The following is a 72,089-nucleotide window of genomic DNA, read 5'->3' on the forward strand; positions in this document are numbered from 1 at the left end:
ATCATTTTCGATACACATTTTAAAAAGAGTTTCACTACGGACGGGATACTTACATGTAAAAAAATCATCAAAAAAGATATATGTATTCTGGGGAAAATTCATGTTGGTCATAGTATAAATTATATTTATTTCAAACTCAAGAAATATTCTCTAAACAAGTACCCAGTGTATACATGACATGTATTTACTGTACGTATTTTTTTTAATGTCAGTCGGATTAAACGTTGTAATTCAGCATCAATCATTTCCGGGTTAATTCCGATCACCTGATTTCAGTTGAATAAGGGCGCAAAATGACTCCTAGGAGATATTATTATACATTTTTTAAGGAAATCGCGAAATAAACGTAATCCAGCTGATTACAATGTATTCGTCTCAATAATAACTTCACACGAAATGTCTTCTGCATCACATACTGATTGTGGAACAATGATACTGTAATGATCACCAATAAAGATACGGGTACAGTTGGTGAGATGCTCCACCGCCGACAGAGCATAAATGATATTCATCATTTGAACAATAATTGGTGTTTAATTGTGTATATATAAATATGTCTAATTAACAAAAACAATAATATAAAATAATTAATTCTGCCTTTGATGCATGCGCAATTAGTACTTCATTCTATATAGGATATAGTGGCACAGATTTTTTTCGGGATGCAAAATAATTATTTTTTTATAGTTTTAACTTAAAGTAAAATTAGAAGCTCAAACTTTTCAATTGTGGTAATGGTGTAAAGTACATTGTAAGTATCTTTTGAAACTGAAGAAAAATACTAAATCGTCTGCTCCTGTTTTAGATAGTGAAAGAATACCATTTGTCAGCGGTGGAGCATCTTTTAGCGTTTATCGTTGAAACATGTATACATAAAGAAGTAAGACGTAGGTATCTAACAACACTTCAAACTCTTTTGTTTCTTCGAAAATTACGAAAATAAAGTCATGAATTACTGTATCAATAAAAAATGAAATTGTATTCATCAATTAATTTTCATTTTTCTAAAGTATCAAAGAGTGCAGAAAGACTAGAAATACATGTAGAAAACAATATGAAAGAAATATTTTCGAAGCATTTAAATAAATTTATTGGAACTGTATAGGACTATTGATATATCACGGAAGACGAAAGTTACAAGACCACCATTTTGACTTATAAAAGTATAACTTTCTACCAAAACATGGCACAACATAAAAAAGAATACAATGGACAAAACTAGGCACTATCATATTGTAATCATACGAAGATATATTCAACAAATACACTAAACTTTCAAAATAAAAAATACCAACAAACAGAAAATAATTTTCTATAAATCAACAAATATTCGTGTATATTAAATTTCACGTATTTCAGAAATCGCGAAAATTAAAGTAAATATAGGTCAAGCTCTCGGAATTAAATCGAACCACAGGTTTACGACGCGCAATACAAATATTTTCAGTATTTTTTTTTTATTTGCGCGTTATAAACCTATGATCGATCAACGCTTAGACATGAATATAAGAAATCATAAACTGCCTTAGGTATTTATACGCGAAGTTACGTCGCCGTACAAAATTTGGTTCATAATTACTGGAGCGATGTTTGAGAACGGTATCATTGTTGTTTATTAAATATATTGTTAAAATTTAAAACAATTGTCTTCCAGACGAAGAAAATATTTAATTTAAACAGTACAATCGTCTCTTATTGTACAAATTTCGGCCTCTTGCCGATTTGTAAAAGATGAGATATTTCTACTGTTTTAATTGTATTTCAAAGACAAAATACAGATAGAAATAGGAAACAGAGATATACCATTTAAAGTTCCAACGTCAAATAATAAGGGAGTAAAAAAGAAATATAACAAGCATATAATTCTGGTTTTATTTCGGTCATTTGTAACTTATAAAGTATAAAAATAGAGTTTGGGTAATCTAACAACATAACGAAAATGCAAACTTAACATTGTGACTTAGAAGACAATCATAACTTAGAAGACAATCATATACTTTTAGTATATATTGTAAGGAACAAACTAATTAAATTGGTTTTTACTCTGCTTAATATGTTTCACATAAACCTTGTCATTGTAGAAATTAACACGGCAATCATTAGTGCTTAATGTTGAGAATACAATAAATGTTATTTAAGTATACATAATTGTGGTAAGTTTTGCTATCGTTTCAATTAAGACAAATAAATGTGCATCTATTGGTGACTAGCTTAATAAGCGTGCAAAAATCAAAGATAAAAACAATTTACATAGAAGCAAATCTATATAGATATACATACTTTGAAATATAGCACATGGTTGGAGGATATCCAAACAAAACAAAATATAAATGTAGCTACACTCTCTGTTCGTCAATTGCCTGGTATATCTTATTTCGTGTTTTGTGGAGGAACTTATTTTGCTAAATGAATGTATTTTTGCGCGTAACGTAATATGCCAAATATAGAATGGAATAGCTATAATGTATGCCTGCGTGTTTGTCCGTTAGATTTACAAAGCAAAAGCAACCAACTTGGTACATCTTAGAAAACGCATTAAGATGCTGAAAACCAAATTTCTTTCACGCGCGATTTACTTTCTCGAAAAATTCGTTATCGAATTAAATTGAAAAGGTTTGTTTCTGCGAACATATTTTTGCATTTCTAGAATTGATATGAAATAATACTCAAGCTTGATACCGCAGAATGGAAATCGCAAAATTCGGTAGTCTGAAAAGCGATAGTTTAAAGTATGTCGTAAAAGACCTACAATTCCTATATATCCAAGTAATATAATTTATATTGCCAACACCTGCATTGTTAAACATTGAAATCTTGACGATTGCTACATCACAATAACACATGGCATATTCTTAATACATACACATAATGAAAGGCAGTTTAAAGCATACAACAAAACAGATTTTAGGAACTTGGCGCACACCTTCAAATGCAACGTAAAAACAAGACATAATATGGATAATTTACACGTGTTCAAGAGAGCAAAATTCATAACTACATATATTGAGAAATAGGTCATATTTATTTGAATGTTATTGTTAATATCAAAGAGAGCAGAATTCATAACTACATATATTGAGAAATATATGAAGTTATGAATTTGCAAGTTATTCTTTCACAATCACAATTAGTCCGCTAAAGATTTTTACGAACAGGCAAGAAGATTGGGTCTCTGATGAATGCAAATTGAACTCTCATTACATGATAAAGTGAGCTAAATTCATACACCGACAATAGAGTGGAGATCATTGAAAGAGGTATGTTTATAAATTATGTCATCCTGAAATTCAAAATCATGATCTATATAATATAAACAGAACGTTCTTTACCAATACAATGTACATACTATCAACATGATTACTGAAGGGATTACAGAAGTTTTACTATTAGAAAACCTCAGTTTTCTAATGAAAAAAATTAAGCTTCAATTCTGAGTACATTCAGTATAGTTGAAGAACTAGCAAAATCTAAAAAAATTGATATTTACAAATAATTGTGAACTACAAATTATTTAGTTTCACGTCTCTTGGTAATTACAAGACAATATGGTATTTGGTTTAGTTTCATTGTATAAGTCAATTAAGTATATGGTGTATGTTCAATACAATACACGTGATAATTGGTTCAGTTACTTCATTAAGAAATATATATAACTGTACATTTACATGTAAGTAAAACTCTGACTTAAAAGCAAATACTCAGCACAACTGAGTTACAACATAGCTGGATACAAGAGCGAAACAGATTGTATTCAAAGCTTAAAATGTGAAATCACATTTGCAATCCGAATCCGAATCTGTATTCTGCTAAATTCTGATTGACGTAACTCATTCACCCCTAAGGACATATTAGGCTCTTCCAAATCAAAGATAAGACCAGTCCATTATGAAGTTTCAGGGGAGATTGGGTTAACCAATACATCTTAACAAAAAAAAATCACAGCTTAAAAAGTTACAATTGATAAACATGGAAACCGTTGCCATTGCTCTTAATTGCTTACCAGCTATTGAGGACATTATAATTTTTGCCGGAATTATAAATTGAAATTCCTACCAGCCTTTGAGGGTACTACATGTACTGTCACTTTTAGAAACATTTCCTATCGACGGTACATCCTTGCTATATCAGATTTGTAGTGATGTTCCATAGCTTTCCTCTTCAGTTTGAAGGAGTCGGTGACGAGTCCGGAGTCTGGCATCCAGGGTTCTGGGACCAATGTTATCCCTTGTGGTAAGCTGAATTTCTCCACACCAGCTGTGTAACATAAAACACAATTGATACATTACAACCCTTACACAGATATTTAAATTGGCAAGCTTTATTTTTTGCAACAGAATGATCTTGATATCATCATATGATATATAATATATTATTAGAGGGAAAGGGTTGATATAGGCACTGCCTGTTACCCAATCCCATTGTGTATAATTTATATATACAATGAAATATTTTGAATTGAATATGATATATTATTTACATTATAAAAAATATTGTCTTTGATTGCTAGCAAATAAGAGTCCCACCAAAATTAACAAATTTCAAGAATCATGGGGTGGGGGTTGGGGTGGATGTTATCTGCAAATAAGACCCTCATCTATTTTCCCAGTGTGGTGGAGGCTGAATGTGATGAGCAGAATCAGTGTAAAAGTCAAATGAAGTTATCGTGCATCAGTTTACCAATGAACAAAAGACACATAATGATAAAATGTATGTTGCTTACTTCTCATTTAATTAGTGTAGCCGGTAATTCATAAGTGATTTTCTGAGATTAAATATCAAGAACCACAAAGATAGTGAATAGTACTTATGTATAGGTGAAAAGTATCTTCAACATCATTCGTCGATATATTATGTATATGTATCAATATACCTTGTTCTCACTTCAAATCAGCATGGCCAACAATAGTATAATGATTTATGTCTTTTGGCAAAAAATTGCAAAGGCATTCAACATTGATTAATATCATATCTGCAGATGTCAATGTTTATTCAATTATTCAAACATTCATTATGTAACGTAGGTGCTGTTCGTGATCTGGCACAAATGTAGTTAGTTGATATCTCAATTTAGGGTACATAGGGTCAGATGGTTGCAAATTCTTAATTTATGTTAATCATGTTGAAGGTTACAGTTGGTAATTAGAATGTTTCGCAAATTCATCAGGTTTCAAGTGAAGGATTCAAATGTATCTCTTTTGAAATAAGACAGTTGAAAGTATCTTACCTTTTGAACCATATTCATTGAGCTTTTTCAGGAATTCTTTTGCAAGCTTTTCATTCTGGCATAATTTATCAATGTCATCTTCTTCTATCTTCATTTCCTTTGCTAAAGATTTCAGATTCTTTTGATTCGGTACAACCAAAGTGACTGTAAAACTATGGCGGCTGTCGCCGACTATACAAATTTGTTCAACAAGAGGAGACATTTTAAGACCAGTCTCGACCTGACTCAGGGCGACATACTCTCCCATCTGTAGTTTTACTAGATCCTTCTTCCTATCTGAAAAACATTGAAATGGTCATTAAATATTAGATGTTCCCAGAAGAATACAAATAATACTTTAACATTGGAAACCTTTCTTCATGTGCAACTACCAATTTTAGAGAAGATGTAATCACAGATATTTTAGCAAATAAGGAATAAAAATTTCACTGATCATGTGATTAAGCTGCCAGTTAATCAACTTTTGAACAACCGGGCCATAACTATGATAAAAAACATTGTTTGCATTTTAGAATTCTATCCCAATCAAATGCATAATAATAATTATCTTGTATTCAATTTCAATAATATTTGCTATCTTAATTACCAAAACCATCCATCTGATATACCTATATAGTAACTATTTATATAATAACTAGAGAACAAACCAAAAATAGAATAAATAAAATAGTTTTATCAATAATTAGTCATTTCTATTACCGTGTTTGACCAAATAAGTGCCAGAGAACTTAAAAAGTTTAATAAATGAAGGTGCAATTATGGTTATAGAATCAAACTTGGGTCAACATCTCACACACAAAATTATTGTGCAGAATTAATCACTATGCAAGAGAAATCAAATAGAGAAACCTACCGGTACACAGTTTTTATAGTTTTAGACTGAATTTAATTTGAGGTGAAATTGAGGCCACAAAAAAAGTGTGTGTGTGTGATTGTTGCGATGAGAGGTGTGTGTGTGCACAGTGATTGTTGCGATGAGAGGAATTATTTGGTCGAATACGGTGATAGATGTTGTGGCAAAATGTCCTGTTGGTACTTACCTATGATTCTAAGACAACCGTCTGCCTCAAACTGACCAATATCTCCAGTACAGAAGTACTGAATACCGTCTATCTGTGTAAAGTCCTCTTGGGTCTTATCTTCCATCTTATAGTAACCTTGTACTATGTTGCCCCCACCCATCAATATTTCGCCACGGGGGTAGGGCTTGTCTTTGTCTGTATAGTTTCCTGCAATAAAACAAAAAGCTTTGTAGTTTATAGTCACTATTCAGCTACTATAGCCTTTAATATCTAAGTTACGAGTTCAAACCAAATGAGGGACAGTTGCCAGATACTGACAGCAGGTCAGAGGATTTTCTACAGGAACTCAGGCTTTCCTCTTTCTCTTTAACATTTTACAATCAAGCTTAAATAACACTGGCTGTGACATGTAAAAGGACTTGACATTATGTGATTGAACATAAATACAAACCCTCTGGCCAGTCTCTTAACCTGACTTCTCCACAAAACAAGGGTGCTCCAACTCGACCTGTACCCAGATCTCCAACTGAAAAAGAAAGCATTTCAATCAACAAGCATGTCACCAACATATTAGCACTTCCATTTTTCAAAAACAGCAACCACTGGCCAAAAGCATATCTAACTGCATACTTACTATTTTTTATAATTTTTTTTTTTTTTGTGGGTCTATATGGTACCTATTCTGTCTTTGCATATTACAGAGTTATCTCCCTTCTGGGCAGGTATCCATGGTGACATTATTATTTGTGAGTGAAAATCACGTCGTTGTCTCTGAAAAGTATGAAGTTGCACTCGCGATATAAACACATGACATCACAATCAATACCTACAAACAGGGACAGATAACTCTGTAATATGCAAATCAGAAATACCCTTTATAACACAGAATAGACTAAACGTACCCTCTGTAATGGTTCCAGCACCACATGTCTCGGTCAGGCCGTAACCTTGGAGTACAGGACAACAAAAACAGACATTCATAAACCTCTGTGTTTGTTCTGATAGGGGAGCGCCACCACTCAACATCATCCGGATATTTCCACCTAACAGTTCTCGAATCTTCTGGAATATCAATCTGGAATAGAAAGGAGACGAAAGTATTAAAATACATTATCATAATTATCAAAACATTATCTTTTCTTTGTGTTTTTCTAAATCAAAGATAAATACAAACACCTAAGATAATCTTCTCTACAAGCTCATAACTAGTAATTTCTGTACGACACGAAAAATCTAAATTCAAATCATCTGATCTTTCCATGTTTTTGGGGCCAACACTCAAGGTGTATTTATAATCAGCAAAATAAGAAAAATATCGGGTAGTATTTGTGCAGGACCAGTATCTCCAGTAGTGATGGAACATAGCTCTTTATAATCTTTCAGCTGAAATGACATTAGTGCGGAATATTGTCTTTTAGCGCCATTCCATCACAAATGCAATAAAAACAACATAGTTCTGCACAAACATTATAAGAATCACATTCACATGGTATATGGATTTTTCCCATTGATGAAACTGCATGAAATTGTTACTATTTCCCAACAATAGTGTTTTATACTAATATAATTAATTTTCTCTTTGTTTCTGGCTTTCTGATTGGCCTATTCATTTTTTTCATTCCACGATGAAAAAATATCCGAGAATGGCGCGGAAACCCGACGTTATCGTGACGTCACAATAGAAACATTGACATTGCGTATTGATTTGGAAAAAATAATCCCTTGGAAAAAAATCAATGGAATCGTACGTGTAAACGTATTTCGTTTTATTCAGTAGCCTGGAAAATTAATTATAAGCATTGAAGTCACTATATTTTTGAATTTCATCGGGGTATGAAATAAATTTTGTTTGCAAACTTTTGTGAGAATCCGATATGCGGATTCACACCGTTTGCAAACAAAATTTCTTTCATACCCCGATGAAATTAAAAAATAGTGACTTCAATGCTTAAATATAATTAATTGCCTATCACTTACTTATTCAGTATAGGAGTGTTGTAGCCTCTGATCAGATTCCTTAGTTTGTACTCGTAGGAAAACTTGAACACAGCTTTAAATACGGGTCCTCTAGACTGTACCTTGTCTTCAACCCCTTTGTAGAGGCGGTCCATTATAACCTGTTAATCAATATCATCTAAATATAATGTATACATGTATCAAGAGGCTCAGAGGGCTTGCATCACTCACTCTGGTGAAGGTTAGTTAACTTAACATTGGCAAAATAATACACAATCAAAGAAACCAGGTAATCCCTAAAACTTAATACTTACTATTTTCATATACCAGTAGATACGATGCTGTGGATATTCAGCCAATTTATTTTCGCGCATACAATATTTTAATTCTTCATTATTTTGCATAATTTTGGGCGAGATATTGAATGTGAATTGAAATGTACCGTGTAATGATTGCATGAATAATGCACAATTGTTAGTAAGAGCCCTTGATCAAAAATGATGTATTCAAGACTATGTTGGAAATAATGAAGACACAAAATGCAGGCAACATGAGTGTATTTCCTAGACCAGCAAGAATTACATGTGTAAGTATGAGAGAAAATAAGAACCTTTATTTTGTTTCAGATTTGATCAAAATGCAGGTACCATTAATTTGTAAATCTCATTTATTAAAGCTTGTATTTAGACTAATATTTCTCTCATCATTATCATTAAAAGTATTAAAGGGAGACAACTCACCGGCACGGCTGCCATCAGGGTCGGCTTCAGGACAGATAAATCCCCTTTACTTCCTTTCTTTATTTTACTGGACTGCAAATACATGCAAGAAAATAATTTTAGTCATCAAACATTCCATATTAGTCAATAGAAGCCTTCAGTTCCAAGCATAGTCATGTTGATTTTGATGTACGTGTTAATCAATAAAAAGAGTTTACAATTTAAAACAACACAATTAAATCTAAATATCTTCACTCCAGTTACGTTTTCATTGGTTTACTAAGTGGAGAATAGGGTAAGACTTAGGAGGGGAGGTAAGAAAGGTGAAAGTGGGAGAAGGAGTGGAGCGGAGATGGGAGGGAAAGAAGAGGAGAAAAGAGAAGAAGACAGATGAGGAGAACAAATGGAAGGATAAGAGAGAAGGGGAGGTTTGAGGAGGGGCAGAGAAGCATAAGTTTGGTTTGATTCGATTAATTTTAGTTTAATGTCCTATTAAAAGTCAGGGTCATTTAAAGACGTGTCATGTGTGTTGGTAGAAGAAAGTCAGAGCATCCAAAATAGAAATGACTAATGAAAATGACCAGCGGTCAAGACTTGGCAACTGCCCCACATGGAATTTGAAATTGCATCCCAGAGGTGGAGGGGCTTGTGGTAATATGTTGGGAAATCTAAACCACTCCCTCACTGTGGCCCCAAAGGAAAAGGGGGAAGGAAGGAGTGAAAGTGGCAGATTTGTTTATAATACAAATACAATGATCTGTCATTAGGGTAGAATTATGATGGAGTAGTCGAGGATTTACTTAAAGACATGTAGGCATTACCTGATCTGTCAATGTAAGAGGAGAAGAATAGCCTATACACGTTCCACAGGCCACGCAGGACAACTCTAACAAAATAAAACAAAAATCAGTATGAAAAGTTAGAAGTTACACATATTTTAAGGGTGCAGTGGTCATAAATAGAGTTACATGTAGCCATTTTTTAACATATATTATCTAATAAAGACATTGTTTAAATCATGACATCAACAGAATGACTTAGACTTGTCCAGCACATTTTGTCGATTAAACAGCTGGCCACCACACCCTATACGATGTTGACAAGATTATTTTTCCTGACAGGCAAATTCTATTGCTAGATTATCTCCCCCTAGTCCTGACAGGCAAATTCTATAGCTAGATTATCTCCCCCTAGTCCTGACAGGCAAATTCTATTGCTAGATTATCTCCCCCTAGTCCTGACTCCTGACAGGCAAATTCTATTGCTAGATTATCTCCCCCTAGTCCTGACAGGCAAATTCTATTGCTAGATTATCTCCCCCTAGTCCTGACAGGCAAATTCTATTGCTAGATTATCTCCCCCTAGTCCTGACAGGCAAATTCTATTGCTAGATTATCTCTCCCTAGTCCTGACAGGCAAATATTGTGATTATTCCCTAGTGCTGACAGGCAAATTTATTCTCTCCCCCTAGTCCTGACAGGCAAATTCTATTGCTAGATTATCTCCCCTAGTCCTGACAGGCAAATTCTATTGCTAGATTATCTCCCCTAGTCCTGACAGGCAAATTCTATTGCTAGATTATCTCCCCCTAGTCCTGACAGGCAAATTCTATTGCTAGATTATCTCCCCCTAGTCCTGACAGGCAAATTCTATTGCTAGATTATCTCCCCCTAGTCCTGACAGGCAAATTCTATTGCTAGATTATCTCCCCCTAGTCCTGACAGGCAAATTCTATTGCTAGATTATCTCCCCCTAGTCCTGACAGGCAAATTCTATTGCTAGATTATCTCCCCCTAGTCCTGACAGGCAAATTCTATTGCTAGATTATCTCCCCCTAGTCCTGACAGGCAAATTCTATTGCTAGATTATCTCTCCCTAGTTTATAAAAGGACATGCAGCAAAGAGATAAATTATCAAGCCAAGTTTGGCGATGATTTCAATATGCTATGCTGAATGAGAAAGTGCTTTATAATAATTATTCATATAGAAGGGAGGTAACTCTTAACTAAATTTTTCAACTTTATGAATCAGAATTTAAATATAGACAAACCTGCACTCAGCTCCAATACATGGGCCAAGGGGAGATAACCCACATATGTGTCATTTGGACTGAAAAGAGAAGCAAAAATCTCATGAAGATCTTTCATAGAGAATTTCATGAAAATATACCAAAATGAAAAAAAAAATTGTAGAATTGAGGAAATGATTTAATCAATATTCAAAAGATGAAGGAAACAAATATAAAAAATCCCTTCAGCATATTTAGGATAATGGCTTAATACAATGTAGATCAGCTATATATATAAGATCTTTCCCAGATATGACAATAATCCAATATTAGTAAATATTCAATGTATTTCCTAGTTCAGTTACCAGATAAGCATTGTTTTATGTGGTGACAAAAATGATGTAATACCATAATAATCTACCACTGAAATACCCCTACCTTAGTCCGGCAATTTTCTGCACCTGCCCGGCCATTCCACACATCAGGTTACCATGACTGATGACAACACCTGTAAAAACATTGTATAACATATTTGTTTGCTTTCTTTGGTTGGTTGGTTTATTTTTGTCCTATTTACAGCAGCTTTTAAGAGGCACCTCTCCTGCATGCAACATGTGTCTGAGTGGATGTCTTTATATTTTGGAGGCTGTAGTATGTTCGTATTGCTTTAATTTCAATTCAAAATAATTTTTGCTTTATTTGAGACTTCAGTTTTTAAATTATTACCAATTTACACTTCTATAAAACATTCCAAAACCAATTGTATATACACTGTACATGTACTTTTTTAGCATCTATTTTGTCATCATTTAAAGACCCACTACCTAACAAGAGCTGTTGGAGAAGAACAAAGCTCGCCTATTCAGAAGAAGTTGATGTTGAAGTATTTACTATTTTTAACATGGAAATATGACAAATTAACAGACTCAAAAACCCCCTAAAGGGCCCCAAATTGGTTGTATTAGGAAAATAAAATCATAAACATTTATGATGACTTAAGCTTAAACAATAGACAAAATAGAAACTTGCTCAAAAACTTTAACATGGAAATATGACAAATTAACAGACTCAAAAACCCCTAAAGGGCCCAAATTGGTTGTATTGTCATGTTCAGCATCCATACACATTAGGAAAAAAAAATCATAAACATTTATGATGACTTTAGCTTAAACAATAGACAAAATAGAAACTTGCTCAAAAACTTTAACATGGAAATATGACAAATTAACAGACTCAAAAACCCCTAAAGGGCCCCAAATTGGTTGTATTGTCATGTTCAGCATCCATACACATTAGGAAAATAAAATCATAAACATTTATGATGACTTAAGCTTAAACAACTGACGAAACAGAAACTTGCTCAAAAACCTTAACGTGAAATGAGACGCCAATGCTGACGCTGACGCCGACGCCGACGCCGGGGTGACAACATTAGCTCCGCCTTTTCGAAGAATAGGCGAGCTAAAAAGGTAAAGGTTTCTTAAAAACGTTAATAACATCACAAAATATGTACCGATGGCCTATAATAAGGTTACAACACCAAACATATGCAAGATTTCCAGCATAATATACGTGTATGATAACAGTGGAGAGTCATTTCGCCATTTTGGCGTCAACTTCCTTGAAATATTTAGAACGACAGTGGGAAACATAAGACGACCCAAGTTATGAAAATTTTATTCATTTTGATCAAATTGTTTAGAAGGGGATGATACATGTAATATTAACAGTAAGTTAGTAACTTTTGTAACTCTACAAACTTATCGATCTCGTTTTACATTCCCATCTTAAGAAATTAAAAAGCCGTTGAGGCCAGCTAGTGGGCCTTTAAGGAAGATAAATACCTTTTATAAGAGTATTGGAAATGTGCCATCATTTAAGGATGATAATTACATATAGATACCTTTAGGGACCCCAGTAGATCCACTAGTGTACATAATCACAGCGATGTCTTCTCGCTTTGGCTTTGTTACCGGTGTCTGGACTGAAATACAATTCAAAAGCATAATCAACTAGAACTGTCGCCAGAGAGGACAACTAATACCTGCTGCACAAATTTAATAATAACTCCATCAATAGGGGATATTACAGAACCCTATATAGTTTACTCAACTCCCCTTAATGTGAGGGTTCTGTGTACCAAATTTATCAAAATCTGTCAAGTAGTTTAGGAGGAGTTTGTCGGACAAAGTTGTGTCTACAGACAGACAGACAGACAGAAGGACAGACGAACAACCAGACTCCAGTTACCCCCTTAACTTCGTTGTGGGGGGTCGTAATTACATATCAGGGCCCAGTTTCATGAATGTTCCTTAACTTTAAGGAATTGCTTAACTTAAATTTCCCCATAGAAAAGCATTACAAAAGTTAAGGCAAAATTCTTAAGTTAAGGAGCCTTCCTTAAAATCTGTAATACTTTCCTATGAAGAATTTTAAGTTAAGGGATTCCTTAAATTTAAGGAATGTTCATGAAACTGGACCCAGGAGCAGTAACATCTCATCTATATAAAGGTACATTGTATTATGATAATTCCTCTCTTAACCATGAGTAATATGGTTATGAAAAGGCTTAAGATAACCACTTACTTAAAATCTATAATTTGAAATAATGCTAACATATATAAATCATATCATTTTTGTTTTTCTAAAAACCTACAAGATGACACTTAAAAGAAAAATTACTATGACCCATACTGTTAGTATCAAATTTGTTACTTTTTAAATTAATTCTCGCGTAAAAAATCTGTCTATTTATGACTTACTGTTTTCTGGCATGGCTCCCATTGTCTCGACTTCAGCCATAGACAGTACCTTGACATGACTAGGGAAGTCACTGATCTGAGGAACGCGATCACTACCAATATAGATCAGATGACTCAGCTTCGGCATCTTGTGGATGATTCCCTATAGGGAAAGAAAATCACAAAACTTATGACCATGTAAGCATAGTAAATAGCTAGTAATTTTTACTTTTAATTATCAAGAAACTAAATTCTGTCAAAGTAAACTTCATTGGCTGTGTGTCCATCATTAATCTATCAGGCCAAATCATTCTGGTGCCCAACATTCTGTATTTGCAAATTACAGAGTTATCTGCCCTTGCAGGTAGGTATTGATTTTGACTTCATGTGTTGGTGAGTTTAACGTCATTTTACTTTTAGGAGAAAACGACGTGAATTGCGCTCACAAAACAATGACGTAACAACTGATACCTACCCGCAAGGGAGCTAACTCTGTAATATGCAAAGATGGAACAGAACGACTTATAGTTTAGTCAATGGAAAGAAGGATCTTTCTCTGTTTTTACCTAATCTTTTCCCTTTTGAATACTGAATATGCATAGGGAAAGTGCAATATGTATGACTGTTTTTCTTCTTACATATTTGAAAAGAAAGAACCTTTTCAAATAAACAGTGACTTTTAAACAATAGCAATTATATTACATGTATTTAATTAGAAGCAACTTAAAAGGTTGTTTGTTTTCCTTCTGAACAGTACATTGTATGATAAGAAACACCTGCAGAGCCTCACTTTAAATTTCGGTAGAAGAGACGAGCTGGTGATTACATAGGACACTTCTGATTGGTTGACACCATGAACAACAGCATCCAATCCCAGTGTAGCATAAAGCGTCACAACTACAATCATAAAACAAAGCTTCATTGTCTAATTCAAGATTAATTCTCTCATATCAAAAGCATTCATCATTAATTATGGATAAGCTTGAAGTTTTCAAATCTCACCTACTGTATTCGCCATTGTTAGCGCCCCTCCTCCTATAAATGCCCATCCCCTATTCTGTGAAGGAGTTGAAGTTGTATAAACGCCCTCATCCCATGAATTTAACAATGTACGTTTTACAACATGTGATGCCTCTGACATCAGCATTATATCCCATAATTTACATAAACTTGTGATTCTTTAACATGTGAATCACAACATATAGTTTTATCAAACACAGGACAATGGCCAAGCTTGACTGCTTTTATCAAACAAATTGACTTGTTAACTTGCAATTTCCAAACACCCTAAATTATTTCCCTCATTTTTTTTGTTAATTTATTATCTTTGAATTTATGAATGAACTATATTGTCCCTTTTGGTACATATTTTACGGTTTACTTACCAGGAAAGTTGTACTTCAAACAGGCCTGAGCAGCAATCATCCATTCTGCTCTCGTTTCGGAGAATATAAGAGTATTTTTACGGGGTTTCTGACCAAGGGCGAGTAATCCACTCCCAAAATTTGTGGTCCTTGCAAAAGCTTCCTCATATGTTATCCAGTGATAGTTACCCATGAGCACCTGTAATGTAATTGTATCTGTGGCAGTACGGTTTGGTGGAATTGCACTATCAGAGATTAATCTATTTCTGATTCACTACCAATTATGGGTATGGTATAATTCCTCTCAAGACTGAAAAATAAATCTTTTTTGAGCTAAATAATATTACAGTTACAAGTAGGAACATTTTTACCTGTGACATATTTTTCATCATTTTGATTGTAAATTTCTTCATATTCTACTGAATGACGTTTCATTCGCCTAAAGGTTCAAGTTCAGGGTCAATTTAGAAAAAGTTCTGTCAGATGTGGATAAAGGATTTTGTATATCAGGCAGAAGTTATTCGTGAGTTTGCAGGATAAAAAAATAGGTTTTTTCATTCTCTTTTTTATAGTTACCTGAGATAAGTATAAAATCAGACTTGAACCATGCTTTTACCTTCTTAAATACTCGTCCATTTGGTTGTTTTTCATCTTCTTCACTCAAAAGCTCACGTGTTCCCAAGCAAGGTTTTGAAGCATACAAGTGCACAGCCCTTATGAAGAGGTCATCAACTGTATCACATTCTTGAAACAGGGAAGATACTAACTGACCTCCAGGGAGATCGATGGCTCGATAAGGTCCACCTGGTAAACCTCCAACTGACTTTGCCTAGAGATAAGTAACACCCTTCAATCATGGAGCAGTATTTGACAGGCAAATATTCAATAAATAGGATTCCCTCAAATATACATTCCATATTTGACCCAAAAAGTGATCCTCTCTTAAAAGGGTCCCTCTCCCATTTTGGGGACTTAATTTCACTTACGTTGACTTGAATATAAACTATATTAACTTATATTATATATATTAAATATAAACTATAAACTATAAAATATAAACTGAAGGTTTGTCTATTTGATTTTTAAAAAAATAGATTCATGACTTAATTACTCTGTGAAATAACTTCGTCCTTATTTTATAAATGCCCCTTCATTTCATATTTTTTTAAATCCACTAGGCGCTTATTGGGCTAATTATGGTATTTAAAAGATAATTGATTTCTCAATGACAAAAAAAAAAAAAAATTTTTTTTATATGAAACTGAGCTTAAAAACAAGACAGCATAAATATTAAATAAATTTCATTTTAATTTTCCACATGGAATAAAGAGTTGTCTACCCTTACCTTGATTCTTCTAGAATATTTCCTTTTGATGTCAGGACGATGAATAACGTAATACGGCACAAATGTGATGATGTTGTACATGAGCGCCACCACATTGAGAACGCCAACCAGGGCAGACACCCAAACATCGGCCATCTTGGTTTCTATGAAAACCTAGCTAGCACATGCAGTGGCTGAAATCACAAAACAGTTTTTCCTAAAGTTTCACGGAATGATCATGATGCATTTAATCAAACTCTGTTTACTTCGAAATGATAGTGTGTTTTTTTGTAAGCGCGAACAAAACTTCACATTATATACATTATAACTCAAGACAGCTTATTCCTAATTTGCATATTACAGAGTTATCTGCACTTGCAGGTAGGTATTGATTTTGACGTCATGTGTTTGCAAGCGTAACATTATATATTTCGGAGAAAACTACTTGAATTGCGCTCACAAAATAATGATGTAATAATCGATACCTACATGCAAGGGAGCTAACTCTGTAATATGCAAAGAGCTTATATTATACATAATAATCCACACGCTAGAATTATTGTGTACATTTGTATAGATATTTATGAATAAAAATGTTCAATGTTAGTTTGCATGATCGTTAAGCAAGTATTGGAAAAGACCTTTGTCATACTTCACTAACAAGGATGTTAATTACTAATACAATGTATTTTTTCCTGATGTATATACTACATGTATGGTATATATATACCTACAACCTTGTATGCTTCTAATTAATTTACTAATCCACTTAAGTATTAGTGTAATAAAACTGATACACTTGAGTACACAACCCACACACTTAGTCAAGGTATAACTTTTCTAAGAAGCTTTTAAACTCATAACTTTCTATTTGGATGACACTTAATCATATATAATTCAAGTTAAGCATGTGAAGCAGAAAATTGTGGCAAGAATTAGAGAATTTTAAAATGTAAAATCAAATTACTTAGAAACTACAAAATGTTTAGACTATGATTTCAAATAACGTATCTGATTCATAGACTCAGTTGTACAAAATTTCAATAACGTTGAAAAAGTATACATGTAAATTAACCCGTTTACCCCTGAAATTTCTCAATGGACTGATCTAGTCTTTGATTTAGAAGAGCTTAAAAGTGTCTCCAAGGTGAATGAGTTTATTTAGTAAAAGAAAGTCATGAAATCCAATCATTCATGATATAGGCCATTTTCATCAAATACACTTTTAGTCACTAATAATTTAACATCCATCAGACGATAGAGAAATATTGAAGGATCAGATGCCAAGATTTGTAGATGCCAGTGATTTTTCTCCTTATACATATATATAACTGGGGTGGTAAACAACCCCATTCCCAATGCCATCCTCCCCTATTTTTTCCCAAATTCAAAAAGAAATTCCCCAATCAAATCACCAAATAACAAGTAAAACTGGAAATTTGAAACCGTCTTCTCTCTCTCCATTCGTTGATTAACCTTAAACTATAACCAACTACACTCTGAAGATGGTATACGTACCTTTTAATAAAATGAAATACTTTTATAATACCTAATCACCTATAATACCATGTTCAGTAATGGGTAACTTTTTCCCAAAACTGCTCTTTTTCGATTAAAAATTCCCAATTTGTTACAAAAACTTTTTTCCCCAAAATACCCTGAAAAATCGCTGGATTGATTCCTCAAAGACCATTTTGAGCTTTTAAAAACCCACTCCTGTATTTTTGTCTATCCAAATTAGTGCTACATGTTAATCATGGTAAATGACTGTCTAACTTGACAAGTTGTGACTTAATTTGTCAAAACCTGTCTAATCAGGAAAACCTGTGTATTCCAGAACAACTTTACGGCATTATCCTTATTTATTTATATACTATTAATTTAGTTATTAAAACCTGTAAATTCCAGAAACCTGGCTATACCAGCTAAATATTCTGATCTCGGTGAATTTTTAGAACTGACTTGCTGCGATATATACGTAAGGTAAGAAGATTTATTATTTACTCAGAGATAAGATAGCAATGTACGTGGACGGTCATCGACTTAATACTCCGATCAATATTTAAACTACCGGTATTTGGAATTCCTCAATCTAGAGGTGGTGAAATAGGTCAACACTTCCTACATATAACCATAGTACATGTATGCATCACAGTATATATATTGTATATGATCATTAGCCTATATTATACATTCTAGGAGCCAGTATTTAGTTATATGTACAAAATATAAATAATATCTATAAAAGCGACCTTTGATTGGTATAGGTGACAGAGCATGTTTTTAATAATTAGATTATGTTTTATTTTACTGGAAAATTATTGATTTATAGGAAAAAATAACTTTGATGGTAGACAATTTTAAATATCGAACATGTATGCAGACTCAATAGCTAGTATATGTGTGAAAACCATCCATCAATACATTTATGTATTTTCAAACCTTTAATCTACATGTACCAGTACAGTCAAACCTGTCTAAGTGACCACCTCTGTATAAAGACCACATGCTTATTACAATGCTTAATAAATGCTTGTAAATCAATTTGCAGTGTCTCAAATACTGAATACAAACACAATTTGAACTTCATATAAAGACCACTTGGCTTTATACAGACCATTTTTCCCCTTGCCCCTTGGGTGGTCTTTATAGATAGGTTTGACTCTATAGTGTAACATAATTGTCTAAAGCAGATGTGATTAGAGTCACCATACTTGGTTACTATAAACTAGTAAAGGAAAATTCCATATGTAAATATGCCAGAACAGAGAAGATCCATATTAGACATTAAGGGCCAGTTTGAACAAGTTCCACTGTATAGTGTATAAATACATGTACAAGTTTATATATAAATATTTTTCACCTAAAAGTATAGTGTAAGTACCTATACTCTAGCTATTTTATTTTCAAAAAAATAATAATTTTGCATTAAAAATCTTCAAAATACCATCAATAAGACATATAGATGCATTAATATAAAAGACAATGTTATTTCATGGACGTGCATTTTTTTTATTGGTATAAATACTGTACACGTACTCCAATGTGGCACTTTTCGATATAGCATAACATTCGATCTATTTACAACTACATGTACAACATAATATATATGTGATGTACCAGTATATAGGGAACCCCTATATAAGCATGTACATCGTGTTCCTGATTTCTGTGAAAAGGTCTCTTCTTCTAAGAAAATATTGGAGTGGAAAAAAAAAATATATCAGTCTACACTTGGTGATGTATGTCAAATATCATATGACAAACAAGTTTTAGCTTGCTATTAATATCTGTTTGAAGGAAAAGCATTTGACCTTTTTGTAAGTGTGAAGTGTCAGGGTACAATTGTGATTGTTGTTTGACTATACATGTAGCAATTTGATTGAGCTACAGAAATGTGTCATAGCTACATGCACATACATAGTTTGTAGGTATACATGCATAATACACATATAGTTTGCAGGTATACATGCATAATACAGGAAGTTTTGAGATCCCAAAACGATGTGGTTAAAGCACAATTTACCGTCAATTAGTCCCACCTTCTGGTGATTATGACGTCAAGAAACTCATGTCAAATGATAACGTCATAATCATGCAGGGGATGATATGACTAATCGATGGTTATATTTAATTGTACTTTACAATGTCATTTTTGGATCTCAAAACCCCAATGTATTACAAAACATATTGAACTGCATTTCCACATCACTGAATATTCAATTAAATCAATAATATCAGTAAATCAAATAATTAATTAAGTTCCTGAAAATAAATAATTGTAAACAGTACTTCATACATGTACGTGTACATTGTACGGTAATATAAATGAAAAAGATGATATTATAACCTCTTTATTTAATATGTACATCTTATGTGTCTGATGAAATTAAAAATTGCATAAAATAATGCATCTCACAATGCAATGACAGATATTGTATGATGGTAATAATCTGATGATATTCAATGTTTGAGTGTAGACTTCAGCTTTTCAGATCACAGGCGTCTGCTTCTGATTTGATAAAAAATATAATAACCTACCCTTACTATATTGTATTTTTCCAAAACCAGATGCAGACGCCTGTGTTCAGATGGAGTCTAAGGCATATATATGATTTTTTTCCTGCTGCTTGACATCTTTGTAAAATAGTCTGATTTGTTGCATCATATTCATAGATTGACAGTCTTGATCGTTACTAGGCATGTGGAATGTACAAAAGTACATTGTACAATAACATGCACTGTACATGCAGGAGAGTAAGATTTTTGACTTGCAATTTATACATGTATTGAGAGACATATGGTATGACCTTCCGTGAAATTGCCGCAGAAATAAATAAAGAATTGCATATCCGTATATCAAAACATTCAAAGTTTACATATAGAAATAGAATGTACAGCTACCTTGTCAAGTTCGTTTGTGTATTCCGATGTGAGCATTTCGTGTGCCAGGAAAACCCGGAAACGATTACGAGCGAATATGGTCACGCAGACGCTTAAATTAGCGTTGATAACTTGTATAGTTTGTTTGGACAAATCAATCGGAAAGCATTACAAAAATGTATGCGTCCATGTTCTCTAGTGAAAACAGTTTTGAATGCATGCATGCAAATATACTGACTTTTATCTGGAATCAATATATCTTCGTGAAAATGTAAGTCTGATTTAAAACGTTTTACTGATCACGATCATCATAAACATTTTTGCACGTGTTTGATGTTGACAGGCCAAGGATGTCCAAAACAATGGTTGATGATGCGGATGACTGGCTATTTGATTCCATCTCTCTGTAAATATTTCATGAAGCCGTTTTTGTTTACATTAAGGAATGCTTTGACGCGAATTACTCTTACAAAATGTACATGTGATCACACATGTGCAGTACACTAGCTGTACTGTACACATGCCATGTTTCAGTAATGATATAGATTCTACACTTCTAATTATATATATGTTCATGCAAGGATTTATAAGTGAGAAGGATTCGTGACTGTCTCTTTACATAACTAAACACCACGCGAGACGCCTATGAACCGGGAATAAAAACCGTTTTTCTCAACAAATACTTGTCTTATCGTCAAACGAAACACCAATGTAAAGTTTATTAAATATCACAACGTTTATAACTTGATTTAAGGACAGAAGATTTAGAGAATATGTCATAAATTTTCGTTAAAAAAAATACGACAGCTCATGAAATGACGGCCCGCTTCAGAAAGTAAGACGGTAACCTTGCACCCGCAAGCTACATCAAAGGCTGCGCTGGCGGATATCAAAGGAAATCAGCCGTCGACCAACGTCACGGTCAGTGCACAAACACAAAAGCTCCTGCTTTGTACTCCCACAAAACCCAGTGTGACTTATCCTTCTCATATACGTCCTTGCATTACTGTACAAGTAACTTAATTATTATTAAGAATCTAAACTATTTCAACTTTAAGGATTAATATACATAAGTATACTGGTAATTATCTAGTGGTATTATATACATATGAGTATACTGGTAATTATCTAGTGGTTTTATATACATAAGTCAAGGATTTATAAGTGAGAAGGATTCGTGTCTGTCTCTTTACACTACTAAACACCACGCGAGACGCTTGTGAACCGGGAATAAAAACCGTTTTTCTCAACAAATACTTGTCTTATCGAGTCAAACGAAACACCAATGTAAAGTAAATGAAATTACACAACGTTTATAACTTGCTTTAAAGACGGAAGATTTAGAAGAAATGTCTTAAACTTTCGTTAAAAAAACACGACCGCTCATGAAATGGCAGCACGCTTCAAAAAGTAAGACGGTAACCCTCGCACCCCCATGCTACATCAAAGGCTGCGGCGGCAGATATCAAAGGAAATCCCCCAACGTCATGGTCAGTGCACAAACACAAAAGCGCCTGCGCTGTCTTTGCCCAAAACTCAGTGTGACTTATCCTTCTCATATACGTCCTTGACATAAGTATACTGGTAATAATTATCTAGTGGTTTTATATACATTAGTATACTGGTAATTATCTAGTGGTATTATATACACAAGTATACTGGTAATTATCTAGTGGTGTTATATACATAAGTATACTGGTGATTATCTAGTGGTTTTATATACATAAGTGTACTGGTAATTATCTAGTGGTTTTATATACATAAGTATACTGGTAATTATCTAGTGGTTTTATATACATAAGTATACTGGTAATTATCTAGTGGCTTTATATACATAAGTATACTGGTAATTATCTAGTGGTGTTTATATACATAAGTATACTGGTGATTATCTAGTGGTTTATATACGTAAGTATACTTGTAATTATCTAGTGGTATTATATACATAAGTATACTGGTAATTATCTAGTGGTTTTATATACATAAGTATACTGGTAATTATCTAGTGGTTTTATATACATAAGTATACTGGTAATTATCTAGTGGTTTTATATACATAAGTATACTGGTAATTATCTAGTGGCTTTATATACATAAGTATACTGGTAATTATCTAGTGGTATTATATACATAACTATACTGGTAATTATCTAGTGGTATTATATACATAAGTATACTGGTAATTATCTAGTGGTATTATATTATACATAAGTATACTGGTAATTATCTAGTGGTATTATATACATAAGTATACTGGTAATTATCTAGTGGTATTATATACATAAGTATACTGGTAATTATCTAGTGGTATTATATACATAAGTATACTGGTAATTATCTAGTGGTATTATATACATAAGTATACTGGTAATTATCTAGTGGTATTATATACATAAGTATACTGGTAATTATCTAGTGGTATTATATTTTGCCTATTTCAATTCAATTACTACTAATTATAAGAGGTTATAGTTGAATTACAAAAGTAAACTACAAAAATATTAAAGATGCTCCACCGCTGACAAATGGGTTAGTTTTCACTATCAAAAACAGGAGTAGACGTTTTAGTATTTTTCTTCAGTTACAAAAGTTACTTACTTTACACCATTACCACCATTGAAAAGTTTGAGCTTCTAATTTTATTTCAAGTCGAAAATATGAAAAATAAGTAAATTTGCATCCTGAAAAAATTCCATGTCACTTTATCCTATATGGAATGAAGTAATGATTGCGCATGCAACAAAGGCGAAATAAATTATTTTGTGTTAATTAGGCATATATACACGATTAAAAACCAATTGTTGTTCAAATGATGAATATCATTTATGCTCTGTCGGCGGTGGAGCATCTTTTATGATCAACATCAATAGAATAGTTTCATGCATGGCTTATCTTTATGTAAAATCATTGAATTTTTTGGGGTTTTTTGTTATAATTGCAGATATCAGAATTTATTTATGTATGATCTTCAACATGGCATAACTGCTATGAATTGGACAGATGAGAAAAGTAAGTATTGCACCCAAATGAAATTATAAGTGTAGGTTCTTAAAGTGAACAGTACTAGTCGGGCAAGGATGGCTAAAGTCGGTAAAAATGGTGTGAATGTATCCAGTATAATTTCTTATGAAATGGAAAAATAAAATCTCTTGTCAAAATCTGTCTGCGTACGAAGAAATTAATTTAAAGTATGGAAATTCTAAAACGTCCTCCCAGGTCACTATGTCCGTGGTTACATTTCCACGCAGCCTCGCTTTCAATGCTTTCAACTTTTCTTTACTTTAATGGTCAGAACTGGGAAACTAAGCAGAACTTGACCGTCGTATTAATATGTGAGAACTTTTGGAAGGCCAATGAACGCATTCAGGCTGGTTTTCTTTGCCCGACTATTCACTTTAATATAAGTCGAGCATTTATTTTTAAATTATTAAAAAAATTTAAAACATATCTAATGCACCTGTCACACTGAGGATATGAATAACATTAAGTGACTTGTACACACAATTTGACAAAAGATAGTAAAAATGGTAAAATGTTTTTGTATTTCAGTTTAAGCCTAAAAAAATTAATAATATGTTTGTTTAGGGTTTAACCCGACCGATCCTAATTATTTACTCCCGACCCTAATTATTTTGTTTCAGCTTTTCTACAGTTGCACTAGCTTAGTAAATTAAAAGTTGGAATTTCAATCTCAGACTACGGTTCCAGCCATTATGTTAGAGTGAAAAACACTAAATAAAAAAAAAATCCCTGACCGACCAACCCTATAATTTATTTGCCATTGTAACCCTAAACAGACATTTTTTTTAGCCTTTAGCAGAGTAAACATATGCAATAAATTTTAGGGATTTATTTAAACTTCAGATTGAAAGAATTGCAGGACTTGGCAAAATGCATGTTGAATTATTATATTTATTGTCAAATCTCCTATAAAGACCACCCATATAGGGACAAAGAAAAATGGTGTTTATGGACAAGTGGTCCATTTATTGTGCAGGTCAAACTCAGTATTTTATAAATTGGCCACTTGCATTAATTCGGACCCCAGGAAAGTCAACTTAAAAAGTAGTTGGCCTAGCTTTATACAGAGATGGCCACTAAGGCAAGTTTCATTCTATATGTAAAGGAAAGAATCAAATCAGACTAAGTATAACAGTAGAGATGCTGTTTTATTTACTGTGTTACAGATGTGTGCATAGCTACATCCCATGGTAAGAAACATGAGTTGGCAGAACTACGACTTCCTGAGAAACTTCTCCAAACCCGACAGGAGGAAGCAGTAAGTGGACAGATAATTAGTGTAATTAATTACTATCAGGATTGAATAGTCAGACTCAGAACCCTTCACACTATCATCTGTCTAAATGTTTATCAACTTTCCCTTTAAACATTTTCTTCTCTTTAACCAACAGGCTCAAAGGTTAGAAGCATCCTTTGGTGATGTGCTGCTATAGATCTCTTCAAATGAATTACCTGATCAGACAAGTGAACAACTAAAAATTCCCTATTATCATATCTTCTGTTTCAAAATACCAGTAACATATAGATGGGAGCAAACTAAACTTGGTATCTAGTGCACTTTGTAGTGCACACATAGTGAACAATGTAGTGCACTTGACTAAACATTGTAGTGCACTAGAGTGCACAACGATGTGAACTCTAGTGCACTACAGTGTTAACTCTAGTGCACTACAGTGTTAACTCTAGTGCACTACAGTGTTAACTCTAGTGCTCTACAGTGTTAACTCTAGTGCACTACTGTGTTAACTCTAGTGCACTACAGTGTTAACTCTAGTACACTACAGTGTTAACTCTAGTGCACTACAGTGTTAACTCTAGTGCACTACTGTGTTAACTCTAGTGCACTACAGTGTTAACTCTAGTGCACTACAGTGTTAACTCTAGTGCACTACAGTGTTAACTCTAGTGCACTACAGTGTTAACTCTAGTGCACTACAGTGTTAACTCTAGTGCACTACGATGTTAACTCTAGTGCACTACAATGTTAACTCTAGTGCACTACAGTGTTAACTCTAGTGCACTACAGTGTTAACTCTAGTGCACTACAGTGTTAACTCTAGTGCACTACAGTGTTAACTCTAGTGCACTACAGTGTTAACTCTAGTGCACTACAGTGTTAACTCTAGTGCACTACAGTGTTAACTCTAGTGCACTACAGTGTTAACTCTAGTGCACTACAGTGTTAACTCTAGTGCACTACAGTGTTAACTCTAGTGCACTACGATGTTAACTCAGTGCATTGTGATGTTAACTCTGTTCACTACAGTGTTAACTCTAGTGCACTACAATGTTAACTCTAGTGCACTACAATGTTAACTCTAGTGCACTACAATGTTAACTCTAGTGCACTACGATGTTAACTCTAGTGCACTATAATGTTAACTCTAGTGCACTACGATGTTAACTCTAGTGCACTAGGTAGTGAAACGGAGGTTACTTTACTTATGCACTCCAGTGCACTTCACTACCAAGTATAGCTTGCTCCCAACTGTATTTGCTAAATTAGAAGCACTCAGGTTCTGCTTACAGATATATTGAAGGACTTAAATTTCTCGATTCTTATCTTCCCTATAGATAATATATTTCCTGAAATACATGTATAGTTGCTCATCTGACTTTGGGAAAGGGCCGCAGTGGCCAAGTGGTTGAGCTGTCTCAACATATTACCACAAGCCCTCCTCCTGTGGGTCGCGAGTTTGAATCCCTTATGGGGTAGTTGCCAGGTACTGACAGCTGATCAGTGTTTTTTTTCCTTTGGATACTCCGGCTTTCCTCCACAAACAAATCTTGCACATCCTTACATGACCCTGGCTGTTAATAGGACGTTAATCTAATATAAAAAACTTTGGGATATTGTATGCAAGTATAGACAATGGATTTCCAGGCTCTAGAAGGATTATTCATTATATGATTGTATTAAAATCAGTGAAAACTTTTGTCAATGCCTTGGTAATGTGTATAACTGTACATAGCATTTTTATAGGTTACTGTTTTAGTTGACAGCTAGCTTGCACAGGGACCTGGCACAAATTTCTAACCCTGCCTTTACTATCACTGGTATTATAAGAAAGCTGGTTTGAAATCTGTGTCATGTCCCTGTGGTTTACAGACCTGTTACTGTTTAAAATCTTACTCTTAATACATGTATTTCTTACAGGGTTTGATAAAGAACAGAGATTTCTCTATGAATGCAGGCTGTTACTGCCCCCATCAGATACGTTGTCTCAGTAGTGTCCCTAACTCAAGGTAAATATTCCAGTAGTGTCCCTAACTCAAGGTAAATATTCACAGTAGTGTCCCTAACTCAAGGTAAATATTCACAGTAGTGTCCCTAACTCAAGGTAAATATTCACAGTAGTGTCCCTAACTCAAGGTAAATATTCACAGTAGTGTCCCTAACTCAAGGTAAATATTCACAGTAGTGTCCCTAACTCAAGGTAAATATTCACAGTAGTGTCCCTAACTCAAGGTAAATATTCACAGTAGTGTCCCTAACTCAAGGTAAATATTCACAGTAGTGTCCCTAACTCAAGGTAATATTCACAGTAGTGTCCCTAACTCAGGTAAATATTCACAGTAGTGTCCCTAACTCAAGGTAAATATTCACAGTAGTGTCCCTAACTCAAGGTAAATATTCACAGTAGTGTCCCTAACTCAAGGTAAATATTCACAGTAGTGTCCCTAACTCAAGGTAAATATTCACAGTAGTGTCCCTAACTCAAGGTAAATATTCACAGTAGTGTCCCTAACTCAAGGTAAATATTCACAGTAGTGTCCCTAACTCAAGGTAAACATTCACTTTTCATTTTGATTATGAGTGTATTATAAACATATGTATATTAATTAATATTCAATGATTAATTTTTTATATGTTTTCATACTAAATCCGACTTTCTGATTGGCAGATTCTTTTTCTTCACACTATTATATATGGAGGAAAAATCCAAGAATGGCTACATAGATACACAGTTTGCAAATAAAATTTCTTTCATTCCCTGATGAGGTTAGAAAATAGTGACATGAAAGCTTAAGTAAAAGACTAGCAACCAGACCCAAAGTTGTTGATGAGCAATTCTGAACTGATATCCATGCAATAAAAGGTTATCTCCCCTTGATCTAAAATTAAAGAATTTGAATCGGATCGTTGTACAGACAATAATCTTCTGACAAAATCTGAGTGTTTTAAATTTTGAAAGACCATTTTCCATCTCAGATTTTGCATGTTGATGAATATCCTGTATTTGTTCTCAAAAGAAATAAACTTTTTACATGAAAGTTTAATGAAATCTTTTGACTTTGATTTACTTTCCACAGAGTGGTAGCAACAAGTCCAAACACTGAAGCATGTACAATACAGTTTTGGCAGCTTGGCAGTGATGAAACAGGTAAATCTATTATCTATTGCTTAAAATTCTTGCTCCTCAAATTAGATCATCATCTACTGTGAAATCATTAATTTTCGTGGGGGTTAAATTTTCGTGGATTTCGTTATTTGACCAAAATCAACGAATTTACATCCCCACGAAAATATATATACCTATACCAATGTCATGTAAGTTTATGAGTTCATACATTGTAGGATGATTATTACCTCACTACATAAGGTCTATTTCGGGGACAAGCATGACAAGTTCAAAGTTGGAAAATATTGTTCAAACAAAGATAGTTTTCAGAATTTCATAGACTTCATCTTCATGTACCAACAAATAATTGATTGAGTATATCATGACTCTATCAATTTGACACGATAATTGTTTGTTGGACACATCTGTAAAAACACTGGCTGAGTACCGACTCTAGATTGTGATTGTAACTGTGTTGTGTGGTAGAGCAATACAGTGTCGACTGTGTATTTTTACAGTAATGTGTAAGGTCTTCTCCACGAATTTAAGTGCCAACGAAATTGTAAAATTTTAGAAACCACGAAAATTGAGCCCAACGAAAATAAATGATTTCACAGTAATTAGATGTGCATTAAAGTGTTAGGAAACTGCTGGATTTTCATTAAAGTTAAATACTTATGCACTGCCCATTGTAATTTTTACTAATTATACCCTCAAAAAGTTAAGGGGGGGGTTATACCCTTGTGGGTAGGTATCCATTGTGATGTCATTATTTTGTGGGCAAAACTCATTTCTTTTTCTCCGAAAAGTAAGATGTTATGCACATAACGCCACAATCAATAACTATACTGGCAGGGGCAGATAACTCTGTCATATGCAAATTTACAGTGGATATTAACCACCCCTTGAACGATCTCAAAGTAAACCTGGAGGCAACAGAAGACCGAAATGATTTAATCCTTTTAAAAATATCAGTTAGTGGAACAGTCTATGATTTGTCGGGGAAATACTGTGTGGCACTATAGCTTCTGGTATTTAATTTGTCATGGACAACTGAATTAACAATAGCTGTAGATGAAATATTCCTATCGATAAACTAGATATACAAAGATAAATACAACACTTCAATCCATTTCAAACTTTTTAGTTAGAATATACTTTTATATTGATCAATTTTAAGAACATTTTTTTGCATTGAATCCTCACAGTGACTTAAACCCAGTGTTTTCGTGACCTCTTGAACTCTGATTATGGTATTAGTATACCAGAGAATAATTGATAATGTTTATATTGGAAAATAGTATACATTGGGCTAAGTAGCAACATAAAAATACTGTGCAGTGGCAATGTAAATATTATATAATTATAATACTGTTGGAATGATTTTTTCAGATGTGATTAGAAATATCTCAACAATTGAAAACAGTCATAGTAAAGGGTGAGTATAGGTCAGCATTGAGAAGTACGATTGTTGAAAACTCAGAGTGCTCTCCCTTTATCTGAAAAAGATGATTGTATGATTTTGTTCCATTTCTCATTGTATTTGAATTGTTCATGCTTCTTTGGAAAATTATTTGTCCTTCTGTTAAATTTGGAGGCATATATACTTTTACTAGGATAACTCAAGTGTATATAAGTAATACTGAGGTTTCAAGATCCCAAAACGACATGGGTAAAGTACAATTTACCATAGATTAGTCCCATGCACCTTCCTGTGATTATGACGCCACGAAACTCACGTCAAAGGATGCATGATGTCATAATCACCGGATTGTGGGACTAATCAACGGTAAATTGTACTTTACCCAGGTCGTTTTTGGATCTTGAAACCCCTGTATTCTACAGGATTCATTTGCAGTATCTGACCCTTAATTGTTTTTCAATGAAATTTGGTAAGGGTTATTTTGCTGTTCATTTCAAATTCTCTGACCACAATTATGTTTTTCAGGGTACTGACCATGTGATAGTAAATTTGGAATGTCTTGACCACTTTGAGCTAAAATACACTGTCACATCGCGACAAATGGTTGCTGTACACCTACACTTTTTACATAACATCATTGACTTATTTTGTTTACACAGGAGCCCCGCCCATATCACACCAGTACCTGGCAGTAATCAGATGATGTTTGGATCTCACCTGGACAATCTGTGTGTGGTGGACAGTAGCACTGGACAGACAGACTACAAAGGTAAGGAAACCCCCATCCTCAACATTTAGGGATTACTATCACTGTCGTAGTATTCACCCCTGGACTATGTCAAAGCAAAACTGAAGGTTCTGTCTCTGATAACAGATGAACAGTTAATTTGTTAGTTTGATGTACATCATACGAATCAAATAACAATATATTGTGGTTGATATTTTGGCCTTGAAGTTGGGTGTTGCTCCCTCTGTGATCTTCAAAGAAATATTTTGCTGGCCTGTGACTGGTTAGTTTTTTTCTCCTAGACTGCCTTCAGTTTTACTGTGAGATAGTCCAGGGGAAACAACAGTGAAAATGATACCATTTATAATTCTGTATCATCATCTTACGTATAAGTCTGTTATTATTAGAATTTCAAACAAATGGGGAGATGATATCAGTTTTTGCTAAAAAAAAAAAAAAAAATTAGGGTCCTGAAAACCATGCACCTTATTCAATGTTGAGTTTCAAAGAGGTTCTAAGATTTATTTCTCATTGACCAAAATTTGTGTGAAACTTCTCCCACCATTATGTTTCATTGCAGACATCCACAGAACTGAGAGAATTAGCTCTATGGGGTTCACAGATGCCAACACCCTGATATGCTGTTGTCAAGACACTGGTGACCTTGTAACCTTTGACCTGAGGGAAGAAAAGGTCATACATGAACATAAGAACACTTCTTCTGGAGATCAGGAACATTTTTGGACATGTGCTGTGACAAAATCATGTGTTTATAAATTATCCTCAGCTGGCGAAGTTCGAAAGGTGGATAAAAATGCCTGGAATAAGGATATTGGTCGATGGCAGACGGCATTAAATCCAGGATTTTCAGGATCCGATTACCTCAAAATTAGTGTGAGTACATTGATGATGCTGTTTTCTGAAATAATTTGTTTTGTGTTAAATTTCCTAACAACAGCTCAGGTTTTAAATGACATACGAGGATTTTGGAGATGGGGTAAAGTCAGAGCACTTTGAGATAAATCACCACCCCCTGTTCTTGGTAACTTCGCTATTACACTCAGTTTTTTCTGTATTTGCATATTAAAGAGCTATCTGCCCTTGTATGTACATGTACATCTTTAGGTATGAAATTGTAACGTCAAGTGTTTGCTAGTGTTGCATACTAAATGTATTTAGAGAAATGATGCAAATTTCACTCATAAAATACAGTACAGCAAATATGTAAAGCATTTTGCAAGTCTTAGAATACTTTTAGTTTTGTTTATTGCCAACATATATAATGCAGTACATATTAATGTATTTTATCATTAAACTTTAAGTTATTTAATGTCTTGATGTCAATCTTTAATTTGAACAACTATTTGAGACAAATATTTTCTTCTGAAATGTTCTCTTAGGGCTCCCCTGGTCAATAGCTCTGTCTGTTTAGTTTGATTCCATAGTTTTCAGATCAATTTGTAGACTTCATTTCTATATTTTCAATTTTATCAGCTTTAATATGAAGGGAGAGTGGGGAACTAAATGGAAAAGAGAGACTTTCACTAGACTTAAAAATAAATGATTTATCAATGTATCACTTGTTATGCTCATTCATGAAACAAGGTATCCATATATTTGCATACAATGTTCAATCCATTTCTATCTTGTTCCATGCCATTGCATCCCATTCAGAGTTCATACAGAAGCTGTCATTTTCAGTGGCATAATTTTTCCAATTTTTCCTTCTACATTGCAGGTCTCACCTACAAATGAAGACACTGTTTATATATCAGGTAAGTATCTTTAAATCTTCCTTGTACACCAAAAACAAACTATAGACTTATCATTTAGTTCACAAGTTATCATATAGCTTATTATATTTACAGGTAAAAAGTTGTGATTTTTATTACAAATGAGGAAATCATTTTCTTCTAATTTGAATTTCACAATTATGCTATAAAATAAATGTACATTGTTATAGATGATTGTTTAATGATTATTGTACAATGTGATTTGACCTAATTTGATATTAGGTTTGTTAATAACTAATGTTGTACCACGTAGTATGACTCAGATTGACATAATATAATAATGATAATTGACTTTATTTTCATTCGATTGCACATTGAGTCAAAGACTCTTCTCACATGTGGTCGAACATATAAAATGTACAGTATTTACAGCATAGTTAATAAACATACAGTAATTATATAAAATGAAATCAAAGATATCACAGAATAAGTAAATCATATCACAGATTAAATTATCATTTCACAAAAACAAAATCATAATATCACAGTCTAGAAAATTACTATAATTGTACACATAAAAGCCATGCAAACATAAAATCTCATGCTGCAATTATATATAATGAAATAATAAACACAAATAAGTGTCTTGTATACATATATGCCAATATGGCAAAAAAAATAAAATTTGACAGATTATACACTAATATAGTATATATTAAAACAAGAAGTAAATGTTATATGATAACATGAAATACTAAAAGAATGTTTTAAAAATCATCACATAATAAGCTGCGGATAAAGAAATTTCAGTTGTAGTCCATACATAAAATCAATGATTATTTTTATTATTATAAACTTCGAAGAAATGCCTTTTGCATTCAACCTTGAACGTGTTGAGAGATGGTTTAGCCGTGACTCTTGCAGGAAGGTTATTCCAATGTGCTGGACCATTATATTTAAAAGAATTTCTGAACTTGGCTGTTTTATGCCGTGGTAAAACAAATTTTCCCATTGTGGAAGATCTATTAGATCTGTTTTTTTAGATTTGTTAAATTGGTGTTGTACAATGTAACATGATCCAGTTTGACCTATATTTGTTTTATGAGAGTTGTACAATGTACATGTAACATGATCCAGTATGACCTAGATTTCTTTAATTGGTGTTGTACAATGTAACATGACCCAGTTTGACCTAGATTTCTTTAATTGGTGTTGTACAATATAACATGATCCAGTTTGACCTAGATTTCTTTAATTGGTGTTGTACAATGTAACATGATACAGTTTGACCTAGATATCTTTAATTGGTGTTGTACATTATAACATGACCCAGTTTGACCTAGATTTCTTTAATTGGTGTTGTACAATGTAACATGATCCAGTTTGACCTAGATTTCTTTAATTGGTGTTGTACAATGTAACATGATCCAGTTTGACCTAGATATCTTTAATTGGTGTTGTACAATGTAACATGATCCAGTTTGACCTAGATTTCTTTAATTGGTGCTGTACAATGTAACATGATCCAGTTTGACCTAGATTTCTTTAATTGGTGTTGTACATTGTAACATGACCAGTTTGACCTTGACCTAGATTTCTTTAATTGGTGTTGTACATTGTAACATGACCCAGTTTGACCTAGATTTCTTTAATTGGTGTTGTACAATGTAACATGATCAGTTTGACCTAGATTTCTTTATTGGTGTTGTACATGTAACATGATCCAGTTTGACCTAGATTTCTTTAATTGGTGTTGTACATTGTAACATGATCCAGTTTGACCTAGATATCTTTAATTGGTGTTGTACAATGTAACATGATCCAGTTTGACCTAGATTTCTTTAATTGGTGTTGTACAATGTAACATGATCCAGTTTGACCTAGATATCTTTAATTGGTGTTGTACAATGTAACATGATCCAGTTTGACCTAGATTTCTTTAATTGGTGTTGTACATTGTAACATGATCCAGTTTGACCTAGATTTCTTTAATTGGTGTTGTACATGTAACATGATCCAGTTTGACCTAGATTTCTTTAATTGGAGTTGTACATGTAACATGATCCAGTTTGACCTATATTTCTTTAATTGGAGTTGTACATGTAACATGATCCAGTATGACCTAGATTTCTTTAATTGGTGTTGTACAATGTAACATGATCCAGTTTGACCTAGATTTCTTTAATTGGTGTTGTACAATGTAACATGATCCAGTTTGACCTAGATTTCTTTAACTGGTGTTGTACAATGTAACATGATCCAGTTTGACCTAGATTTCTTTAATTGGTGTTGTACAATGTAACATGATCCAGTTTGACCTAGATATCTTTAACTGGTGTTGTACAATGTAACATGATCCAGTTTGACCTAGATTTCTTTAACTGGTGTTGTACATTGTAACATGATCCAGTTTGACCTAGATTTCTTTAATTGGTGTTGTACAATGTAACATGATCCAGTTTTACCTAGATTTCTTTAATTGGTGTTGTACAATGTAACATGATCCAGTTTGACCTAGATTTCTTTAATTGGTGTTGTACAATGTAACATGATCCAGTTTGACCTAGATTTCTTTAATTGGTGTTGTACAATGTAACATGATCCAGTTTGACCTAGATTTCTTTAATTGGTCTTGTACAATGTAACATGATCCAGTTTGACCTAGATTTCTTTAATTGGTGTTGTACAATGTAACATGATCCAGTTTGACCTAGATTTCTTTAATTGGTGTTGTTGTACAATGTAACATGATCCAGTTTGACCTAGATTTCTTTAATTGGTGTTGTACAATGTAACATGTTTGACCTAGATCATTGGTCTGTACCAGTTTGACCTAGATTTTCTTTAATTGGTGTTGTACAATGTAACATGATCCAGTTTGACCTAGATTTCTTTAATTGGTCTTTACAATGTAACATGATCCAGTTTGACCTAGATATCTTTAATTGGTGTTGTACAATGTAACATGATCCAGTTTGACCTAGATTTCTTTAATTGGTGTTGTACAATGTAACATGATCCAGTTTGACCTAGATTTCTTTAATTGGTGTTGTACATTGTAACATGACCCAGTTTGACCTAGATATCTTTAATTGGTGTTGTACAATGTAACATGATCCAGTTTGACCTAGATTATCTTTAATTGGTGTTGTTGTAACATGACCCAGTTTGACCTAGACTATCTTTAAATGGTGTTGTACATTGTAACATGATCCAGTTTGACCTAGCTTTTTTGATTGGTTTGTACATTGTTGGGTTTGTACATTGTAACCTGACACAGTCTGACTTTGATCTGTTTGTTAGGTTTGTATAATGTAAACATGTCCCAGTTAGACATAGATTTGTTTAAGGGTTTGGTTCAAACATAATATGTCCGAATTTGACCTAGATTTCATCTGCGCTTGCTGTTTGTTTGTTTGTTTGTTTGAGTTTTACGGCCCATCGACAACTAAGGTCATTTAGGGAAAACTACAAGTCAGGCATTAATATCAGGATAAAAAGATCAGGGTAAGAAAAGGCAAGTAAGGATTAAAACACAGATTGTAAACGTTTATTTGATAAAAAAAGGTTTGCATGGGATAAAATAGTTTTGGCTAAAACACACAAGATAACTCATGCACAATGTTGATGAAACGATGAAATGTTGAGTTGATACGATGATATGATGAGAAAACGTTCATATTTTATCTAAAATACCGATTTCTTTGAGATAATTAAAAATACGATTATGTCTCACGATATTGAACAAAGTGTACATGTCGGAGACATCGTAGTACTTATCTCGTATGTGCTTAAAATCAATAAATCAAAGCTTGCATGATGGATGTTTTTGGTAGTGAACCAGAAGAAAATACATTTTGAGTTATAGTTTTTATCATTGTTGTAATATTGTAACTGATATAGCTTTCATAAATTTCTTTTATTTCTGTTTGTATATTTGTTATGTAGACAAAACCGTTCTAATTCCTAGTTTCTTTTTCCAGGATTTGACAGCAATGTGTATTTATTCAAATTACCTGTGGCATCCGACTCTGAAGGGAATACTGAACAACTAGTACCCAAACCGTCTTTCAAACATGAAGGTCATTTGCAGAATGCATCTCTCTGTTCAATGGACTCTGACAAAATGTTGTTGACAACGGTCAGCCATCTTGTACATCCCAGTTCGGACTGATCCTTGTCCTATCTTGGATTTGTAGTTTTTGATATTATCATTTTAGGTATACCCATGATCACAACTAAGTTTTTTTTGACCAACAGCAATGTGTAATCTTCAAATTACCTGTCATCCGGGTTAATTAAACACTGAACAACTAGTACCCAAACCGTCTTTCAAATGAAGTACATGCAGAATGCATCTTAATGTCAATGGACTCTGACAAAGGATTTTGAAATGCCACAGATGGAATCTTTACACGCCTGGCAAAGGTCAACAGTCTGATGAGAATTAAAATTATCATGTGTCATATGTTAGTGTAATTAGTACGGTGTTGTTTATATTTCTATGTCAAATACAAAAATATCCTGATTCGAATGCAGCAATAGGGGCAGCCCAAGTTACAATTCTAAAGCCCTAGCCTGGAGGTCCAAAAGCCGCCATGCATAAAGGGGAGTGGGATGACTGGTTTGCCGTTAAAAAAATAGCACACAAAAGTATAAAATAGACATGAGTTTTCCACTTTCAATCTCAACTTGAAACTAATAGGAGCTATCCATCGCTGATCAATGCACCGTCGTGGAGTAGTCTAGTCCCTATACATTCATTAAAAGGTAGCTCGAACCACCGATCAAGACCAACAAATGATATTCATCATTTGAACAAACTAATTTGGTGTTTAATCGTGTATCTAATAGTATTCAATGAATCACAAAAAATAATTATAAAATAATTTATTTTGCCATTGGCATACGCTAATTCAGTAGTTCATTTTCATATAGGATATAGTTGGTACGGGATTTTTTTCGGGATGCAATTAATTTTTTTTAATATTCTTATCTTCAAGTAAAATTAGAAACTCAAACTTTCCAATGGTGTTAATGGTGTAAAGTAACTTTTGTAACTGGAGAAAAAACAATTCGTCTGCTCCTGTTTTTTGATAGAGAAAAAATACCGTTTGTCAGCGGTGGAGCATCTTCAAAGGGACAATTCTGTTTAAGAGAACAATAGACTTTGCACTCATTTTGGAAACAAAACATTCTAATGGAAATTAGATTAGTTAGTTTTATAATGATATGACAGAAAAACCTATGGTGGTGAAATATGTGTGAAATGTTCAAACTCGCTTGCTGTCCACCATTACACATTGTGGTCGGACGTCTTGTAAGCCTAACCCTCGTCCTTGCTCGCGGATTCCTAAGTAATGCAACTTTTGCCTAGAACTACTCAAATCGTTCTTACAGTTGTATGTTTATCTTATAAGGTATTTTTTTTCCAAAAATTATTTCATCAACTCTTCAGTGGTTATGTATTTGATTTATTTAAGGTACGTGACATTGGCTCGGATATTGGTAGCGTGTACATATGATACCTTCTTAATCGTATTGCTATACCATTCGGTATTTTCAATGTTAATCAATTAAAATACTTAAAGATCCTCCGAGGCCGCTGACAACTGGATATTTTGCCATTTATCAAAAAACAGGTGCAACCTTCCATTTTTCAATATTTTTCTTCCAGTTACCATGGAAGTTTAACTAAACATTACGCCTTATTACCTTTGAAGAAGTTTTGAGCTTCTCTATTCCGGTCTTAAAATACTTAAACCAATCAATGAAAAATAAATAATTGCTACCACGAAACAAAATCCGTGTCACTATATCCTATAGCTAGTGCTCCTATTTGTGCCTCATCGCCCCTAAAGGCGAAAAAGATCATATTTCGATTAATTTTTCTGTTACTTATTAGACATAATATATACATAGATCAAACACCAATTATTTGTTCAATCTGTTGAATCCTCATCTATTTCCAATTGTTGAATTTTCAATATTTTCAATACAGAAATTTTTCTGTTACCATGGAAACTTATTCTACACAACTGGGCGCGGGGGATAATGCCAAGCTTTGCGGCTCCTTGTCTGCACTTGCGGGTAGGTATTGATTGTGACGTCATGTGTTTGGCGAGCGCAACGTCATACGTTTCGGAGAAAACGACGTGAATTGCGCTCACAAAATAATGACATAACAATTGATACCTACCCGCAAGGGAGCGAACTCTGTAATATGCAAAGACGGAGTAGTACTGAAATGGTCAAAGGATGATTACAATAGTAGTGTGACCGAGGATTTCACTTAGATATTACTAAAATAATAAATATAAATAACATCATGACGAAATCATAATTAAAAAGGGCATAAGATATGTAAAATTTTGAAAAAAAATATATCCAGATTTAAAGAATCGGTTTATCTACGCGTCATCTACGACATTGCTTACATTGCGAGTTTCCCCAATTAATTATCAAACTCGGGTTAATTTAGACAAGAAGAGAAATGAGCTGTCGGATGTCTTTTCACAATTTAAAAGGAGGAGTGTCAATTTGGGCCGTCTGGTGGCCATGACCGACAAGCATTATTTTTTTGTTTACAGATATCCGGGATTTAGGACATCAAGATATGACATATGATTAAGGTCAGGTCGGATGCCTTTGTGAGTTATGGGGGAGGGGGGGAGGGGTAGGGGTAAACAGGAAGGGCAATTTATTCTTTTGTCCAGTTTTGTTGAAACCAAAAGATATCTTTGAACGATTCATGGATTATGATGCATTTATATGTTGTGAGTATAACATTTTGGAAAATATAACTTATTGTCAAAAATAGGTCACAGTGACCTATCTTTTTGTAAAATGTCAATTATTCAAGAATAAAGTTCATCTGGTGCTATGATTTACCAGAAAAATGTTATATATATCATGTTAGATTGCATTGAGCAATATATTTGCATGTGTTAAACTTATTTATTACATAATCTGTTTACATCAGTCTTTATATGAGGAAATATAATATTTTCAACTATTATCCCGACCGTTCAATAAAATCTTGTTATATTGCACTGTTCGAAGTTATATTGCACGCTTCCATGGAAACGTTATATTGCACGGTTCGAGATAGTATATTGAACGGCTTTAGGAAAACCTAGCTGGTGTTATCTATTTTGGTAGAAAATTTCTGAGGAATCGCGCGTAACAGTGAGTTACGTTATAATGACGTCAAAAAGATTCACGCTCAATTTCGCGCTAGCTTTATAGATTTCGAATCAAGCACGTCATGTAAACGTTTATCGAGAAGAGGACAAAACTAGACTATAACAGCGAGGTGTTCCTAAAGCCGTGCAATATAACATCTCGAACCGTGCAATATAACCTTTCCATGGAAGCGTGCAATATAACTTCGAACAGTGCAATATAATAAGATTTTATTAAACAGACGGGATAATAGTTGAAAATATTATATTTCCTCATATATAGAATGGTGTAAACAAACTATGTAATAAAGCACAGTAACCCATGGAACGTTTGTATAATATATTACGCTGGGAATCTTGCATATGTTTGGTGTAATATAACTTCGTCTTAGGCCATCGGTATATATATATATATATTATCTGACGTTATCAATGTTTTTAAGAAACTTTTGATTCAAAAGAAATTAGTAAATATTTAATTTGCACCCAGTATAATACATGTAAGTATAATACATGTCGTTGCACACGTCGGCAGTGATTTGTTTTGATTATGTGACACCTTAAAAGGAACTACGTTCATTCAGGGATAACATCACACATGTGTATACATTATCTAAAATTAAACATGGACTCGTATTTGGTTTGGCAATTATTTATACAGGCTGATAACGATAAAGACTATTCAATCACTAGCCTGAGTAGGGAAGCGGCGAGCTTATATAACTGTTACAGTTTATTAGATGTATCCGTTTTATGACTATAATTTAGGTTTATTGGCTTATAATGGCGCAGAAAGCTACACGTGGACAGTGGTTTGCTAAAGCGACAGTGTACTTCATGATGTTGCAATAACTATTACAAGAAATCACACGAAATACCGCAGTCTACCTAAACACACATGTAAGCTCCACATACACTGTCTTTTCCAGAAGTCAGTGTGATTACTCATTTTTTTCCCATACTTGACAGGATTTTCCCTTACCCCGGACAGGAATATCTGCAATTTTACCTGTGTGAGACTTTTCTATCTCAACCTAGGGTAAAGGCAAGCTACACGAGATCTTTGTGCGTGCTCACATAGGGTAAGAGAAAAAGAATCTTTCACCGGCTTTGGTACAGGAGATCTAAACCCTCAGAATCGCTTCGTTTTTGACATCATAAGAATCTTACCCGTCTGCTGTCTCACCGCTAATGGGATGAAAGGTTCTGTGAATTTTATAAATCACCATTCTAATGCGTCCATTTATGTCAGGAAACTCTATTAATTATCAATATAGCTATGCTGCCGAAATAAGCAGCTTTGACTAAAATTGTTCAAGAAAAATAATATCGGAACCAAAAATGTTGGGAACCATGAACTTTTCCGAGGTTATGAAATAGTTTGCCTTAATGGCGTCGCAAGCAATTATAAAGGCACACATCCTTTCCGAAACAAAACATAAGCAAAATGTTCTTAAAAAACAATAATAAAATAGGAAAATATTTCGATGGCATGAGGTGAAGTTACAACATCAAACAAATGCAATATTTCCTACGCAATCTATGTTAACAGTGAAAATTCCTTTGGTAAAAACCCACGTTACGAAAATAAACATTTGATTTATTTCAATTTTTACGACTCTGCAAAATTATCATTCTCGTTTTACATTCCAATTTTAAAAATGAAAAGCCGTTTGGGAAAGGGTAGTAGGCTTTTAGATATTTCATGGTAAGTACTTAAAGTAACACAAATAAACGTCAGGACCCTAGCTGTGTCTCGGAAGAGGCCTGCTACAGTCAAATTTAAAGGCCCACCACCTTTCCGAAACGGCTTTTGATTTTTAAAATGGGAATGTAAAATAAGATTGATAATCGCGAACAGTATTAGCTACTGTTAATTCTACACTTATCATCATCTTCTGACCAATTTAATTAAAACATATGTTAATTTTCCTAACGCGGGTCGTATTATGTATCCCGCCGTCATTGTAACTACCGTGTGATAGTTGATCATGACTATCACTGTGGCAGACGGTAACACGGCGAAATGAATCTTTACTATCTAGGGGTTTTGCAATATGCAAAGAAACTCGCATTTGTTTATTTTTGTAACCTAATCTTAGTCTTACTGTTTTTAAGAAACTTCCATCTTTGTTTTGTTTCGAAAAGAAAGTTGGCCTTCAAATCTAGGCCTATGCTGGTCAGGTTGTAACCTCAACTGACAAGATAACTAGTCATATCCACAAACGACAAACAAATGTTTTTTGTATTAAGTTTTATTTTTGATCTCTAATACTGTTTGTTAGGTTTTTGATGCAGACACATTTTTTACACAAAAGGACGCTTTGAAATGTTTTACTGTAAGGCATCTACACAATATTGATAATGGACGGTAGTTTCTAGGAGAATACTATGTTCTTTTTTAAATGCTTAAAAGTATTTTATACTAAACAAAATATGCTAAAGGCAGAGGATGATTGATTTATCCCAGGTGATTGTAATCAATAAAAATGAAAATGACAATGAATGATAAGACAAAAGGTGCTAGTAAATGTTGACGAGTATCATTACCCTCAATCGTAATGGTAAACATCGGTAATATCTGCCGTAAATGAAAAAAAAGACATTTTCTTCAGTAATCTATTAAAATTAAAAACCACCAGGTTTGATTTGAACACATAGCCATTGTTTGATTCCTTATAAACATTAGTAACAACACATAGTTTATGTACAGCAAAGTCCTTGTTTTATGTCTTAGGCCAAAAAAATATGCCTGTTTAGGGTTACCGGACCGAACCTAATTTTCTACTCCCGACCCTAATTTTTTTTTCAACTTTTCTACGAAAAAAAAATGAAAGTCGGGATTTCCATCTCAGACTTTCAACCATTATTTATGAGTGAAATACACTAAAAAAAATCCGCCCGACCTACCGACCCTATTTTTTTGCCGATGTAACCCAATACCTACGATGGCCGAGGTGAGCCACGTACTCACAACCATTAGTTGGATATAGTTGTACATACAAACTTGACATAAATAAGAATTTACTTGTCGACAAACACATATAAGTAGTGTAGTTGTAGACAGCTGATTTTTTACAAAGTTACTTTTCGGCACACACATATAAGTAGTGTAGTTGTAGACATTGAAAACTTGTCAAAGTGACTTGTCGACACACACATATAAAGTAGTGTAGTTGTAGACATTTAAAACTTGTCATAGTTACTTGTCGACACATCATATAAGTAGTGCAGTTGTAGACAACTGAATTTTTATAAAGTTTCTTGTCGTCACACGTATATAAATAATGCTGTTGTTTCCCAAAATAATTGATTAATATGTGGTAACCTATAGACCTTTTTGTAATGGGTTACATTTATCACCTAGTTTCTCGTAGCATCAACTCGTTTCGTCTCCGTACCTGTACGCGCGTATCCACGTTATCTTTAAGATTTATGTTGGGTGTATGGTATATGTTGGCTGTAGGAATCTCACGTCGACAAGTATGTACAACTATATCCAACTTATGGTTGTGAGTACGTGTACAAAAAGGTCTATAGGTTACCACATATTAATCAATTATTTTGGGAAACAACAGCATTATTTATATACGTGTGACGACAAGAAACTTTATAAAGTTTCAAACGCTAGCTGCAACCTTAGATAACCAATGACTAATCTAACATTTTAAAATGAATAGGCTACATTCTTGAATTTAGTCCACTAGGAAAAGGTCAGTAGGTTATCAAGTAAAACAAATGAATTACAGTAGTATCGTGGGAAACACAATATCACTTATATGTGTGTGTCGACAAGTAACTATTACAGTCTGGGGTTTTATGGTAAACCATACCCTTTTAAAGTCATGGCTGACCATAACTTTCTTCTTTTAGCAAATTTCGGTACTTGTCATTCTTTCTTGGCCTTCTGAGTCAAATAATGACACCTCCCTTACAAAAAAATGCAAATACAGACCACTCCCCAGAATCTAAGCATCCTTGTGACCATGATTGTTACTCTGTCTCTGAGAAAATGGCTGCAAAAGGTGGAAAAGTTACTGTTCCAGAGGTCAATTTTGAGGCTCGTTATCATAAATGTGGGTCTTGCCTACTATCTGTAATTGGTATCAGTTGATAAAGTGAGCTTTTATGTATCCAAAAATGTCCTTGGTGTTATGATTACGTTTTTATAAAGAGATATTACGAATTAAGAAATCCACTAATATGACTACTTTTTATAAAAAAGTTATGATTTACCATAACTTTTGGATTAGAAAAGTTATGGTTTTACATAACTTTTTTTGTAAGTTGTGAATTTCCATAACTTTTGCTATCAGGGAGCATTAATTGTAAGGTTCTTGTTACACAGAGAAATGTTTATTTTAAACCACTACTTGCTGACCATGGATCACTTGTATAGCTGTGTGGGGTGTAAACCATTGCATGAATGAAGCATAGTTAGCTTGCACAAAGATAATATGACGTACATCATTGCATCATTCTGACTTTGTTAATATCATAACATATTTTTTTCAAAGCAAGTTAGCTTTATTTATTTAGATTTTTATATATATATATATACATGTATATAAAGGAGCAAGACTTTGGTGATAATACCGTATTTAATTTTCGATTCTGATTTAATTACATGTGTATATACATTGGAAGCATATGTAGAAAAATTGTTTTTCACTTTTATCAAACTCATGTAGTCAATACATATAGTAAGGTTATGATCAAAATCAGAATTGAAATGATTTATCAACAAGAGATCCCATATGGATCTTGGCGCCCAACAAAGAATTATCTATGTCTGAAAATGGAAAGAGAATCTTCTCTCTACTTTTCAAACTTTTACTACACATAACTACATACGAAATTTGAGAAAGATCCTTTGAGATATTTCACAATAACAATGAAGATTATCAAAATCCAAGAAGGCCAAGAGGGCTACCTGTCGGCCATCTTGTTGACCGATCGGTCCCAAAATGCAATATGCACAACTAGGGCTCTAGGGGAACCTACAGATAAAATTTGAGAAGTATCCCTTCCGCCCTTTCTGAAAAATTGCGGTAACAAGGACGAAAAGCGATTTGAATAGCCCATCTGATGATGGTGGGCTAAAAAAGGAAATTATTATACAAATACTCTCAAAATGTATTCAGATTTAATGCATCTCTTTTGTACATATACAATGTACCTTGCATCAACAGGCAGGAATGAATCCTTTTTTCAAACATCAATGGAAATTACAGAATTTATGCCACATAAGCAAAATGACTGTTCATATTGTCAACCTGATACCGAAAATGCACATGGCAACTATTCAAAACGTTTACTTAACCAACACCAGTTTGTGAACATATACAAAGAAAAAGTGATTTGGATTCATTGATGGAAATATCTGAAAACTTGTCTGAAGATATATAAGCTGTACTCGGTGATACCCCGACTCACAAAACAAAAGAAGATTCATATCACGGAAACAAAAACAAAAATGAACTTACGATATATACTAACATTCATAAAGACAATGATTTTGTTTGTTTGTTTGATTAATTAACGTCCTATTAACAGCTATGGTCATGTAAGGACGGCCTCCCATGTATGCGATGTGTTGCGTGTATGTTGTGCGAGGTGCGTGTTTTGGGAGACTGCGGTATATTCATGTTGTGTCTTCTTGTATAGTGGAACTGTTGCCCTTTTTAGGAATCAAAAGCCATTTTCAAACATTTTAGAACTTACACACTTAGATATTTCGAAGTACTTGCATGAACAAAATGAGCCACTTGTTACTTTAATTCATTCGCAAAATCTACAAATTATTGACATTTTAGAGGGATGTAACATTTCGACAAGCGATACTACTGGAAAGTTTGTACCGACTGCGGAATTCTCATTTTGTAGGACTTGTAAGTTTACTCATGAATCTGACAATTCTTTCTTTGACAAACGGTAAGAATACTTTAGACATAATTGGAAGTTCAGATAAAAATCCTTCATCATCAGAAATGCCATTACCACCATCAGGGGATGTATTGTTTGTCTTTGACAATGCAAAAATGATTGGCAAAATCTGGAGTATCAAACCACTAGACAAAATCAAATCATATGTGATCACTGCTGTTGCAGCAATGGAATTGGATGCAGAGATGAAGTTTGAATGTAAAATTTATCATCCAGCAGAATGGTTCACAAGAGCAAAAGGTTCACAAATTGGTGGTGGGTTTGGTTGAAGGTGAAGGAAGTACGAATGATGACTTAAAGACAATCCAATAGACCATATATGGTATATGTGACGGCAACCTTCGAACAGCTAACAGAGGAAAAAGATGGTACAATCAGATACAATTGACAAATTACTTGCCAAAATTCAACAATCCAGAGATTTTAAGATCTGCTTGGACTGCAGTATTCTCCTTCCAAAATCTACTGTATTCACTGTAATAAGTACTCAGGACGCTTAAAAATTGTAACAAAGGGAGCGCTTATTAGTGAACCAAAATGTAAGTTGTGGATGAAAAATGTCAGCCATATATTAACTCTTTCTGTATTAATGACTCATTATCTGTTACCGTTAATACACATATGCCTTTTTACCTTTGAGTTGCATTATTATGTCATTATTTACATGTAAACCGCTCGCAAGTTCCTGTGATATGGGAAATAATTCTGATGTCAGAGGCATCACATGGTGTAAAACATAATTAAATCCATGGGATGGGGACGTTTATACAACTTCAACTCCTTCTCCAGAAAAGGGATGGACGCTTATAGGGGAGGGGCACTAATTACGATGAATTCAGTAACTAAGACTGACATTGAAGATGGAAACAACGAGACCGTGGACAATAAATCTATTTCCTCATTCACCCAAAAGAGATGGTCAACTTGGCTACTTTATCTCCTAGATATGACCATGTGACAAACAATCATGAGGTGCAAGATATATGCATATGAAAATGATTTATGCTGTGCAGAGAACACTGATCCCAGATGACCTGAAAAGTTCATAAAAGGTCATGAATCAATGAAGATAACAGACTAGAAAGGATAAGGCTTTGAGTTGATTTTGAAGAAGTCAACAAGACATCAAGTCTTGGCTCTATTGTGGACCATTAGGATGTGGCAAAATGTTTGCAGAAGCCATGACAATTTGAAAAAAAAAATCCCTGGGCAGATTTTACAAATGTTACACCAAGAAAGTGAAGAGAAATAAAGTTAGAAAGATCGACATGGAAGCTGCCATTTGTGACTGGAGGATTCTTCGAATTCGGAGAGAAAAGGAATATCTGTCCAAAGAATATCATTGTCAGGTACACCTTTAAACTACAATCTGTATTTACAAGAGAAACAGAGCAAATGCGTATATACAGATTAATGGGATGCTCGTTACAAGTAGATACAGGAAAAAACTGTTAAAAGAAAGTGTATATGTCACCGAAACAGAGGTTATACACCACAACAAGCATTTGAAAATCAAACAGTCAAAACAATTGACAATACCATATCATAGTAGACTTCATTGAAGCTATCCCTGATGCAGATGTTAAGGACACATTTATTCGAATCGCCTTTCGTCCAAGGTCCGTCATCCGTCCGTTAACAATTCTTGTTACCGCTATTTCTCAGAAAGTACTGAAGGGATATCTCTCAAATTGCATAAGTAGGTTCCCCTAAGGCCCTAGTTGTGCATAGTACCTTTTGGAACTGATCGGTCAACAAAATGGTCAACTGGCCGCCATATTTGATTTTGATAGTTGAAGTTTGCTACCGCTGTCTCTCAGAAAGTACTGAAGCGGACTGTCTCAAATTCTATATGTAGTATGTTTGAAAATGTTTGAAAAGCAGGGTAAAGATCCCCCTTTCCATTGTCAGACATAGATCATTCTTTGGTGGGCACCAAGATCCCTCTGGGATCTCTTGTGATAATTGAAAAGTACTGAAAGTATCTTTCTCAAATTTCATATGTAGTAATATGTAGTAAAAGTTTGAAAAGAAGAGAAAAAGATCTCTCTTTCCAATGTCAGATGTAGATCATTCTTTGGTGGGCGCCAAGATCCCTCTGGGATCTCTTGTTGAGAAATGATGGAGTCCATGATTTGTTTGTTTGATTATTTTAACGTCCTATTAACATCAATGGTCATGTAAGGACGGCCTCCCATGTATGCATTGTGTGTAGTCTTGTTGTGAAGTGCGAGCGGTGGTTTTTTGGTCATGTACTGCGGTATGTTCGTGTCTTTTGTATAGTGGAACTGTTGCCTTTTTATAGTGCTATATCACTGAAACATGCCGCGAAGACACCAAGCAACACACACCCCCCCGGTCACATTATACTGACAACGGGCGAACCAGTCGTCCCACTCCCTGTATGCTGAGCGCTAACCAGGAGCAGAAACTACCACTTTTATAGACTTTGGTGTGTCTCGGCCAGGGCACAGAACCCAAAGCCTTCCTCACAGGGGCGAACACTCAACTCAAGGCCAAAAGTGAGGCGGTGCCAAGGGGGGCATTAGGAAAGATAAAGTCAGTTAGGAAGAAGAGAAAAGATAATATCCTAAATCTAGTCGCCTTTTAGGATCATGCAATAGGGGCAGCAGGTACAATTCTAACGCCCTACCTGCATGCAGGGCCATGGAGTCCATGAATGAAATATGTGATACACTTTGATAGTGCATTCAAATCAGATTTAAGAAACGATTCCAAATCATATATATAACCCAAACCACAATTTTTTAATTCCATTCTCAACTGTAAAATCCAGCTATGATTATTTTCTTCCGTTTCTAATTTTCCTGATAATAGATCATATCATAATCAACAGAATCAAAATTGGAAATCATTAATTCTATTTGTTTTCTTTTCTAAATTGATCATTTTGTAAAAAAGTAGAGATTTACCATCTTGAAATGAAGGTTCCGTTATTGATAATATAAAAAAAGTTTTAATGGAATTATTAATATATTCTATATTTTTACCTGAAAATGTAAGTTTTAAAACTAAAACTTTCCTACACAAATCCATGTTAATCTTCAACTTATCTTTTTCATAAATATTTCCTATAATAGAAAGTAAGAACAGACTATAGCTTAAACTCACTCAGGTGTAAAACTTGACATGTTGACCAGGTAATACAGGTAAATTTCAGAATGTTGGCTAAGTGAGAATGAATCTTACAGTGTATCTATAAAGTGGTCGTATCTGATAATCAATGATAACCGCACCATTGAACAAGGGTCAAGAGTTTCATTTTATATTGATTTTCATAACATATACAGTACAGAGAATGATTGCATGTACATCACTCTTAACTATATTGATAATCAAGATGACTGGCTCAACTACCACAAATGTATAATGAATTCAACATATATGTATAGCAATATACATGCAACATGTGCAACACAAGACCAATATCCATCTAGGTTATAATATGCGTATCACAAATGATTTGAGAATTTTATCCTAAAAGTTTTTAAAAACCACAATTTGTATGAAGGAATGAATGAGCATAACTTTCTAAAATAAAAGTTATGTAAAACCATAACTTCTGTATGAAGGTATGGAAAATCATAACTTTTTCTATAAAAAAAACTATGAAAAACCATAACTTAGTTGAAAGAATATAAATAATGACTGCTCCCCGATAGTGTGTATGTTAAAAGATATGGATAATCATTACTTTTGTCAAAGCGACGATAAACCATAACTTTACCTATATGATAAAAGTTATTGTTAGCCGTATCTTTTATAAAGGTATGGTTTACCATAAAACCCCAGACTGTTATATGTGTGTGTCGAAACGTAACTTTGTAAAAAATCAGCTGTCTACAACTACACTAACTTATAGTGTGTGTGTCGACAAGTAACTTTTGTAAAAAATCAGCTGTCTACAACTACACTACTTATATGTGTGTTTCGACAAGTAACTTTGTAAAAAATCAGCTGTCTACAACTACACTACTTATATGTGTGTGTCGACAAGTAAATTCTTAACTATGTCAAGTTTGTATGTACAACTATGTCCAACTTATGGTTGTGAGTACGTGGCTCACCTTGGCCATCGTACTAAACAGACACATTTTTGGCCTTATATATGTTTAATTGGAAACATACATGTACCTGCAGAAATCCCTTTACAATTACTTATAACACTGTAAAAAATACTAAGCAAAACTGTTGACCATAACTTGGCTACATAGTTTGACCCTATGTGTACATTTCACTTCACTGTAGATGTAAATATTAATGATTTTTGGCAGCATTGCAATTCTCAAAATCATTGTGAACTCTTTTTTCGTCACTGACAGTTAAGGCAAAAAATTAAAGTGTAATATACATTAGGAAAGTATCGCTATTTCTCGGAACATCGTTGTGGTCGTGACAATTTAATCCCTCAACATAAATGGATAACAACTATGAAATTTGAAAAAAAAACTTAAATTTTCTCGAGTTAAAGATGCTCCACACCCGACACAGCGTAAACGATACTAGTCATTTGAACAATAACTGAAATACCATTCGTCAGCGGTGTAGCATCTTTCAGGCTCCTTCGCTTTTTAAACCACGAGAATAACCGGCTATAAGGTATTTATTTAGTACATATCTCTTACAAAATCAACCATTTGTACCACTAGTTTATATGAAAAATAATAATAATATAAATAGTAATTATTAAAGCACCTGAACTGAAGACACCAATTTGAATGGAGATATGAGATCATATATATAGTCTTCTTCAGCCAGTCAGATTTCAGCTTATCATTTTTTAAGTGACGTTGAGACATTTCGCTGCCACGACATTTATTAATTAAAAACGACAAAAAAATCCAAGAACACTTCGTACATGTAACATGACGACTTACACTAGTGGATGAAAGACAATTTCTGATTGGCTGACAAAAAATCCCAAAAGTTTCTTTACCCTATTGTATGTTATGAATCAATATACTCTAAACGCTGAATGAGTATTATTATTTGTTCTTATGAATATCATGAAACGATACAATAACAGTAATTTTTATATTGTCTTTCGCTTAAGCACTTGGACTGGGCACCATGGCGGTTGGTACGCGATATTTCGTCTAATATTTTAAACTTTTTGTTGACCCCTTTATCGGTTTGCTTAAAACAGTGCTCTCAAATGTCGCATTCCCCGGTGAGGTTCGAATCACAACGAGTAAAATTATTTCTTCCCTTATTATCTCATTTCATTTTATACTGCAATTGTTAAATACCACAGTGTGCATGTAAATCCCAGCAGTTATACAGAAAATGTATATGTATTTTCGTATATAATATGTATATTTATTAAAATACTTTTGTTTTAAAAAACAAACATAAAAATTCGAACATATATAACTGTTATTAATTAGTCTAATGATATTACACTACTAATTAATAGCATACTTCTCAAACTTGTCAACTCTCTTAATGTATAACATGGGGCAAGAGCCTATTCATGTATTATAGATACTACTCACAGTGGTCCAGTCTGGAGTCAAGTCCATATAAAGGTATATTACATGTAGCCCATGGGTGCATCCCCACACTTACATGAAAGTAAGTGGTGACACCTTGTGTATTACATGAGCAAACCATCAGGTACAGTTGATGATATTACTTCTCTAAGGCATCCTACAATGTATTTATTAATTTAGGGTGCAGTTATATCCAATGATTATACTGCATTTAGGGCCGGGATCATCAAAGATTTTATAGGGGGGGTCATATATTTTATGCATACCAATATTTGCACCCGGCGGTCCATAAATTTTAATTTTCAAAATTTTTATTTGACACACGTATTTTAATTTTTAATCTTCTTTTCTGTTATTAATTAAAAATGGAAAGACAATCTTCTCTTCTAACTGTTTCAAACTGTTTTCTACACACCTAACTACATAACGAAATTTGAAGTAAGAGAAGAGAATAGAGTTCCTTTTGAGATAATTTCACACATAACAATGTAGATTATCAAAATCAAAAGATGGCCATGAGGGGCTACCTTGCTCAGCCTTCTTGGTTGACCGTGATCGGGGTCACCAAAAATGCACAATATGAACAACTAGGGACTCTAAGGGGAACACTACCAGAATGAAAAATTTGGAGAAGTAACCCTACCCCTATCCCGTCTCGCCCTTTATGTAAAAAAATAGCGGTTACAAGAAGAAAAATAAAGGAGATTTGGAATAGCGCAATCCTGATGAATGTTGGTACTTATTACCTTAAATTTAGCTGAAATTATTTTTTCATACACTCTAAAAAAGTACGTCAGATTTAACGCATTACTCCTTTTAGTTACATATACAATGTACCGTCTAGCATAAACAGGCAAGGAATTGAATCCTTTTCTATATATAACTTCAATGCGAAATTAAAGAATTTATGCCACATAATGCAATATGAGCTGTTCTTATTGTCTCTACCAGATACCGATAATGACACATCGGCCTACTCCTATCAAAAGGTTTTTCGCTAACCAACAACAGTTTGTGAACATATACAAAGGAAAATGGATTTTGGATTTCATTTCGATGGTTATATCTGTCTCAAAATGTCTGAAGATATATAAAGCTGTACTCGGTGAATACCCGCACGAATAACAAAAAAAAAGAAAGATTTCATATCACGGAAACTAAAACTAATATAATGAACTTACGTTTTATAATAACATTCATAAAGACATTGATTTTGTTTGTTTGTTTGCTTAAATTAACGTCCTATTAACAGGCTGTTGGTCTTGTAGGGGACGGCCCTCCCATGTATGCGATGTTGTTGCGATGTATTGTTGTGCGAGGTGCGTGCTTTTGGGAGAGGACTGCGGTTTATTATGTATTGTGTCTTCTTGTATTAGTGGAAACTGTTGCCTCTTTTAGGATCAAAACGCAATTTTCAAACATTTACGAACTTACTACACTTAAGATATTTCGAAGTACTTGCATGACCCAAAAAGAGCCACTTGTTACTTTAATTCATTCGCAAAATCTACAAATTATTGACATTTTAGAGGGATGTAACATTTCGACAAGCGATACTACTGGAAAGTTTGTAACCGACTGCGGAATTCTCATTTTGTAGGACTTGTAAGTTTACTCATGAATCTGACAATTCTTTCTTTGACAAACGGTAAGAATACTTTAGACATAATTGGAAGTTCAGATAAAAATCCTTCATCATCAGAAATGCCATTACCCACCATCAGGGGATGTATTGTTTGTCTTTGACAATGCAAAAATGATTGGCAAAATCTGGAGTATCAAACCACTAGACAAAAATCAAATCATATGTGATCACTGCTGTTGCAGCAATGGAATTGGATGCAGAGATGAAGTTTGAATGTAAAATTTATCATCCAGCAGAATGGTTCACAAGAGCAAAAGGTTCACAAATTGGTGGTGGGTTTGGTTGAAGGTGAAGGAAGTACGAATGATGACTTAAAGACAATCCAATAGACCATATATGGTATATGTGACGGCAACCTTCGAACAGCTAACAGAGGAAAAAGATGGTACAATCAGATACAATTGACAAATTACTTGCCAAAATTCAACAATCCAGAGATTTTAAGATCTGCTTGGACTGCAGTATTCTCCTTCCAAAAAATCTACTGTATTCACTGTAATAAGTACTCAGGACGCTTAAAAATTGTAAACAAAGGGAGCGCTTATTAGTGAACCAAAATGTAAGTATTGTGGATGAAAAATGTCAGCCATATATTAACTCTTTCTGTATTAATGACTCATTATCTGTTACCGTTAATAATACACATATGCCTTTTTACCTTTGAGTTGCATTATTATGTCATTATTTACATGTAAACCGCTCGCAAGTTCCTGTGATATGGGAAATAATTCTGATGTCAGAGGCATCACATGGTGTAAAACATAATTAAATCCATGGGATGGGGACGTTTATACAACTTCAACTCCTTCTCCAGAAAAGGGATGGACGCTTATAGGGGAGGGGCACTAATTACGATGAATTCAGTAACTAAGACTGACATTGAAGATGGAAACAACGAGACCGTGGACAATAAATCTATTTCCTCATTCACCCAAAAGAGATGGTCAACTTGGCTACTTTATCTCCTATATATGACCATGTGACAAACAATCATGAGGTGCAAGATATATGCATATGAAAATGATTTATGCTGTGCAGAGAACACTGATCCCAGATGACCTGAAAAGTTCATAAAAGGTCATGAATCAATGAAGATAAACAGACTAGAAAGGATAAGGCTTTGAGTTGATTTTGAAGAAGTCAACAAGACATCAAGTCTTGGCTCTATTGTGGACCATTAGGATGTGGCAAAATGTTTGCAGAAGCCATGACAATTTGAAAAAAAAATCCCTGGGCAGATTTTACAAATGTTTACACCAAGAAAGTGAAGAGAATAAAGTTAGAAAGATCGACATGGAAGCTGCCATTTGTGACTGGAGGATTCTTCGAATTCGGAGAGAAAAGGAATATCTGTCCAAAGAATATCATTGTCAGGTACACCTTTAAACTACAATCTGTATTTACAAGAGAAACAGAGCAAATGCGTATATACAGATTAATGGGATGCTCGTTACAAGTAGATACAGGAAAAAACTGTTAAAAGAAAGTGTATATGTCACCGAAACAGAGGTTATACACCACAACAAGCATTTGAAAATCAAACAGTCAAAACAATTGACAATACCATATCATAGTAGACTTCATTGAAGCTATCCCTGATGCAGATGTTAAGGACACATTTATTCGAATCGCCTTTCGTCCAAGGTCCGTCATCCGTCCGTTAACAATTCTTGTTACCGCTATTTCTCAGAAAGTACTGAAGGGATATCTCTCTCAAATTGCATAAGTAGGTTCCCCTAAGGCCCTAGTTGTGCATAGTACCTTTTGGAACTGATCGGTCAACAAAATGGTCAACTGGCCGCCATATTTGATTTTGATAGTTGAAGTTTGCTACCGCTGTCTCTCAGAAAGTACTGAAGCGGACTGTCTCAAATTCTATATGTAGTATGTTTGAAAATGTTTGAAAAGCAGGGTAAAGATCCCCCTTTCCATTGTCAGACATAGATCATTCTTTGGTGGGCACCAAGATCCCTCTGGGATCTCTTGTGATAATTGAAAAGTACTGAAAGTATCTTTCTCAAATTTCATATGTAGTAATATGTAGTAAAAGTTTGAAAAGAAGAGAAAAAGATCTCTCTTTCCAATGTCAGATGTAGATCATTCTTTGGTGGGCGCCAAGATCTCTCTGGGATCTCTTGTTGAGAAATGATGGAGTCCATGATTTGTTTGTTTGATTATTTTAACGTCCTATTAACATCAATGGTCATGTAAGGACGGCCTCCCATGTATGCAGTGTGTAGCTTGTGTGAAGTGCGAGGTGGTTTTTTGTGAGACTGCGGTATGTTCGTGTCTTCTTGTATAGTGGAACTGTTGCCCTTTTTATAGTGCTATATCACTGAAACATGCCGCCGAAGACACCAAGCAACACACCCCACCCGGTCACATTATACTGACAACGGGCGAACCAGTCGTCCCACTCCCTGTATGCTGAGCGCTAACCAGGAGCAGAAACTACCACTTTTATAGACTTTGGTGTGTCTCGGCCAGGGCACAGAACCCAAAGCCTTCCTCACAGGGGCGAACACTCAACTCAAGGCCAAAAGTGAGGCGGTGCCAAGTGGGGGGCATTAGGAAAGATAAAGTCATTTAGGAAGAAGAGAAAAGATAATATCCTAAATCTAGTCGCCTTTTAGGATCATGCAATAGGGGCAGCAGGTACAATTCTAACGCCCTACCTGCATGCAGGGCCATGGAGTCCATGAATGAAATATGTGATACACTTTGATAGTGCATTCAAATCAGATTTAAGAAACGATTCCAAATCATATATATAACCCAAACCACAATTTTTTAATTCCATTCTCAACTGTAAAATCCAGCTATGATTATTTTCTTCCGTTTCTAATTTTCCTGATAATAGATCATATCATAATCAACAGAATCAAAATTGGAAATCATTAATTCTATTTGTTTTCTTTTCTAAATTGATCATTTTGTAAAAAAGTAGAGATTTTACCATCTTGAAATGAAGGTTACGTTATTGATAATATAAAAAAAGTTTTAATGGAATTATTAATATATTCTATATTTTTACCTGAAAATGTAAGTTTTAAAACTAAAACTTTCCTACACAAATCCATGTTAATCTTCAACTTATCTTTTTCATAAATATTTCCTATAATAGAAAGTAAGAACAGACTATAGCTTAAACTCACTCAGGTGTAAAACTTGACATGTTGACCAGGTAATACAGGTAAATTTCAGAATGTTGGCTAAGTGAGAATGAATCTTACAGTGTATCTATAAAGTGGTCGTATCTGATAATCAATGATAACCGCACCATTGAACAAGGGTCCAGAGTTTCATTTTTATATTGATTTTCATAACATATACAGTACAGAGAATGATTGCATGTACATCACTCTTAACTATATTGATAATCAAGATGACTGGCTCAACTACCACAAATGTATAATGAATTCAACATTATATGTATATAGCAATATACATGCAACATGTGCAACACAAGACCAATATCCATCTAGGTTATAATATGCGTATCACAAATGATTTGAGAATTTTATCCTAAAAGTTTTTAAAAACCACAATTTGTATGAAGGAATGAATGAGCATAACTTTCTAAAATAAAAAGTTATGTAAAACCATAACTTCTGTATGAAGGTATGGAAATTCATAACTTTTTCTATAAAAAAAACTATGAAAAACCATAACTTAGTTGAAAGAATATAAATAATGACTGCTCCCCGATAGTGTGTATGTTAAAAGATATGGATAATCATTACTTTTGTCAAAGCGACGATAAACCATAACTTTACCTATATGATAAAAGTTATTGTTAGCCGTATCTTTTATAAAGGTATGGTTTACCATAAAACCCCAGACTGTTATATGTGTGTGTCGAAACGTAACTTTGTAAAAAATCAGCTGTCTACAACTACACTACTTATATGTGTGTGTCGACAAGTAACTTTGTAAAAAATCAGCTGTCTACAACTACACTACTTTATTTGTGTGTTTCGACAAGTAACTTTGTAAAAAATCAGCTGTCTACAACTACACTACTTATATGTGTGTGTCGACAAGCATGTCAAGTTTGTATGTACAACTATGTCCCAACTTATGGTTGTGAGTACGTGCTCACCCTTGGCCATCGTACTAAACAGACACATTTTTGGCCTTAATATGTTTAGATTGGAAACATACATGTAACTGCAGAAATCCCTTTACAATTTTTCGCTATTTCTCGGAACATCGTTGTGGTCGTGAACTCTTTTTTTGTGACAATTTAATCCTCAACATAAATGGATAACAACTATGAAATTTGAAAAAAAAAACTTAAATTTTCTCGAGTTAAAGATGCTCCACACCCGACACAGCGTAAACGATACTAGTCATTTGAACAATAACTGAAATACCATTCGTCAGCGGTGTGTAGCATCTTTCAGGCTCCTTCGCTTTTTAAACCACGAGAATAACCGGCTATAAGGTATTTATTTAGTACATATCTCTTACAAAATCAACCATTTGTACCACTAGTTTATATGAAAAATAATGATAATATAAATAGTAATTAATTAAAGCACCTGAACTGAAGACACCAATTTGAATGAGATATGAGATCATATATATAGTCTTCTTCAGCCAGTCAGATTTCAGCTTATCATTTTTTAAGTGACGTTGAGACATTTCGCTGCCACGACATTTATTAATTAAAAACGGGGGGAAAAATCCGAGAACACTTCGTACATGTAACATGACGACTTACACTAGTGGATGAAAGACAATTTCTGATTGGCTAACAAAAAATCCCAAAAGTTTCTTTACCCTATTGTATGTTATGAATCAATATACTCTAAACGCTGAATGAGTATTATTATTTGTTCTTATGTATATCATGAAACGATACAATAACAGTAATTTTTATATTGTCTTTCGCTTAAGCACTTGGACTGGGCACCATGGCGGTTGGTACGCGATATTTCGTCTAATATTTTAAACACCCCTTTATCGGTTTGCTTAACAGTGCTCTCAAATGTCGCATTCCCCGGCGAGGTTCGAATCACAACGAGATACTTCTGTTCATACTGTTCTTCAGGTGATAATACCCAATTCAATAAAGTAAATCTTGTTTCGCTCTCAACGTTTCTCTCCAGACTATTTTGGACTGCTCTAGCCTCGAGAACGGCATCCAATGATAATTCAGCGCATTTATCGCGTACTGGTAATATCATAGTGTTGATGTGTTGTAATAAATACCTAGCAATAGCAGTCACAACCGGGGCCGATTTATTGATGGGCTTAGAAGTATAGCAAGCACAATAATGTTCGGGAATGCTCGCGTCTGCACACGACAACGTTTCGGGGAGGGGTTTGAAGATGCTAGTAGAGCGTGACGGTTTATCCTCCGAAACACCAGATAAATCGCTGTATCTTTTATGTAAAATGTCACGAAGGGCTTCATGTATGTTAAAAACTGTTGTAAGTTTACGTTCGTTTGTTTTTAAGTTCTCAACAAGTTGTGGGTATTTCTTTTTCAGCACATCCGGAAGCACGATGGACATGAATGGCATCCTATCCTCAATACGTCCAACATATGTGTTTCTGATCTCGTCCAGCCTTGACCCATGATCACTATACAAGATCAGAACTGCTCTATTTAAGTGCCCTTCTTCGTGGAGCCATCTCAAAAGCTCTAAGAAATCATCATCACCATATTCTAGAAAATTTATATAATTGTGCGCCAGCTCATTTAGCCAAGCGAAGGCAAATCTTCTTTTACCTTTGTACGCATGAATAAACTTCTTGAAATAATCCACAATTAACATATGATTTGGCCGATTACCATAGCACATGCCAGAGGACGTCTTCATTTTCATTGCCTTCGATTCCAGATACATAAATACCTGGTCAATTGTGTACTGCATTGGTTGTATTTTACGCATAGCTAGCCACAATGACCTACTGTAATGGGTTGTGGGTGGTTTCGAGAATCCCATCGGCACAGAATGGTCAAACGTAGCTATTTCTGGCCAGTCTTCGCTGTGCATAGTCACATAAGTTTGGTTCTCAAACTCTTTCCATATGAACGGATACCTATCGGCATAATTCGTGTGATAGTCGAAGTCGAATTCGTGATGATGTTTCCCAGAAAGCAACGACACCAGGTTGGGGAATGTGTTGTCGCCAACCTTGTTGTACCCTTTAAATATATTAGCACCAAGAACTTCTGTTAAATATTTCACAGTTTTTGGAAGTTTCCGAATCGCTCCTAATCGCGATACAGAGTCTATCCCCAACATGAATACACTTAGATCTTCATCCGTTTCTTCCTTCATCTGAATTGTCTTTTCTTTTGATTTTCTATCCACCTTTTGATGAAGATTTTCATAAATGACTTTACCAGACGGATTACGACATCGTACAATGAAAAAATCTGCTGGAACATCCACTGGCCCAGAAAAGGCTATTTCGGTATCAAAGTTCACTTCGAAATCTGTCACAAGATTAATTATGCTGTATACACAATCCAATTGTCCTTTCGCCGATCGTTTGTATACACTTTCGTTGAACCTCAGCTGACCCGCCATGTCGACGAACGTTAAAGATGGCGTCGGGTCACATTTGAGAGGTTGCGGATGCCAGTTGTAATATTTATTAATAGTCGGATCATTGATGTCAATGTCAGGAAGGACACATTGTGCATGCACGTCGTTGTGAACAAATACATAGTAAGGCTGCTGTAGATATGTAAGATAACCATATATCATGAAACAAGTCCCGAGTACCAAAAATAACACCACCCTCGTCTTGGTATGCTTTCTCAAGCAAAGGAATAAATATCGAGCCATTGAGCGCAACATCTTCCCCATTGCTGAAAAAATTCAATTTGAGATATTATTGAATTATTTTCATTTGGATTGTCAACGGTATAAATATATACATAAGTTTTATACTTATACCCTGTGTTTTCTTGAATAATCATCGACGCTTAGCTAGTTACATTTTAGTTAGATTTTCCTCGTACGAATTCTGATTTATAATCCACATGATAATATACGTACACTGTAATATGATACTCCTAATGTCTTCACATGCCACGCTTAAATGGTGGACTTGGGAGAAACTGGTCCATATCCATGCATCCGTAAAATACTTGAATGGACAGCTGTAATGAGAAAAAGAATCATAATTAGGAAAATGACAATTTTTTTTATGTATAAGTTAACAAAATGTTTCACTTATATTTTTATGAAAATTACTATTAACATTCGAATTTTATCTCATACAATGTATAACCATTAGGAACTCAACTTTTTGTCATTAGGGTGTTTACTTTACAAGCGGAATATCAACCCAGTCCTGACGTCACAATAGCAATATTGACCCGTCCCCACCAGTGTTTCTAAAACTGGAACGCGCGGGTCGATATGCTATTGCCTTATGCTTTGTATAACAGTTTGGTGCATTATTCTTATCTAAACAAATGATAAAAAATATTCTAAGGCTTTTGTCGTGTTGCATGCATAGTTCCGTCAACGATGAACTACCGACGTTATTGGATTCTAATCCATAACAATACAATGACAACCTTTTGAGATATTGACCTTCATATTACGTGATTAGTTGGTCAATAAAACGAGTTTTATTGAAGTTTGATTAAGGTTCCACACTTGTATATATGATAACCATATACATACATGTACATGTACGTGTTTTCACAAAAAATAAAGAAAAAGAAAACCTCGTCCAGGTGACGGTGTTTTTAGCGATTGGCAAAAATATGTTTACTTGACGAGATAGGGTGACTTATCTGCGTGCACATGTTCACAAAGCATATATATGTATTAATCTCTCTATACAAACAAAAAATACATAGCCAAATTTTGGTACTTATACAATGTATGCTATTTTTTGCGCTTTCCTGCCAAAATATGACAACATCCAAAATATCCTAATTTACGCTATTGTGACCTCACATGGACATCTACTCCAATACGGTTACAATGAAGAGGTATAGCATGATGAGACACTTTTGAAACATGACGTCATTACCTCTATTCACCTCCGTTAGGCCATTTATCCGATGCTGATGGTTACATACTCAAAGTTAGGATTGTGACAAAATAAAAAGTTTAAATTACATTTAAATAGTCATAGATGTCAAACGCCTATACCTCTTTTTCACAAATAAACAGATATTTTGTTACAATCGGCTCTCAGATCCATATAAGATAAATATTTACATCTCCTAACGTTAACTTTCATGACCATGTAAATGGAAAAAAAAAACGAACTGCAAAGTCACTGAAACGCTCATCTTCCATCACTTTTACGTGTGTTCTGTCCGCTTAAATTCACATTCCGTGTTTTGTAGAAACAAGCCGCTATATTTAAAACTAGGTCAAAATGTTACTGAAATCAGAGATTTAAATATCAAATCTCTGCTGAAAGGATGCATCATACTTAATCCGCTTTAATACTATTTTATGAGGCCTCGAGTTATGGTTATACTATATATAAATGGGATTATTCATACCTAAACTGTAAGTACACATCGATGGTCTGTTAGAGCTATAAATATTGATATTATTGCAATTTTTCATCCGCCTTCATCCGACATCGCAAGATGTATAATAGAAATAAGCCTTCGGAAATGAGAGTCGACAGTCATCAAAATAAAGATTTAAAAAACGACTGACCAGTCAAAGTTCATATCATGGGAGTAAGCGACCTTCAGATGATCTAGATTCACGGCATGTCTACTACTTTAAAGGCCCACTAATAATATATAACTTCCCAAACGGAATTTTTTTTTTATTTTTTTTTAATGTGGAACGTAAAAAGAGATTGATATTTTTGTTGCATCGTAATAGTAATTAACTGACTGTTATATTACACTTATCATCACCCTCTGAAAAACATAATTCAAATAAATTCAATGTAAATATTCATAACGCGGGTCGTCTTACGTTTTCCCGCCGTCGTCCTAATTACCGCGCATAAGTTGACTAACACTGCACACGCCAGACGGCAAAACAGCGAAATGATTATCTTCAGCGTTAACAAATATTACGCAGAAATTTATGCATTTGTTTCAAAGACACTCTTTAGTTTTGTTTCGGAAAGGTAGTGGGCCTTTAATATAATTTTAAATCTTGTTGTTTTTATCCCAAGTTTGGTGTTATTATCATGTTGCTGAATTATAAATACAAATATATCAAAGGTTCCTAACAGACTTACATATCTGCAATGTCAACAATCTTCTCAAATTACATTGTATGTGAAAGATAAATGGACGTTGTCCACCACTTGGTAAAGTCAAAAACTACATTATTATGTATATAATTATGTTTCTGGAAATGTCATAAAGAAATTTGAGATATTCTTTAATCTTACGTTCCGTTCCTAAAAACCTTAATTTTAAGAAAATATATACCAATAAGCTAAGATGAGGCTACAACACCAAACAAATGCAAGATTTCCTGCGTAACATATGATAACAGTATAGGAGAGCCATTTCGCTAATTCGCCGTTTGGCACAGTTATACAAATGTAGTCAACTATACCGCACGATATTTAGGACGACGGCGGAAAACATAAGACGACCCGCCTTATGAAAATTAACATTTTAGTTATTCTAATCATATTGTTCAGAAGGTGATGATACGTGTTGTATTAACAGTAAGTTTATAACTTTTGAGACTCTATACAATTTTTGACTCGTTTTACATTCCCATTTTAAAAATCAAACGCCGTTTTGGAAAGGTAGTGGGCCTTTAAAACCTGTTCTATGGCATATGTTCTTCTTTGTGTAGAATCACTGCCAATTAGCATGACAGCATTTATTCACATGGCACACTTACAAAACCTTTCTGAGCTCGAGACAATTACGTCATTGGTATTTCATATCTAAGCGCACGATGTATTGTCAAGTATTTAACTGTGATAACATCTTTTGTCAGTTGGTCTACAGACTGTGGTGGCATATTTCTGTAATCGAGTTGCCGACTTTCGACTTAATGATGTCAACATTATTAAGGCATTGTGTCGATATGATACAGAAAAATATGTCGACATAAACAATATGTTGACTTACTAAATGTTCTTGCCCACATTAAAATTCCAAGATAATTATGTAGAAAGTCGGAAACTTCTTGGTAAACTCAAATATTCTTTAGCATTTAGCATGATGTATTCATTAGAAATAAGTCAGAATGTTATGGTGGTTTTTTCGAAGGATAAAGTTGAGTAGGGTATCGATATTTGGAATGAACTGCAATTTTTCTGTGTACTCGGGAATCCACTGCCACAAAGAGCATTTCTTTAATTCTTATTTTTACACTAACGGCCGGATCAACCCGCCCTCAAAGTTTGTAAGCTTTAAGAACACCAGTATCGTCCACTCGCCCGATTTCGCCGGGTTGACCGTTTTTAAAGTGCCTGAGGTTATACAATTTAACAAATCAACTTTTATTCATTTCCATTCTATTATATCGAAATATGAAGTCGACAGTTTAGAGACATATTCTATCAAATTTAAAAATAAATGATGGAGATCGTTGACTTACCTTTCTACATGTTATCCATTACGCGCCAGCACGCTGTGAAGTTCTTGTCTACCTGTCCGTGTAAAGAGGTCCTCCTCATGGCCACCACACATTGATCTGTATCTAATCCGTTATTCAGAAGACATCAGTCATGTGCAATAGCCCTTGTAAAGAAATCCGTTCAAACAAAGACAAAAGGGTTAAAGCTACGCTTAGACAAATATCACATTGTTACAATACCTTTGTAAATGGGCAATAGCTTCGTTATCAGTTAAATTGTTTGTGCTATGTTTACATATCGGCCCTTATCAGACACCCGCATGTGGTCACCTATGTACACGTATATGTGTGTGTGATTGTGTGTTGACATGTCTATGACAAGTATCCTCGGTCATCAGCCGAATTTTTACTTCTTGGTTACAGAAGCTTATTGCTGAAGTTATCATGTCAGTAATGTGCTGCGGTGTGTAACCGTCTGTATGTTTCGGTGATCTTTTTTGATTTCCAATAAACATAAATCGTATAATATGTACTATATTTGTCATATTACCAGTACAATTTATAAAACTGTACTGATATATTATAATCTCATGAAAGCTTACAAAATGCGGTTAATTGTTTGCATTTTTTTTGCCAACAGTTGAAATAAACAATACGCCGAGTAAGACAAAATATTTTGAAAAGCGAAAACTTTGTCGTCAGTTTAAAAGCCCACTACCTTTCCGGAGCAAACAATAAAGGTTTATTAAAAACCTTAATAAATTCAAAAAATAAATATCGATGGCCTAAGATGAGGCTACAACACCAAATATATACAAGATTTCCTGCGTATTATGTGATACTGTGACAGTGGAGAGTCATTTCGCTGTTTTGCCGTCTGATGCAATGATTCTCAACTAACCGCGCGTAATTTAGGACAACGACGAGAAACATAAGACGACCCGCGTTATGAAAATTTAACTTTTTTGTTTTAATTAAATGGTTCAGAAGGTAATGATACGTGTAGTATTAACGGTATGTTAATAACTTTTGCGACTCTACACAATTTTCGATCGTGTTACATTCCCCCTTTGAAAATTAAAATCCGTTTTGGAAAGGTAGTGGGCATTTAATGCACTTTTTATCAGTGTCTCTTTAGTGGAAACAATCTTGAAATCTTCACCGTGACGTCACAAAAGCAATATTGACTTTCACTTTTATATGAGTTCTGTCCGCTCGAAATCACATTTTGTGTTTAGTAGTAACCAGCCTCCATATTTAAAACTAGGTCAAAATGTTACTGAAAAGATGCATCATACTTAATCCGCTTAAATACTATTTTATGAGGCCTCGAGTTATGTTAATACTATATAAATGGGATTATTTATACCTAAACTGTAAGTACACATCAATGGTCTGTTATAGCTTTAAATATTGATATTATTGCATTTTTTCATACGCCTTCATCTGACATCGGAAGATGCATCAAAGAAATACGCTTTCGGAAAGAGATTCGACAATATAACGTCCGATAAAAAAACGGCTGACCAGTCGACTTTCATATTATGGAAGTAAGCGACCTTCAGGTGATCTAGATTCAAGGCCCTTGATAACATATTACTTCTCAGACGGATTTAAACGGCTTTTTAGTATTGTTACACGTATCATCACCTTCTGAACAATTTGATTAAAATAAACAAAAATTTAATTTCATAACGCAGGTCGTCTTATGTTTCCCGCCGTCGTCCTTAATACCGAGCTGTAGTTAACTATCACTGCGCCAGACGACCAAACAGCGAAATGACTCTCCATTGTTTTCATATATTACGCAGAAAATCACATGTTTGGCATTGTGACCTCATCTTAGGTCATCGGTATTTATGAATCCTTTACGTTTTGCTCCGGAAAGGTAGTGGGCCTTTAAGTTTTGGTTTCGAAATGTAGTGAGCCTATGATGTAAGTTTTAAATCTTGTTGTTCTTATCCCAAGTTAAGTATTGTTATCATGTTGCTGAATTCTAAATGCAAATTATATTAACAGTTTCCTAACAGACATACATATCTGCAATGTCAACAATGTTCTTATATTACATTTAAGGATTAAATTGAATAGATTTTTTATGTTATGGAGATATAACACAAAACTCTGAGTGTACTCTAAATAAACCGCGAAATCACTCGGGCACAATGTCCTATACTTTATTGTGGGTTTCCAATTATTTTATGTGTATACATACATTTAAATACTACTTTTGTCCAAAACAAACATAACGACCCTTTTTAATATCTACCGTACAGCTCACAAGAGATCAAATTCACAATTTGTAGACTTGCCGTATACTTGTTCTCCGAAAAGGCCTTAAGGATGTATATGTATTCTTCTGAATTTTCAGTCCCTTTGAGGTCTCGTTTCGACATAGATCAGAGAAGTTATGAGATTTTCAATTAAAATCTATCAATATCTGTAGCAAGTTGCCAGTTGCAAATTTTGTCAAAAAATACATTTCTATTTGTAGTAGAATTTTTTTCATACGGGGATTTTAATAAATGGCCCATTTGGCGGCCATTTTGAAATTGTATCTTTATTCGCTTTGAGTAGAGGCACAGTTTTGCCATTTTTTACTGATATTGTTTTTAGTTAAAACATCACAGCGCCAGTAATTTTAGCTGTATCGAGCTAATTTTTGCAATAAATCTTTACTTGGTTCGTGGTAATGAAAATATTGAACATTAATGTGTACAATTAATGGTAGTTGAGCACTTTTATTTTTAAATTTATAAAGCACATGGACACCCCCCCCCCCCCCCCCCATGGACCCCCCCTCCCCCCCCATTTTTTGCCTGATTTAGAAAGAACAACCCTTTCCCTATTGATATACAAAATATTAACAAAAGTTTAATACCAGAACTTTCTCTATAAAGGGTTAAATTCGGCAAAAATGGCTGAAAATGGTGCATTTTGTATCTCAAAATTAAGGGGTAGGTCGAAGGGGTAGCATATGTTGTTATTTTGAGAGAAAAAAAATCAAAACTGGTATATTTTTAAAGAAGACTACTAGAAAACAAATTCTACAAACATCCATACATATCAAACACCTCATTATGACAGTATGGATTTAATCTCTTGTGTAAGTAATCAGAACGACAGAAAATCCCATAAAATCCAATATTTTGACAACTAGGTAACTTTGAGTGACAATAGCTCAAAAACGAGCACACGGACATATGTTTTTTCTTCCATTTTCTTTTATGGTATGAACTCCTGTTTCCAATTATCTATATGAGAAGAAAAGTTAAAAACAAGAAAATTTTGACTTCTCAGAGGAGTACATCCTTAATATCTATATGGGAAAAAAATAATGTCTCATTGTGAATTTTATACTTTATACAGTTCAGTTTTTAATTACATAGCATTTAAGTGATATAAAAACAATAAAACAAGTACGATAAAATGCATACAAACGTTTTAATGATTTGTTTGCATAATCAAAACTTTGCTCCATTAGTAGTAATAGGCACCGATTGTAGCTCTACATAGGACATCATTATCTGTCTAGAAGTCTTTTTAGCTACAATATTGCAGGTATATAAAGACATGTTTTATTAAATTGAAAAAATAAATGATTGAGGTCGTTGACTTACCGTTCTAAATACTACCCACGCTGTGAAGTCCTTGTCTACCTATCCGTGTGAAGAGGTCCTCCCTATTTTGATCAGTGTTTAATCCGTTATTCAGAAGAGTTTAGTCATGTGCAGTAGGCCTTTAAAAGAAATCCATTCAAACACTGTGTTTGTAAAGAAGAGAAACAAAGAGAACGGGTTAAGGCTACGGTTAGACCGTACAATATCATATTGTGTTAAAATACCTGCGCAAATGGACAGTGCCGTTATCATTTAGAACTGTTTGTGCTGTGTTTCCATATCAGCCCTTATCAGAAACCCGCATGTGGTCACCTATGTAAATGTGTGTGTGTGTGTGATATTAACCCAGTTGTATTCTATTCATGGATATGTTCAGAACTGTGTCTTTATTATCATAATAAGGTATTTACTTAAATTGTTGTTTTTTCCTGATATATTTATATGCAATAAATTATATGTGTATTACAGTGAATTTCAGAAAGATTTATGTGATAAGATTTTTTTTTTTCAAAATGTAATTAATAAAGTGCGATAAAAAGACAGTATTCAGTTTTTAATTGAAAAACTCAGTCACTTCTTATGGCATAAAATAAGGACCAAGAAACTGTAAATAGATATACGGGTATTTGTATAAAAAGATAAGATGATCCCGTCAAACACAACCAAACATAAAAGGACATAGATAAAGGCGCAACAATGGTTAAGCTGTTTATTTATGTAATATATGTATTGAACATGGGACAAGGAAGTAATTCCAACCATGAGGACAAAAAAATCAAATTTTCGAGGCGATCTGTCCCTTTATCAAGACACACAAAACGAACACGATTACATAATAGGATACGAACAGTAATGCGGAACAAAAAAAGAAGACAAATATTTAACTTAACAGCACAATGGAGCGCAATTTACGATCTAGCAAAATGTAGCCATATGCATGTTGTTCGGCAGAACGCTGAAATATGAGCGTGCCACGTGTGACGTCAAATGTGTGGCGAAAATTATATTTCATTTCAACAAATTTTATTTCGAATAACGAAAAAGGATTAAACAACAGGCATTGCCTATATTAGTTTTCTCCTAAATTTATATGTAGTGCTCCTTTGTATCGGATGCAAATTTAGTCGCCTATCTCCTCGTGTGTGTGTGTGGGTGTGTGTGTGTGTGTGTGTGCAAAGGAGCAAAGTCCTAGATTTAGTCGCCTTTTGCTGGGCAGCATATGCAAAGGATAAAAAAGCGTAGAACAGAACGGGGAAATACTGGAAGTAGGAATAGGTAATTGACAAGCGAGTGATCAATTGATGTCAATTTGTAATATATATATTTCACGTTCGTTAATGCCTTTGGGATAGCGGGTCTGTAGATAGGTAACCCTGAATCTCTCTCTCATGTATTGAACACAAACTTGTCGTAGCAAATTGCACACAAGATCTCTCATTACCAGCACTTGTTGTCTTTTCTATGTTATTTATTCATTCATTTTGAAAACTGCAATGGTAAATTAACTATAATTGTATGATACACATATATTTTGTTTCTTGTTTTCTTATGGCAAACTTATTAATATTCACACATGCTTTTTGTAATGTATATCATATTTTGTGTTGTATTACATTGGCTGTGTTCTCCGCCATCTTGCACATATTTAATATGTTGTCATATGTATGTTTATTGTAATCCTATATGATGTTTGCATTTGGAATAAAATGAATTGAATTGAATTGAACTCAACATGATTGTAATTTTCTAAAGGTGAGACGTACATAAATTATCTTAACTGATGAAAGCATCCTCGGTCATCTTACATCAGCCGAATTTTTACTCCTTGGTTACAGAAGCTTATTGCTGAAGTTAGCATGTCTGCAATGTGTTGCGGTGTAACCGTCTGTATGTTCCGGAATCTCTTTGATTTAAATAAAAAAATATTAATCGTATACTATATACCGTATTTGTCATAAAACATGTACAATTTTATTATAAAAGATTGTGCTGATATGATATTATAATCTTATGAAAGCCTACATAACGCGGTTTAATGTTTTCCATTTTTTGCCAACAATTAAAATAAACAATGCACCAGTAGACAAAGAAAAATGAAATCGCAAACTTTGTCGTCGTTTAAGTTAACGGTTACTCTATGCAATCTATTCGATTCCATCTCGCGAGGAAATATCAACCTGGCAAAGTAAACTATTAATTAAACAATACGAGTAAGCCAAAAAATTTTTGACAAGCGTAAACTTTGGCGTCAGTTAAAGTTAACTGTTTTACGATCCAACAACCCTGGCGAAGATTCTTATTCTAGCGGCGCATTACATTTGAACATGCAGTTAATTTGAGAAAAAGTTAACCAGGCAAAACAAGCATCATTTGCATTGTATAGCAAATTAAGCAATAAACCATTATCCAAGGAATGACTTGATTCATTGATCTTTGGTATTATGTGATACATAGGTTTACCAAAAAGTAATTTTAAGTTAAAAAAAAATAATTTGCAAATTTGTTTAAAAAAAACCATAGAAGTAGAACTCCAATACACAGGGGACCAACGCAATGAAAAACGAAGTTGTCATACATTTTTTTTTTTGTATTTGGCGGATTGACTGAATAAGATATATAACAGACTTGATTTTTTTCTTTTCTTTTTTTTTCAGAAAATACGAGATTTGAAAAATTATGAACAAATCGGGATATTTACTATTCTCTGTTTTATAGTAAATATCCCAATTTTTAATCATTTTTCAAATCTCGTATTTTCTGAAAAAAAATCACATGACTGTTATATATACGGCTTACTAAATGGACTATGCATCCTTCTGAGTTAACATAAGAAACTGTTGTAATTCCATGCATCTTTTATATCTCACTTTTATGTTTTTATATGTTTACTGTTAAACTGTTATGAAATATCAGAAATTTAGATAGTGTATATTGATAAAAAGTATATATTACTTATACTATCTAGATCTCTGCATATACAAATGTATGCAATTTGTTGTGTGTAAATGAACATTGGAGTTGTAATCAACTTTCTTTTATATTGATATTATGTCTGATATTTCTTATGCTTGAACATCAAATTGGTGATTCAAAATCACCAATTTTATTGTCATTTATCTAATGTATATCAACATACATGTGGGGACCGCAACTCGGAGAAATTTCCGGTAATCTTCGGAAATAGTGATGTATTTCCGGAGATTGACGGAAAATTACTCCGAGATGTCGCGATTGCCTTGGAGAGATGATATGAAAATCAAGTCAAGGTAGGTAGTACAACTTATAAGGCAATTAATACAAGATTCACTTAGATTCAAAGAAATATGTCAATTAGATTGATCTTGTGAAATTCAACTATAAAATAATGTAAAATGGTTTTTAAAAAGGAATTTAAGTGGCTCAAATGCTATACTATTTTCGTTTTTTTTTTTACAAAAGTAACAAAAATGATAATTTAAAATAAAATACATACCCGATGCCAGGACGTACAGGTACAATGTACAATACCTTGTAGTTGAACAATACACATAGCTTAAAGATGCTCCCACCGCCGACAGAGCATAAATTATATTCATAACTCACTTGAACAATAATTGGTGTTTAATCGGGTGTACAGTATATATGTCTAATAAACACAAAAATAATATAAGATAATTCACTTTGCTTTTCGTGCATGTCCAATCAGTACTTCATTCCATTTAAGATAAAGTGCCACGGAATTTTTTCGGGAATGCAATAATTATTTTTTGTAATTTTAAACCTGAAATAAGATAAGAACCTCATACTTTTCAATAGTGGTAATTGGTGTAAAGTAAGTGACTTTTGTAACTGAAGAAAAATACTTAATCGTGTGCTCCTGTTTTTGATAGTGAAAATACCATTTGTCAGCGATGGAGCATCTTTAAGGATAACAAATTAGAACCGTTGAATAGTTATTAAAATGTTACCATTCTTTTCTAATAAAAATACTAATTCAATAATTAGAAATGAACAATCATTTAAGAATAACAATACAGAATTGTCCATAAGAAATCACAGAATAAATGAAATACAAAACCAGATCTACGATTAGGATCGTATTGAAGCTTTAGCTTACCTGTAAAAGATAATGGAGACAGCTTTTCAAATTAATGTTTCTCTTTATTCGTCCAGTCAGAAAGTGAGGACCTGGGCGATTTTTCGGAATGTTAAATATCGCTGCTCCAAGGCGAGAGTTAATTACTAGGTTTTAATTGGTCATTTTGAGATTTCTTTCAGATATGATAATGAGATAATCCTACGTACGGTGTAGTAGACATGCGCAGTATTCAGTGTGGGGTCGTTCCCTAAAGTGATCTAACAGGTAATTTATTCATACTAGTTACCCTTACGTAAGGGATATTAGACATGTACGTATATATCATAACTAACAGTACAAAGGAAAAGTTAGCCTTGACATACAAAGGTAGGTGTCATCCCGTAGCCGGAGGGATAAACTTAAAGATTCAGATTAGTAATATATCCCGCAGAACGGAAACATTTAATTATAAAAATGAAATAAAACTCAAAGTCTTAAAATTATAAAACTGCTTTGCGGTCATTAACAGATCAGCCATTATAGCAGTTCTGCATATTTTATTTGTGATTACTGTGTCAACCTTTGTGCCATATTGCAGTTTGCTACCGCTGTATTTAACTATTTGAGGAAACAATCTAGACATACTGAAATATTGAAAAACTGACAGAGATCAATCAGAGTTATTCCCCTTCCACCCGTTCAAACGTAAAAATGTATTTATAGTCTTAGGAATAGTTTTACTGCAGTCTGCCACTATCAAACTCATTTCGTTGAATGTTTATAACGCCAACTTTGGTAGGCTAATAATTCCGTTTCGCTCCTGGCGGAACCAATCAAATGGCCTATGGATTATTCAAGAAAATGAACTTTCCGTCTACGCACCTAGGGGTAAATATTTTATATTTTTAGGAGTTTTCACCTAGGTGCAAGGGTAACTTAACAGTCACGAAAACTCTTAATGATTTATGTTATTTCTAATTATGAATCACACTTGACCCATTGTCTATGAGTCTGATGTTTGAGACATTGATTCATATTTTCTTTGCGATGATTGATAAGGGAACATTTTATGTGAATATTATTGTATTTTTATTTTATAAGATTTTTGATTTTGTTGGAAATTAAGATTACAATAATGTTTAATATCAGATTTACAAACAGGAAAAATACAAAGTGTAGCAACTTTGTTCCATGAAAACGATTTCCTTAAAGTTATCGTTGCGTATTGTGGAAAAAGTCATGGATGAAGCCTCTCTGATAGAAGCAGACAGCGTTCTGAAATTTCGAAATGACAACAATCCTCAAAGCTGAGGAACACACGTCAGTGGTCCTGCAGTTAGTGCTTTAGAATTATACCTGCTGTCCCTGGTGTATGATCGTAAAAGGCGACTTAATTACGTATACTACATGTATCTTTTCTCGTCTTTCTATCTGAATTTCCTCTTCCTAGCATCTCCATTAAGCTTGGCATCTTCTCGCCTTTGACATTCTCGAGTTGAGAACTCGCCGCTGAGAGAAAAACGCTTGGTTCTGGCCCATGGTCAGGGCCCGGCACCATAAATTAAACTATTCTCAGACAGATTTTTTACTCAAGTATATGATTTTCCATAGGCTTGAGTAAAAAAATT

At 34.0% G+C, this 72,089-nt stretch overlaps 3 protein-coding genes across 5 annotated transcripts; 1 reads left to right on the forward strand and 2 right to left on the reverse strand.

Annotated features, from left to right (window-relative positions):
- Positions 1-2,415: 2,415 nt before the first annotated feature.
- Positions 2,416-20,859, reverse strand: LOC138308222 (long-chain-fatty-acid--CoA ligase 4-like). The gene is made up of 17 exons (XM_069249193.1): positions 20,763-20,859; positions 16,380-16,552; positions 15,651-15,863; positions 15,056-15,233; positions 14,461-14,567; positions 13,692-13,833; positions 12,833-12,913; positions 11,368-11,437; positions 10,972-11,030; positions 9,743-9,807; positions 8,943-9,014; positions 8,224-8,363; positions 7,149-7,321; positions 6,698-6,772; positions 6,265-6,453; positions 5,225-5,500; positions 2,416-4,254 (listed from the first exon to the last, which is right to left on the reverse strand). Exons 2-17 carry the CDS (start codon positions 16,512-16,514, stop codon positions 4,100-4,102), a joined length of 2,130 nt encoding a protein of 709 aa, XP_069105294.1. The 5' UTR covers positions 16,515-16,552; positions 20,763-20,859; the 3' UTR covers positions 2,416-4,099.
- Positions 20,860-21,011: 152 nt separating this feature from the next.
- LOC138307189 (WD repeat-containing protein 73-like) lies at positions 21,012-36,162 on the forward strand. Its single transcript, XM_069247823.1, has 10 exons — positions 21,012-21,147; positions 23,683-23,750; positions 24,929-25,020; positions 26,920-27,008; positions 28,077-28,147; positions 29,498-29,543; positions 30,188-30,297; positions 30,836-31,149; positions 31,994-32,030; positions 35,972-36,162. Exons 1-10 carry the CDS (start codon positions 21,092-21,094, stop codon positions 36,160-36,162), a joined length of 1,074 nt encoding a protein of 357 aa, XP_069103924.1. The 5' UTR covers positions 21,012-21,091.
- A 20,388-nt stretch (positions 36,163-56,550) lies between these two features.
- On the reverse strand, positions 56,551-67,239 carry LOC138307387 (uncharacterized). Of its 3 annotated transcripts, none has more exons than XM_069248099.1 (3): positions 66,405-67,239; positions 62,806-62,948; positions 56,552-59,402 (listed from the first exon to the last, which is right to left on the reverse strand). In XM_069248099.1, the coding sequence occupies exon 3, from the start codon at positions 59,104-59,106 to the stop codon at positions 57,130-57,132; it is 1,977 nt and encodes a 658-aa protein (XP_069104200.1). In that variant the 5' UTR covers positions 59,107-59,402; positions 62,806-62,948; positions 66,405-67,239; the 3' UTR covers positions 56,552-57,129. The 3 variants fall into 3 exon arrangements, with proteins under 3 accessions (XP_069104202.1, XP_069104200.1, XP_069104201.1); XM_069248100.1 differs by lacking the exon at positions 66,405-67,239 and having other exon boundaries at positions 56,552-59,108; positions 59,299-59,402; positions 62,806-64,490; XM_069248101.1 differs by lacking the exons at positions 62,806-62,948; positions 66,405-67,239 and having other exon boundaries at positions 56,551-59,108; positions 59,299-59,398.
- Between the last annotated feature and the right edge of the window lie 4,850 nt (positions 67,240-72,089).

The sequence above is a fragment of the Argopecten irradians genome, chromosome 14 (assembly GCF_041381155.1).
Source record: "Argopecten irradians isolate NY chromosome 14, Ai_NY, whole genome shotgun sequence".
In the NCBI taxonomy this organism is placed as follows: Eukaryota; Metazoa; Mollusca; class Bivalvia; order Pectinida; family Pectinidae; genus Argopecten; species Argopecten irradians.

What these genes read in the sequence shown, in the direction of transcription:
- LOC138307189 (XM_069247823.1), top strand. Translation starts at nt 21,092, where the DNA reads ATGTCCAAAACAATGGTTGATGATGCGGATGACTGGCTATTTGATTCC. An exon ending in GCTTGGCAGTGATGAAACAG is followed by an intron (nt 28,148 to 29,497) that starts GTAAATCTATTA and finishes TGATTTTTTCAG; the next exon opens with ATGTGATTAGAAATATCTCA. An exon ending in GAAAACAGTCATAGTAAAGG is followed by an intron (nt 29,544 to 30,187) that starts GTGAGTATAGGT and finishes TTGTTTACACAG; the next exon opens with GAGCCCCGCCCATATCACAC.
- LOC138308222 (XM_069249193.1), bottom strand. Translation starts at nt 16,514, where the DNA reads ATGGCCGATGTTTGGGTGTCTGCCCTGGTTGGCGTTCTCAATGTGGTG. An exon ending in GGGAGCCATGCCAGAAAACA is followed by an intron (nt 12,914 to 13,691) that starts GTAAGTCATAAA and finishes ATTGTATTTCAG; the next exon opens with TCCAGACACCGGTAACAAAG. An exon ending in CCCTGATGGCAGCCGTGCCG is followed by an intron (nt 8,364 to 8,942) that starts GTGAGTTGTCTC and finishes ATTGATTAACAG; the next exon opens with GTTATAATGGACCGCCTCTA.
- LOC138307387 (XM_069248101.1), bottom strand. Translation starts at nt 59,106, where the DNA reads ATGGGGAAGATGTTGCGCTCAATGGCTCGATATTTATTCCTTTGCTTG.